Here is a 72,089-nt window from a genome sequence, read left to right on the forward strand (position 1 = left end):
CCAAACATCTCTTCATTAACAGAGCACAATCATTATAACAAAGAAATTAAGCCTAATTTTTTCAAGACAGTGAGATCATAACAAATCAGTATTTTATTGCCTCAAACACGACGATCTGTTGTTATTTCAATAAACTGAGTGCTCCCTGGAGTTTCGCGGAAGGATTCATGCAAATAATTCCAAGCCGATGACTTTATTCTAATAAAAAAAGAACTGTTCTTTCTATTGGTATTCTTTTTAGCCGGTATTTTACACATTTCGTGTTAAAAATGATCTTTGAAAACTTAGACGCTTTCTTTCAAGGTTTTCAATCCAAACGCCAAAGGCTTCAAATTATAACCACAGGAAACCACGCTCAAAGCTGTATAGTTCTCCGCCAATGAAAAGACGGTATTTGATCATCAATCTTTCTGCAAAGCATTTGAACGCATGGGTGTCAATTTTGAACCGGCCGACCTCACATTCCGAATGCAAGGGGCTTCCCTTTCCACGGCGATTCTCCAGCTCCAACCACTCGGATATACAAACAACTTACCGTACACTATTGTAACTAAGAGAATCTGAACTTTTTCAAAGTGTTCAGCATTTGGTGTTTATAGTAAAAGAGCAAAGAAACAGAGATATGAAATATCCCCATTTCACCGAAACCAGGAAGGCCGCTAGTCGGCTTACGTGTCATGTTTATGCTACCTAATTCTACGTTTGCAATAGCACCATACACACACGAGAGCACACACGAGAGCACACACACATACACACACTCACACACACACACACACACACAAACACACACACACACACACATACACACACACATGACAAACACACCAACACATATATATACACACACATGCACACTGATAGCCTCCATGGCTTCTTGGTGAGGATTCCCCTTTGAGAGATCTAAAGTAAAGTTAACTAATCTTTTAAAAGCACTAAAACACAATAAAAACGAATTGTTAAAGTCAATCCAAGCGTAAAACTGAAAGATCAACAGACGATAACAGCTAGCAGGGCACGTCCACACAGTCAGCTGTTTATGTAAACAAGCTTGAAGTGAGCTAGAAGTTACCGTTTTAACCTTTCAGAGCCCTCAGTCGTGCATAAGGACAACAAGTTGTTTACATTTCATACCATTCATACTCGAAAAGGGGTCAACATCTAAAATAGTTGCGAATGAAGAACGTTGAATAGTTGAAGCACAGGTGGCCATGAGGTAATGGTTCTATAAATAATCTCACAGCTACACACAAGCAAAGTCCAAATTCCTTTATCACGTCACCCAAGTTTACAACAAACCACACACACCCCCAAAATAAATCAAAATAAAATATTTATAGAGTCGATTATAGTTGTTTATTTTTACCTTAAATGAAGCAGGAGACATCAAATTTTCAATAGATCCAATAAAACAAAAATGTCATGGAAAGTCACTTTTTTGCCTTTCGAGTTTTGTAGCTGATAATAGCACACTGCGTCTTACGACTGATATTGACCGGGGAAGACAGAGATGGTAACAGATTGTGACAGAAGGTAGCAGAATGGACAATATGTGAAAAAAGAAAAGATAAAGGTTAATATCTTAAAAGAATGGAAATAATGTCCACTTTCACAAAGTACAAATTCACAAATAGGTGTACATATGTTACTAAACAATAAGGTAAGTTTTTAACAAACTTTGCCTTTTTTCCTTACCTGAAGTAGTTCAAAGTTTGACTTGTGAACCATGAAATGAAAATTTTGTTTCTTTGTGCAAACACTGCAACTGAAATAAAAACGAAATTGATTTATTGACCAAAAGATTCAGAGATAACTCACTACGTAAGAATTACAAAGCTGCTCAATAACGACTGAATAATCTTACGATTTTGATACCAGCAAATACAGCATTTGCTTTCTGACCTCATGGTCTTTGTTACTCAAAACGGCCAAAAATGTCAGATAGAACTTTGTAATTCTGAGGTAGCGAACTGGGTTCAGAAATATAGTACTGTTGCAAAAAAGTTAAAGAGTCCAATACACTGTCATAATCTAAGGCTAAGGCGTAGACTGAAGAACTGCTTACTTACCATCAAGCACACACGTAACGAAACATGCACATGTATACATAGCGAACAGATTTTTAAGTCCCAAATTTTTTCTTATACTTGCACATGTATAGTCTTCTTTGTACATGTATCTAAAACATGGACATGGACAAGGCAAAGTTTGCTCATAAAGAACAGATTTCTGAGTCCCATCGGTAATAAAATTCGTGTGAGCTAGAGAGTATTGGCAGACATCAAAGTTTTATAATATTATGGTCTATTTATAAAACTGAAAAGCTCAATTATTTATGACATTCTAAAAAAAAGTACCTCCATAAAGAAATATTACATCCCTAGAACAGGAAAAGAAAATCTATACTATTCTGTTTCTTTCAATAAGTTTGTCTAGCATCTAGTGTTTCCCCCACGATAAATGAACCTGTCATTAGCTTCTCCTCTGTCCTATGCTTCTCTTCAATATTTAATAATGAATATTGAATTGGAATAAAGAGTAGTATTATAAGTGCATGGGTTTAACCTCCAATCAAAACTATCAACTTTTCTAAGAGACATGTGCAGGACCTCTAAATTCAACATCCATCTCAGCGGGTGGTTGGAAGATGCTCTGGTGTGGTTTGCTCTTTTTTTCCTATCAAATAACTATTGTCTTTACCTCTCCTCCTTCTTTTTTATGTGTCTTACTCTCTTATAACACCTCTAATCTTTGGCACTTAAACTTAAAGTCTCTTTTAAGCAATAGAGGGCTATCCCGAAAAATGCTATTTTTTAGAAAACCGAAGGTAAATTTTTTGCCCCTTGTTCAGTGTCTTTAAAACACAAGAAGCGTTTTCTCTTTAACCAAAGAAATATACACACCAAAGAAACCAAACTTCTCCTAAAGAAAGGGCAATGCCCACTTTTGATGTTGGTAAAGATTTCTGGAAACCCCCGAAATCTGGGTTAGCCCGCGTGTCCTTAAAAACGACCTTATATGACCTCATTGAGTTGCAAGTGCCGTAAAACGCTTACTAAAAAAAAGAACGACCATCTCCAATAGGATTGTAACCAAATGGGTTGAGAGCTTTGTGAACTCTACAAAACGACATAGAAATCAAGAACACCTAGTCTGGAATTCGAACCAGGGCGATTCGTTACATGGTCCAGCACGATTCCAACTGAGCTAACAAAATACATTTTTACTGCAAGAAAAATAACATCAGCAAGTTGTTCAGATGTTTTAAGGCCCAGCAGAAAGCAATTTTTTTCAGGAGAGAAGACTTGTTGTCTGATTCTTTTAAGGGTGACCTTATTTGGGCCACAGTGTGGCCTAAATAAGCTAAACCCCCCTCCCTTACCTTATTTAGGCCACACTGTGGCCCAAATAAGCTAAACCCCCCTCCCTTACCTTATTTAGGCCACATCATATGGTAGATTTCTTGAACTAACCATGGATTCGGAAGGTCGAGATTCTACTGATCTTTTTATTTAGTGCGGGGGATTATTTCAAAATAGAGGATGATTCTAAATAAGTGGACCAAGTGTAAGAGTTGTGTGTGTGTGTGTGTATGTGTTTGTTTTGTGTGTGGTTGTGGTGAGAGAGAGAGAGAGAGAGAGAGAGAGAGAGTAAATGTAGTAGTGTGTTTGTATGTGTATGTGTAATGTGTGAATGTTATTGTGTGCATGAGTGTCTATCTCAGTTGTACGGTCCAAATGTACATTATTTTGTTGAGAATTTTACATAGAACTCAACTACAAAACACCTTTATACAAAGTCACAGAAATATTCTTTTTGTGCTTATTGAGGTGCAGTACAGGGTGATTAAAACCTGCAAGGATAATTGGACAAAATGGGCAATATCTTACTAATGGTCATATTTAGACAAATCCTATATCATTCTCTTTTTTTCTTAACAGCTCATGGTTATTAAAGAGTCAGCAAACTAGATCAAGGTAGTAATATCGGATTCCTAATATTATGGGCATTCTTTAAAAAATTTTAACTTGTTTTTAGCGCTTTTTTCAACGTAAAACGGATTCCGTTAAAAAAACAACAACAACAATGACCTTATCTTTCTTTTTTAAGGTATTGTGCATACATTTGTGTGAAACTATTTTATTCTATGCTTTCAAGTACATGAAAAAAGCTAATAAAATCAAGCAAAATGTTCTTCAGAGACATAGATCTAGTAGTAAGCCCACTGGAACATTTTATAAACCGTGAAAAGATCACCAGAAAATAACAAAATTATCTTATGATTTTCACTTGCACTTGCAATTTTTTTGACAAATTATCGTCTACCTCGTTATCTTTTTTTTCTCACATTTTTCTTCACTATTCATGACAACTGGCATGTTTTCCAGTTATTATCAAGGAAGTGGATAGGCGGACCACGGGGTCTATCTAGCCCCAAAAGGATAGGTGGACCGCGGGGTCTACCTAACAAAATGCTGTTTTAGGATGTGAACCCTGGAATCAGCGTAGTGAAATAAGTAGATCTAGGTTTGACTAAGGATCGGTGGACCCCGGGGTCAACATAGTGAAATAAGTAGATCTCAGTTTATTTTATAGTAAGACTGGCGGAGCCCGTGGTCAACGTAGTGAAATTATAAGTAGATCTAGGTTTAAATTAATAAGGATTGGTGGACCCCTGGGTCAACGTAGTGAAATTATAAGTAGATCTAGGTTTAATTAAGGTTTGGTGGACCCTGGGGTCAACGTAGTGAAATAAGTACATGTAGATCTAGGTTTAATTTTAAGGATTGGTGGACCCAGGAGTCAACGTAGTGAAATAGGAAGGTTTAGGTTTAAGGTGGACCCCAGGGTCTACCTAACGAAATTTAATACTAGTTAGGTTTTAGAATAGGTGGACCATGCGGTCACCGTAGTAAAATAAGTAGGTTTAATCACGGTGTCCCTGGGGTCCACCAATTCTTAATTAAACCTTCTTATTCCTCTACGGCTATGGTGACTCCGGGGTCCACCAATCCTTTTAAAATTAAACCTACTTATTTCACTACGGTGACCCCGGGGTCTACTAATCTTTAAATAAATCTACTTACATGTATTTCACTACGGTGACCCCGGGGTCCACCTGTCCTAAAACCTAGTATTTTGCTAGGTAGACCCCGTTTTTAACAATATCCAGAAAATAACATAAAATGAGTATATAGATCTATATCTATACGTATTTTATTAAGTATATACTTAAAAATAAAAGACTGAGCAGAGGCTTACAATGTAAATTCTGTGCTCTACACGTAGAGAAAGTCTTAAGTTTGCGCAAAACAGATTTTAGAAAAAAAAGTTGATCTAATTATTCTAATAAAAGTAAAAGTGATTGTTATGGTGAGATTTGTTATTATTAATTCTGGAAATACAGATAGTTGCTGAATCTAAAATTAACTAGAACTGTGCAATTCGTTTTATTTCAATTCCAAAGCCCAAAGGCATAGCAATGAGTTAGATCTAGATCTAGCAGTTGTAGGCTCTCTGGCTGCTTCTAACATTTGTCTGCTACTACTGATTCTAGACAGGGAATCTAGATCTAGATCTAGCTATCACCTGCACTATTAAAGTCAAATATATGGTAAAATAAAAACAAAACTGTGAATCGCTTTGTCAGTCAGTACATCCCAATTGCCATAGCAGCACGTATTAATAGTTGAATAATTATACCGAAGCAACATGTTATCACAGTGTGCAGGGGAGAGCGGGGTGCCCGGGTCGCTGACCGGTCGATTCGGTGGTTCGGCTTTTGTAGATCTATGCATTTTTTACGGAAAGCCCTATTACTAGATCTATTAGTGTTGTGAAAACTTCAACCTCTACAGCTAAGGCGGCAAAAGATGTTGGAAAATAATAATACGTCCTGAAGTTTCATAATTTATACAGAATAATACAGCCAGTAGTTTTTATCTCATCGAGTTATAAAAATGGCCTTGTAACTTGTTTTCAGAAGCAAATTTTAATAGTTACAGTTCTACCGAATCGATTTTCACGCAAATTCAACCATTTTGATGACCATTTCTTTTCCTTTTAAAAAGATAAAGGCCTGTCGGATGTGGCAGTGCGATTAACACTAAGTTGTTTAGACCCATCAAAACACAAGGCTTCGTGGCCGATCACAAAGGTCTACGGGCTTATCGAGGCCGATTCGCCCTGCCGCGTGCACGTTCACTAAACTGCCTACTAGATAGAATCTACTACCAAAGATTCTTCTCGATCTTTGCTACTACTACTACTACTACTACTACATCTACATGTAGGCTACTACTACTAGACAGTACGAGAGATGTACTACTACGAGACAGTACGAGAGAGTGCCACCCAGGCAAAGATAGTGTAACTTTGACTCAGCCACGTTGTGTACACACTTTTTATACCCCAAATTTGACCCGGAAGTCCATTCGGAGGATTTGACCTTTTTACTTGACCAAAGTGTGCCAAAATGGTAGCCTAGATTTTGCCCCTCCATGAAGGAAAAATCTGGCCCTCATTCAAACCATTGAGATTGAGCAAAACTTTGCGTATCGTGCTTTGTTCTTACAATATTCATTATGATATATATAAGTTGTACACTGAGACAAAACTGTACTAAATGAGAAAGGTGCACCATTATGAAAGTGGAACGAACTCAGTTGCCTTAAAAAGGTGTCCCCTGGTAGTTTGAGCATGTGTGGCCTAAATAAGCTAAACCCCCCTCCCTTACCTTATTTAGGCCATATGTGGCCCAAATAAGCACTCCCTTCTTTTAAATTTACCTAAATTATGTAGGTCTATTTTTCTCACTTTTTTTCAACATTTGGAAACTGAATTTTGACAAATTATCTCTCGAACACATGCAGCCAATACCATATGCACTGCTATTTTTTTTTTTTTTTATTCAAAACTTTGGACTTGGTATCCGTACAGCTGGCTCACGATGTGCCAATACTGCTCAAGCCTCAAAATCATAAAATCATCCATAAACCAGAGTGAAGTACGTTACCGGCAATGCACACATAGCATAAAGTTTCTTCAAATCTACATTTAACTTTTTTTTTTTTTATACATTTGAGGGGAACTATATTTTCCTTTAGGGAGGGACAAGGGGGGCTCTCGTGGCCTAAAGGTTAAGGTGTTCACCTCTCATTCAATAGGTCTCGGGTTCGAATCCGGACAGCGACGGAAAATTTTCTTCTCTAAAATTGTCTCCTTTTTACATCCTTTCCTGCTCTCTAACAAAGTTCTGTCGTCGGCTTTCGTCTCCACATTCTGACCCCATCCCCCTCACCTCCTTTGCCAACTCCTCTGGGCTCCTGACTCTTTCTCCTGCTACTCCTTGGCTGCTTCTTTCTTACTCCTGTCTTTCAGCCACCCACACCCCAGATCTTATGGTAGGAAAGATCTACACCTAGCCTTTTCAGACAAGGGTGAAAAATCTTGGGGGTCCCGTGTGCAAGTTGTGTACATTAAAGATCCCTTGGTGGTCCAAAATCAATGAGTAGGCTTCGGTCACCACCCAGGCAAAATTAAAAATTTCCTACCAACTGAAAATGTTTAATTACCAGTATGTGTCCCAAGCGCTCATATGACCTTATACAGTTGTGAGAGCTGTGAAACACTAAGGCCTACCAAAAAAAAGTGCTACTACTAATTTCCCATAATAATTGAATAATAAATATGCTCCAAAATCAAACACGTCTCATTTTCTAGGTCATCATTATTTCACACATTTGATATGTTTGTGGGGTAAAATGACGGAGATCTGCTTACTGATTACTGGATTTAAGGAAGATTTTTTTTTTTTTAAAGACAATGTGTGCATGGGGGTTTTTGTGCTCCCCTATGGGGGGCTCTCATGGTCTAGAGGTTAAAGGGTTAGCCTCTCATTCAAAGGTCCCGGGTTCGAATCCGAGTCGAGTAGGGACAGAAAAAATTTTCTTCTCTTAAGTTGTCTCCTTTCACCTCCTTTCCTGCTCTCTAGCAATGTTCTGTCATCTGCTTTTGTCTCCACTTTCTGCCCCCACCCCATTACCTCCTTTGTTCCCTCCTCTGGGTTCCTGACTCTTTCTGCAGCCTTTCTACTGCAACTCCTTTGCTCCATCTTACTGCTGTCTTTTAGCCACACCCCTTATCTTTTAGTAGGAAAGATCAATACCTAAACTTCTCGGACAGGGCGAAAAATCTAGAAGGTCCCGTGTGCAAATTGCGCTAGCACGTTAAAGATCCCATAGGTCTAAAATCAATAAGAGTAGGCTTTGGCCGTCACCCGGGCAAAATTCAGAGTTTCCTAAGTCTCCTGCCAACCAAAAATGTTTGTGTCCAGCGCGCTCATTTGACCATATATATGCATGCTCATTTGACCTTATATGCAGTTGTGAGCGCCGTAAAACACTTACACCAAAACAAACAAAAAATCTCCTATGACTATGAGGACCTTCAACAGCGACAGTTACTAATAACGACAGCTACCTTACATTTTACAAAAACTGCATCCAGCTCTACCTGCAGACCTCAATTGATGTCATGGCTGCATTAAAATTGTTAGCCGGGCAGAAGCTCATGCACACCCTCTCAGGATACAGTGGAACTCGAATATTCAACGAGCTCAGATTCAACGAGAACTCGGATTCAATGAGATTAGATAGATTCCCCATTTAATTTTCTTCTTTAAAATCAATAAAAATATCCCGGATTCAACGAGCACTTAAATCAGCGAGCTCGGATTCAACGAGGTCGCTTCCAGGGTGAACAGCCCCCGCAGACGTGGCTTCACTCATTTTTCTCCCTGAACGAAATTCATCTATTCTCGAAAACCATCCATTGCACCTGCAATGTGAACCATTATTCACTTACCCGATTGCATGCGACCAATCAGTGGCCTTTTTCCACACCAACACATGCATTGTTGGCACGCGCAGAAGTCTACTCTGGCGTGTGTTGGGGTCGGATGGGCGGCCTGCACACGTGTGGCTGTGTGTGTGTGTTAGAGAGGGGGGGGGCTAGCGGTTCGGGCGTTGAACGTCGCAGATACAAACGCGTCAGTCTTTTTTTTCCCCTCAGCAACTGATCACAATAACAATGATAAGCTAGTCTTGACGTAGATCTACGTAATGAATTGTGCGCTGGTCTATGGAATCAAAAGTTGCCGTATGCTAGGCTCTACACAGCAATACAACTTTTTGGTAAACAATCGAGATGACTCAGGTGTGTGCATTTGAACGAATCTGTCTTTTTTTTACACAGCTCATAATAAACTTGTGACTTCTCTTTATGCATTACTTGCTTAGTGCCTGTAATTATCTACACAAAACCTCATGTCTGCTATAACGAACACTCAGATTCAACGAAATTTTAGGTCAGGCCTGGCGACCTCGTTGAATCCGAGTTCTACTGTAGACATGATATTGGCTGAATTTGCCATTTTAACTAGAGAGACTAATACTCCATCAACAACCAAAAGAATAACAAGAAAAGAAAAAAGATAGATCGGGATCTCTAAAAGCCTAAACCAAAAGTTTGACAAAAGTTTAAGAATTTAATCTTCACGACAGACAACCATGTAAACAAACAAATATTTACTTGCAGTCGTATACAGTCACCTCAGCTGGCGCTTTGATTCGGAACCGAACTGCACCACAATGACACCCGCCTGTATGTTCGATCAACTCTGTCTCTGCTGACATGTTATTCACTACTAGATATCTAGTTCTAGATAGATCTAGAGAGCTAGCCAACTGCTGAAATTATGATACTCGACACCTCTCCAAACGTTTTCCTGACCAGACTAAACTTCAACAACACTGTTAAAGTTAAAGATGTCCAAGTTCTAAGAATGAAGACTGTAGATCGTTCGAGTTCCCGATAATTGTATTCGTGAGTGAACGTTGAGGTGTAGAAACCCGATGGAAACTGGTCACTGGACCTGGTTACAAATGAAATTAATAAACTAACGATCTCATTGTGAATCAGTGATACTGTTATCCGTCATCGTTTTGTGGCGTACAATTGTGCAGTATTCCATTAATTATTGTTGTCAAGTTGTGCCGAGTGCAGAGTGGGCGTGACGACCATTCATTTTGTTTCGTCTTCATACAATTCGGCATTCAGCCCAGAGTTGCCAACCGTAATTTATCATTTCATTTTCTGAGACCCGAATCACTTTGCCAACTATACACATGCAGATCTACTTTTATTTAGCAAGTAGTTTTTCTTCTGCTCCATATATATAATGTGCTTTTCATTTGCTTGTCATTTTTTGTGGAAAAGATCGGAAAGAGGTGTCAAAACAAAAACATCCATAAAATAAATGATTTTATAATAATAATAATAATAATGAAAAGCTGCGCAACACTCTAGGCTACAGACTTCAACAAAAGTTAAGGACCATCTTGAAAGACATTAGATAGCCCTGATTTTTTTTTTTTTACGAAAGAAAGACAGCAAGGAATGTTTCAAAGTGTTTTGCTTTGAAAGTGGGCTAACAATGCGTACTGCACTGCAATGCTTCCTGCAAAACCATCACGTGCCGCATGGAAATCCTTGGGGAATTTTAGCCAAATTTGCTGCTTTTTATCGACGTGTATAATTAAATACTCTCTGGTGCGACACCACGGACATTCCTCAGTTAACATTTCTGTTGCACGTCATAATCGGACATACGGTCTCGAACTGTGGCTCACTTTGGTGGCAATATAAGCCGCCATTTGCACAAAATCCAGTATCTCATCAACGTGTAATCAAGAAGAAAGCTGAGAGACTTTGATCGTGCCAGAGCTATGGCATGGCTGCAGGGTGGAGTTGGAGCCCGAGAAGTTGCCAGAAGGCTTGCAGTGTCATACTCTCTCATTCACATTGTCCGCCTCAGGCAGCGCCATATTACATGTATCAAGCTACTGGATCATCAGTCCAAGAACGCCCACGTGTTATATAGGTCGACCCAAGAACACCACTCAGAGTGTTTGCAAGTGGTCCTTAACTTAATATGTTGAAGTCTGTATGATAATAACTTTGGTGAGCCTCCCAAGGAACAAGGACGTACCGCGTCTCTTCGTTTTAGAAAGCGTTTTACGCACTTGCAACACAATCGGTAGGCTAGTATAAGTGCCGAAGATCAGAGGAGAGAGTAACAATTACAACAACAAAAAAGGAGAAGAATCAAATAATCGCGGTAGCTGCATGTTTGATAAGAAAGACGAAGGGGCAAACTACACCAGAACACTCACCAACCACCCTTTCCCTAATGTTCTAATTATAATATATTCCGACTCTCTAAATTCTAATTGGCTACCTAGTAGGCCTAGCCTAACGCTTAACATCATCTTATGCAAAGTTGCAAAACACAGTCTACTCTAGCTACTATCACATTCACGCAGAACAGACTCTGATCAATGCTCAGCGGCAATCATTGCTTATTACGAGGCAGCCCTATGTTCCTTAGCTCTATGTTCCCTTAGCTCTGTAATGTCCATAGTCATTTCGGGAAAACTTACGCTTGGCCACTGGTCAGTTTAACCATTGCTTGACCACAGGTCATTCTGACAATTGCTTGACCACTGGTCACTCCTAACATTGCTTGACCACCGGTCACTCCGATCATTGCTTGACCAATGATCATTTTGACAATTGCTTGAACACTGTCACACTGACCATTGCTTGACCACTGGTCCCTCTGACCATTAGTTGACCTTTGGTCATCGTGTAACTTGAATAGAGCTGAAGGAACATAGACCTAGGGAACATAGGGCAAGGGAACATAGACATGGACCCGCTTATTAGACCAGCACGTAATTCTTTTTTTTTTTAAGATACAGCACTGCGATATGGTCGGTTTTAAGCACTTGAGAAAATCGAAGGTAAAGTTTTTGCCCCTTGTTCAGTTTCTTGAAAAGACCAGGAGAGTTTTCTCTAGGCCTAGATCTAGGGCAATGCCCACTTTTGGTGTAGGTCAAGATTTCTGGGAACCCCCGAAATCTGGGTGAGCCCCCTTGTCCATTGTCCTTAAAAGCGACCAATATCCGACACACCTCGTAAAAACCCAAACCCAACCAATCTTAGCCTAAAGGCCTCGGATCTTTTGCCGTGTAGCCATATAGCAGAATAATTTGCATGACTAAGAGCCCGTTCTAAAAATAACTATTCGCCTTAAAGCCCGGTTTTTACCACCACACTCGCATAAAAAAGAGGTCGGACCAACACAGCATAATATTAATCTGTAATGTTGCGAAAATCGATGAAACACTGTGTAGTTGGGTGAGAATGAGAGGGCATAATTGGCAATTTTAAAAAACAACTAAAAGAAGCAGGCATTCTCCTCGTACCCATTTTCCACTTTTTTAACAGCAACCCTAGTGCATCACTCCTCGACAGACCATGAAGGAAAGATTGAGAGAGGGTGGGTTTTAGTTTTGTGAAATTAGGGAGAGAGAGAGGAGTGGGCTAGGCTAGCAGACGACGAAATCTTGGCCTTGCCTATTTCCTGGCTCTACACGTACACAAACTTTAAGTACAGTAGGCTACACAGTTAAGGCAAAGCGGTCTACGTGCATCATGCACTGAAAACTGAAAAGAGAGCTCCTCTGGGCGGGTCTATTGCTTTGCGGTTTTCGATTGGTTCATTCTGTCACGTGGTCAACGCGTCGTTTGGACCAATAGAACATGATATCCCCCTTCCTCCCTCAGCCTCACTCCACAATTCTACATTCCTTGCCCTTGCTTGACGACACTGCAGATCGAGTCGAGCTAAAGAATAGTACAAGAACGGTAGTAGATCTAGTAGTAGAAGGAAATAATAACACCACAAAACACTTGACGATGCCTCGACGTGGAAATTCCCTCGACACTCGCAAGAAATTCGAAATTCTTGAGGAAATTGCGAACCAAGAGAAGAAAGGGCAGAAAATCAATTTCTCAGCAGTTGCCAAGAAGTTCGATATTGACCGGACTACTGTTTCGAGAATTTCGAAAGCAAGAGAAGTCGTGCTTGACCGTTATGAAAGAGGAAGCCTGTCGCAAAAACGCAAGAGACCTTTCAAACAACAAAACGTTGACGAGGCGCTGTATAGGTGGATCAAGCCGAAACTAGAGCCAGGGTCCCCTCTCAACTTACGCTGTCTGAGAATGATGGCCACTGCATTTGCTCGAGAGATGGGCCAGGAGTTCGAACCGTCGGCCGGTTGGCTCAACCGCTTCAAAGAGCGACACGGACTGGTGGTAAAGACCAAGAAGGGCCGCGAAGAGAGTCAGTCGGCGGACATCAAGAAACAGCAGTCCCAGGAATTAAATCCAGTTTCCCGAATTGATGATCAGATGTCTGAGAGTGAGAGTGAACACAGAGAAATTCAGTCGACATACATCAAACAGGAGTGCGAAGAATTGGATCCAGTCTCCCAAAGTGATGTTCTGATGTCCGAAACAGAAAGGGAACACAGAGAAAATCAGTCAAAAGTGATCATCAAACAAGAGTGCGAAGAGTTCGATCTAGTCTCCCAATATCACCATCATCATCATCAAGATCTGGAAGTATGTTCTCGTGCCGAGAATGAGAAGACAGTTGCTACCACCACTGCTCCTAAGACAGAAAGGACAGACAGCAGTGACAGCAACAATGCAAAGGACGAAGGAGTGTTAACAAAGTCAACAACGCCAGCGCCCACACTTGAGGAAGTGCTGAACTCGGTGGATACCCTGAGGACTTTCATGCAACTAAACGGACTCACTGCTCGTCTGAGCACTCACTTTGCCGCGATTGAAAAGGAAATACACAAAACAATACACCAGAACTGACAACAGATACAACAGCAAACCAATTTTGACTTGGAGCAGTTGTTTCATGCACAGTAATTTTGGAGTTGGAGAAAATATGATGGAAATTGGGTTCCCCCAATACTTTAACCTGACAACATGCAAAACCACTCATACAAATCTGATCAGACTCTGTCTTATTCCTTCATTTATAAAATGATTTTAATAAGCCCTCTTTAAGTATAAGAAGATGGGTCAAGGAGGGATAGTAGGCCTACCATTCGACGAGGGACATAAGTCTTGAGGCCACTGGTTCTCACTTGTACCTCAAACATCACGTAATAATACTCGCAGTATGCGCACACTTACACTACGTTGTATGCATTAAATGTTAATAAAATTACAACCAAAAAAAAAAAAAAAACGTCATTCATCTTCCTCACCTCACACTCATTCAGTCTCAGTGGTGCACATTTCGACAATTAAATCAAGGGAGATAACCAAGGACCTAACTGTTATTCTTTAGTGGGAATGGAGTTGTGCCCCTTCGAATCCGCTTAAGAACCCGGGTATTTTTTTTAGGCGGAAACTTCGATGTACATGTGTGTTGTCGATATTATCATTCAGAGTTAATAGGGCTGAGAAACATGGATGCGAATTTAAAGGTTGTCTCCCCCCCCCCCCTCCACATACACACCTTTCTTTTTGTGCTATAACCATAAAATAAAACCTATTTAATGTTTCTGTTCTTTCTATGAATAAACCGCATAACGTGCAGAGATTAAAATTTTAATAAGTAAATAAGACATTAAATTTCTAAGGTCAGTCAAATTGCAATTTGTGCATAGGGAGATTGTATCATAGTATCATGTCAAAATCAGATTACAATTTTTTTTTTAAAGCTGTTCTTCAAAGTCAAAGAATGCAAGGAACTGCGCGGTCAAAAAAAAAGTGAACAGACCCTTGAACAGTGTCGTTTTAACTTAGTGGAGGGATAGTATGTGTTATCGTGTATGATGTAGTATATTGTGGGTGGTTAGTGGGTGCTCCGGTGAGGTTTGCTCCTTGTTTCCTAAAAAAAAATCTTATCGTCTCTGTCTCCACTCCACCTTTTTTGTGTTTATTACTCTCCTGTAACACCTTTAATCTTCGGCACTTATATGACCTTATTATGTTGCAAGTTCAGTAAAACACTTATTAAAACTAAACAATGTAGTTTAATACAATGGGTGAAGCATTCAACGAGGTCACATTCAACGAGAAGTCGGCTCCAACGAGGCAATCCTTAATCCCCCATTTTTCCTCTATACCTTTTTGTTAATGTACGTCAGCTCCAACAAGGTTGCAAACAGACCAAAGTCGCTTTCAACGAGGTCACGATAACCAAATAAAAGCAATTAGCAGCCTCAAAACCGAAGAATTTTTCTCCTTTCTCTCCATCTCATGCGAAGTACAAGGCACATCCTTCATTCCCAATGCATTGTATCGCTATCTAGTGTGCCTCCTAATACACATGTACTAATACTAATATAATGTCCCCAAAGCCAAGAAGATGAGCGAGGGATAGCAGCGATACTGAAAAGGCCTAGGGTGGGTGGGAACGCGATGCGGACTGAGAAACTGGATGAACTCTGGATGGGTAGGTCTAGATCAAGGCCATTTTTTTTTCCAAATTTCTTTTCTTACCCTGATCAGAAAGTCCAAGCTCCTATCTTTACTTTATTTAGACTTAGGCCTAGATGTGAGAGGGTATGTTTCCACACGAGAAGTGTAACGGGGGTAAAAAATTTAATGCAGTAAAGACAGTCAGAACACAGCCCAAGCACGCGCACACTGATGCTGTTTGAGATTTTCGTCGTCAGGGGGAACAAATGTTTTAATTAATGGTATTGGTACATCATGTAATATAATAACGTGCCTCCTATATTGTCTTTAGACTTAGTCACGTTCAAGGATAGGTCGGATCCAACGAGGACAACAAGCCGGACGATCCCGGCAACCTCGTTGAAAGCGACACCCACTGTACGTGTACTAAAATTATACAATGTGAACCTTGAAAACTTTTTCGAAAACACTACACACACACACATATATATATATATATATATATATATGTATATATATAATCGTTAAAACGTGCAGCGCAATCTTAAGATCGGTAAATTGCGAGGAACACATACACAGATATCATACGTATGCACATAACAATATGCAGTTCTACATTTAATTTTTTTTAAATAACAGAGTGGATCATTCAAGCACAATATTGCATACACTCTTAATTCTTACTAGATCTAATTAGGAAGAAATTGAGACCCATGTCAATAACAAAAGCGCCTTATACTACTAATAAAACAAATTACAATGGAATTCAGGACCGAAAAAAAGGGTTGACTTTGAGCAAGGTTGACTTTATCCATTGTACTACTCGCCATTGAAAATTGAAGATGACAGCTGAAAATTACAAACTGTCTGGTAACAAGATGTATAGCTCATTCAGTGAGTATAATTCTGAAGTTGTCACCAAAACAAGAATGAGTGAACAATTTTAATGTTATTAGAGGTGTGTACACCACTAGCTCAAGACGTCTCTTCTTAAATGAATTAATCTTGGGATTTAGCCCCAAATTGTTGACTTTACGCAAGGTTAACACTCAAGCAGTTGACTGTACATGTATCAGGAACACAATTACTTAATTAAACAAAGAAGGTAAGAAATGGGACCACAGTGAGGTGTTGACTGTAAGCAAGAGTTGGACTTTATCAGGATTCCACTGCATCTGTTATTACTGATCATTATGCTTAAAACAAAAAGTGAAATTAGTTATCACCAACAAAGGCAGTTTTCATCATTATGTCAAAAATATTTTTTTAAAAACAGAGGCATCTAATGAGCTGTCTTCCAAAGGGTCCTGTTCCAAACTTCCTGCTCTGTCTCCTTCCTCCTCTTCTTCCTCCACCTCCATTTCTTCCAGTGTAAATCCCTGTGCCTAGATCTATATGCTGTAATACTCGGAAAATATTTTCCACATTCCTTATTGTGGCCTCTGCACACCCAGCCTTTTTTGACCTAGGGCACCCTTTTTGGGGGGGTTTATTTGTGTCCCCTCACAAAAGTGTAATAGTAATATATTACACTAGTTCTAGACCCCCCCCCCCCTTTCTTACACTTTTCTTACAGGAGCCAAAGACACCCCCCCCCCTCCCTTCCAGGTGTAAGATTATATTTTTAGAGAAGAAAATTTTCCGTCGCTATCGCCGGATTCGAACCTGGGACCTATTGAATGAGAGAAGAACACCTTAACCTCTTGACCACGAGAGCCCCCCCCCCCCCCCCCTTTAAAGGAAAGTTTGGTGACCCCTGGCTTAGAAATGGATTACACATACCAAACATAATATTATTTTCGTTCGTGTGTGCTATTCCAAACTGGGAGGATCAGTTAGTTGCAAAGAAACATGTCATGTTAGTACTGTGCGGTGTACATGTATTATTCGATCCTCATCCCCCTCATACTGTTATAATAGGCGCCTACCATGGCGCCTACTCAAATAAATTTGCATACTTCGGTCCCCGGCACACAGGGCCGCGTTACCCGTAAGGCTGTTTAGGCTGTAGCCTAGTGCCCCGCACCTCAGGGGGCCCCGCGCTTGCAAACACGACGTTTAAAAAATGTTTTTCAACCAAATATAATTGTCCTCTTGTTAAATTGTTGTTGTTATTTGTTGTTTGTATCGCTGTACTTTTTACAGTTGTTGTTGTTGTTGATGTTGATGAGAAGGATGTTGATGCTACCGCTGTTGCTGTAATTGTGGCTGCTGCTGATGTGTTTTCCGAAGTTGTCTTTTAACTACGCCTAGGCGCTAGGCCGAAAACTATAACATTCTGTGCTTGTCGTCGTCTTAATCCACATTATTGGTGGATACCGGTAGGCCTACATCTAATCACGTTGTACAGTATAGCTTTCCATCAGTACGGGGTCACAATGTGGTAGTAGTAGCATCAACGTCATCGAGGGGCCCCGGCCCCGCGGCTCATGGACAGCCTAGGGCCCCGCACTAAGTTAACGCGGCCCTGCCGGCACAAACCAAAGTAACGTTTTATGTGTGTGTGTGTGTGTGTGTGTGTGTGTGTGTGTGTGTGTGTGTGTGTGTGTGTGTGTGTGTATATGTGTGTGTGTGTGTGTGTTGTAATTTTTTTTTTCGTTTTATCTTTTTTTTCTGGGACATTTTTTGTCGGAACTCATTATAATAATAGGGCGTCATACTCATACGGACTACTTATTCATGTACACGCACACATCCACACGCAGATACGCACGTAACCCCCCCCCCCCCCCACACACACACATGGGAGGAGGAGGGGATCAAGGTGGCGGAGAATATAGCATTTATAAGCGCATGATAATCTTATAACATGTTACCTTAGGTCCATAACATACGTGTGTATATTATTATATGTCCAAAATGTCAAAATAGTTAAAATGGAAAAGGAAAATAAAATAACATGAAATCCTAAGTATGCATGTCGTTGGATTAATAGAACGTGAACTATAGGGGGATTTTTCATGATGTTTTTAATCAATATTTTAAAAAAATATTAATTTGAAGGCTTGGGGGTCTCTGTTTTTCACCACTCCCAGCTGGTGAATCTGACAGACTAAAAATATGGGAACCACTTAAAAAAAATAATAATTAAAATCTGTTTTCTAATAAGTTGTTGAAAAGTTATAGATCTCAGAGTCAGCAGAGTCAAAGAAGAACGCGCACAATAAGAAACTACATGAGCCGCCGTGCCGTTTTGACTAAAATTAAAATAATAATTGGCTGTACCATACTAGCTAGGATCACCATTGATTGATTTATAGATCTGTTGCGTGAGGGCGCAAAGGGTACCTGAGCTGTACCCTTGGCTACCCTATCCTGGTTCCGAGCTCTTCCGAATAACTTCACACTCAAATTTAATGTAGAAGTAGTCCCCTCATTTGTCGGTTCGATCAAAGAGGTCGATCTCAGGTACCAAAGTCTTGCGGTGGCTGCCGAGCAGAGTTGAATGAACAAGATCAAAGTGGCGCAGTAATACAAACGTTATCATCATAATAAAAACTTTTTTCTTCATAAAATGAATTACTAGGGTAAAATGAACGTTAATCTGCTACAAATAATCATTTATCATCTGAAGAAAACATATGCAAACCTTATTTCTTAAAATTTTAAAAACAGCAGTATACGTTTGCGAACTATTATACTTTAGCGTTGACTTTCTTATTGCAATGCTGTGCGCAGGCCACACAAGATGGCGGCCGATTATGATGAATAGAGATGTTCATTTGTTTCTCATGATACGGATACCACTCATGTTTTCAGTTGACTTTTTACGCAATGAACGTTCATTCAGATAGGCGTTGCATTGATTGCATTTGATCTGGGCTACCGAAAACTGTCCTGAACAATGGCTGGTTGGCCTGAATGTTCGATGTTTGTTTATATTTTTGTTTTTGGTGAGTATATCAGTATCATTGATGATGACAGATGAGTCTATAGAATCTCTAGAGATGATGATGAGTAGCCAGTAGGCTACGGTGTAAGTGTTTGATAGGAATTCTGAGGAATGGGAGCAATGAAAATAACATGCGTGCTCCTTAATTGGACTGAATGAGTCCTTGTAATGCCTGAGTCAGTATTTGTCAATGGAAGGCATTTGTTGGCAATAGACAGAGTTGGCTTTTATGGCTTATGTAAAAAAAGGAAGTGAGAGTGAGAATAGATTACGATTGACCTCTCACCCCGGGTGAGACTTGCCACCGTAGGCTATTCTCACCCGGCACCCGGTGTGAAACAAGACCTGTTTTTCCTAATTTCGGAATACTTTCTATCGATGTGGATGATCAAATGGATAAAGGCAAAGAAAAGATTACGTGACATAGCACGAAAGTAAAAGTAAGCTAATTAAAATTTTATCGAATACAAAGATGCTATGGCTATTTCACTTTTCGAATCGAGCCGAACTACGGGGGGTCGCCATTTTGTTTTGCCCGGAAGTTCTCGCAAGATCTACTCCTCCCCTCTTCTCTCTCTCTATCTCTTTCTGAATACTGTCTATATCGGTGTGGACGATCAAATTGACCAAAACAAAGTAAAAAAAATGATGTGAAAACACAAAAGTAAATTAATTAGGTCGTCTACAAAGATGCTACGGCTATTTAACTTTTCGAATAGAGCCGAACTACGCGGGTCGCCATTTTGTTTTGCCCGGAAGTTCTCGCGCTAGGCCTACTCCTCTCTCTCTCTCTTTCTCTCTCTCTCTCTCTCTCTCTCTCCCCACTGCCCACAGAAAAAATTGTACGCTTTTAGTAGGCTAACAGTAGTAATGGAACGTTTGTTCAGGGCACAGAATTCTACAATTTTTCTGTTATCACAGTGTAGAATTCTGTGGTTTAGGGTGAACGCAAAATTGGTTGGCCTAGATCTAGGCTATTTAATAACGGTGAATGCACACCGGGTGAGAATAGCCGAAAGACTCGCCTACACTATTCTCTCCCGGGGTGAGAATAGAGCTGGCCTTACGTTATAGCACAAAAGTAAGCTAATTTTATCGACTACAAAGGGTATTTTTTTTACTTTCCCTCCCGTCTCACACCACTCAGCTACCAGTTGTCTATTTTCTACTAAATATTGATGCGCTGAACACGAATATCAACTTCATTTCCGTCGCAAATTTATAGTTTTTGAAATATTTGATTGTTTTTAACCGAGATAGACATGCTTTGGACCAATCGGGGGGTTCCAGAGCAATTGCCAAAACCTGAGACTCTTTTGAGACTCAGTGGTGCAAAAACATTTTTCTTACCAATTTGACTCCCTTTTCTGTCAGTCACAGATTGACATTTAGTGCTCATATTCCGAGAGTATCAGAGCAAGGAGATGTAGGGTTTTGGGGTGGATGGGTCTATTGGTTTGGCAACCACTGTATTTCTTGTATTAACTCACTTCAGACGGGTCACACAACAGTTGCGTGACCCCCGCCATGACGCTCGCGTCGGGTCTCACAAGCCCTGCGTGACCAACTTTGGAATTTTTTTTTCGCTCTACAAATCACGCACGGATCGCGAGACCCGCCTCGTACCCTTGTTTGGCCAAGCCTGAGCTACTTAGACTTCGTTTCGTATCTCTGGGGCCGGTAGTTTTTAAGTTATTGAAGGTGAAGGACAGTGACCCCAACTGGGGTTGAACAGACCGGAACTCGCGCTTTGTTTTTTTCTATACAGCTCATAGTAATCCGACAGTCGCGTCGTAGTAACGGTCGAAGAAGTCGCATGAACAAGAATCACATAATTTCGCTGTTTTCTATACTTCTGTGCGTTTTATTAGTTCTAGTGTCTCAGAATATGATGTGTCTAATAGTTAGGATCCTGGATATGTACCCGAACACGGCCCGAGTCGTAGTTCTAGGGCTAGATCTAGCACTAGTACCGGTGTTGTTTTTCGCGCAACGAAATCACAACGTCGTGCCGTACATCTGTCTCATGTAATTCAGTGTATGGGTCTGAATCAATGCACAGACCAGCTTTTATATATTTTCACCAAACACTTGCACATGTATACAAATCAAACCAGAACACTTTGAACTTTTATTTTTGTTGTTGCAGTGAATTTCATTCTACTTGCCACGTCTCTGGAAATTTTTCGAAAATCAAATTCATGCCAATTTTTAAAAAATCATACAAATTAAAGTATTAGACTTAGACAACTTTAGTTTTTTGTATTAGATTAAGCTTGAATGTTACTTTACTGTGTCAAAAAATGATTACAATAGGGTAATTCTGAGAGTTGTGGTGATTTATTGAAATACCCCCCAAAACGCCAGTCTTCAACGCTTGTGGCTGGTGAAAGGGCCCAGTCGCAAGTGAGTTAACAGTGATGACAAAAACAGATAAGCAGCAATGCAAATTATGGACTTTAAATTCCATTTGTTTAGTAAACAAAGACTTTGTATAGCAATGCCCACCGAGCGCATTTTGTTCTGCCGATTTTTGGCCCCCGCAGCGGGGGTGTTTCATGGGACGCACTAACACAAAGGTTGTTGTCTTCAACTCGCTCTCACGCCGCTTCTCGTGAATGGATATGAATGAAACTTGGCAGCCAATCAGAAAAGAGGTCAATCTCGTAGTATGCAGTTTGACAACATTGTACCCATCCTAGAAGCAGTCGAAAACGTTTGCGAAAGTGGTTGATGTGGTGCGCTTTGAAGGTTTTTCAGAGCTGTGATTTGTCAAACTGACTGATTTTTTCTTTATTCCCTTAAAATGTCATGCTTCTGTGTTTAGCGGTTTTGGCGTAATCTTTAAAAATGTGGGAGTAACTAAGGAAAAAAGCGACATTGCCATTTGCGCGTGCTGGGTGAACGGCCGGCGGCGTGGAAATTTCCACTGAGTGACGTCATCAGCCATCGGTCGCCTCGGGCGCTACAAACGAGGCCCCGCTTATGTGAAATGGAAAGGGGGGGAAGGATACTTGAAAACTAAACGGGGGCCTTGATAACTTGCGTTTTTGTTGCATTTTAGTCACAATACAATAGATGTAGTCATTTTTATTTGCTTGATTGCATGACAGAAGAATAGAAACAGAAAAGCAAACATCTTGAGAAGTGGTATGGCATTGTGTTTGCGTTATGAAAGCCTATTCCCCCCCTCTTGGGAAAGCACACACTTGGACTCGTCCTGTGTGCTCTGTTTGGGAAAAGTGAGGCGTTAAGATTGTTATTAAAGAGTATGGTACTTATTAAATTTTAGTCCAGTCTGGGAAGATAGTCCCGTTTATACATTGTTATCGTTCATGCGTGCGTGCGTGAGTGCGCGCGCGTGAGAGAGAGAGAGAGAAAGAAAGAGAGAGAGAGAGAGAAGGGGGGGGGGGGGTGTAAATATGTTACATTTATTGTATGAGTTGTAGCCTACACATGCGAAATATTCCCATGACTTGTAAACTATATTATCTGAACGCATCTTAATCTACCACACAATAGGACACTGTCCAACAATGGATATACACAGAGACGATCTTATTTTCTATAACAAAGTATGCATGCTTTTACTAGTACAAAACTGGATTTATTAGTTAAGTAGCTCTCTACTTACATTTTTGTGACAAATTGATCCAGAATATTGCTTTGCAAGGAAGAACCTTTTATGTTGCCAAGTTTCATTCAAATATCATGACTTTGGGAGAACATATGACTGATAATCTTTGTAAATCTGTAAAGAACGCCACTTTTTTACCTGTTAATGTCTTTACAACTCAAAAAGTATGACAGATATTAAAAATCTGACTGCATGACTAAATTCTGCATTAAAAAATGTACTAGACTGCCAAGTTTCATTTACATATTCCAAGAAAATAGGCGAGCTATGACAAATATTGTCTCAAAACGTACCGAAAAAGGCCAACATTTTTACCTATAAACGTCTTCATAACTCAAAAAATAGGATAGCTATGAAAAATCTGAAAGCAGGACTAGATTCTGCACTAGAAAATGTACTGGGTTGCCAAGTTTCTTTTAAATACTCAGAGAAATGAGCGAGTTATGACGAATATTGTCTCAAAACTCACCAAAGAACGTCCCATATTTTGGGGTTTTTTCATTATATAAAAGTGTACCAGAAATTAATTGATTAAAAAATCCGTAACTTTTTTGTTTATTGATGGATTTTAAAAATTCAAAAAGTCCTATGCTCAGTGAAGATAAAGCTACAAAATGCACCTATGTGCAAACATTTTCTGGCAAAAAAAGGATTTTCGTGGTCATTGCTACTTTGTACACTATGAACTATGAACTCCATTCATAATGGTAATATAAATGACAAGCTTTGTAACAATGATGCAGTGCTCAGAACATGTCATCATTGTTATGTACAAGAAAGGACACACATTGGACATTATCATTGACAGCACATCACAATAGTGAAAGGCTGTACAAGTACAGTTATCAAAGCCTCAGTACCAGAAAAACATATGTGTAAAACAATTTTTAAACTTATATGAGGCAAAAGCACAAAATCAATGGAGTTGACTTGTAAATGTATAACAGTGATGACTGACTTGTAAATGTATAACAGTGTTGACAAACATGACTTGTACATAACAATGATGACACAATGTACAGGAAAAGACAAAGTCATGCCTCCAGAGAGAAATGCGCACTCTAAGAATAAAAAAAACCCAGGAGAGGTTTCTTTTGCTTTGAAACAGATATCAGGTCATATCAAAGACAGTGGACGATCACAATTATGTTGCTAATTATGACAAACAGTACTCGTACATAACAGTGATGACAAAACATACTGGGAAAAGGTAAAAATCATGCCTACAAAGAACTAATTTGCACTATGAGATACACAGATCAAGAAAGGCGTATTTTGCTGCTAAATGAATCTTGCATGTATGAAATATATGTTGAAAATTTATTGATATTAGCAATGATGACAAATATTACTTGTACATAACAATGATGACACAATGTATTGGAAAAAGGCATATCATACCAACAAAGAACAAATGTGTATATTTTTGAGTTAGACAGATAAACAAGGACATGTTTGTTTTTATTTGTTTGAGTAAAAAGAGCACACATGATTTAAAACATGTTTGCTCTTAGTCTTAGGACAATGTAATTTCCAGTACGCCAGTCAGTCTTGTACGGCTGCATGACGACACCCCAAACGTCATCACTAAGCACAAAAGCTAAATCTATCCACAGAAATGACCCATCTCTCGAAGTTTGTTCACACATCACACTCTTGTTCCAGGAATCCAATGCAAACACCACAATATTCAATAGGGTAGCCTAAAAACACTCAAAACAGTCCAGTACGTCACATTCAACGTCAGATTCTTGTGCGTCACCGGACCTTGACAGCAATGACTACTTTAGTTTTTCTCTTTCCCCCGTTGCCTCCGCTGTTCTGGGGAAGCGGGTAAGGGGAAGTCACTCAAGAAAATAATTATATCTGGGCACTGTTGTTGACCCGTTCAAAACAAAAGTAGGCTAAAATTCGGACTTCTGGTACGTCGCAAAGTGACGCCAATCACGGCGAATGTTAAACAGCTGACCGAAATTGTAGATCTAGGAACCCGTTGTTCCTTTCGCGCATCGCGGCTTTTGAAGTATTGAATAAACGACGAAAATCAAAAAGATTTAACCAGCTACGGTGATTCTACTGAAAAATAATGGTGTTTTCTGAAACACCTAGTCCATGACGACACAACTGATTCACAAGTGATCCGAATTGTTTGTTTATTTGCAAACAAATAAACCGATTTCTTGAGCAAGTGAACCTTTCTCGATGACAAATAACATAGGATCAAAGCACACGTTAAAAAAAAAACCCACCCCAAAATACTAAATTTTGGACATTCTTGGAAATTTGCATTGGTGTGCTCAAAACAGTCCAGGAATCACTAAAAAATGAACGTTTTTGGCACAAAATTTACAAACTCAAGATTGTTAAGCTGACATGGGGTATGAAACTGCTAATGCAGGTTCTACATCCTATATTTGACATGTGTATAAGTTTTGGAGGAATAAATACTAATGCATCACATTTTATGCACACTAATGTGAGATGTGTGTGTTTTTCCCCACGTTTTGGCAATGGCTCATATAGCTGACTCAGACACCAGTGTAGTAGAGTCAGACACTATCATTGTGTCAAAGTGTTGATAACAAGCATTAAAAATCATGTTATTAAGCTTGCAAAGAAACAAATTTGATAATAATTGAAAATGACCGAATGTCAAGAAACTGCCCGAATCCATGAGAAAAAAAATGTGATCGAACACGTAAATAAATCTGACATCTTTTTCGCACCCACTCAGGGCCTCAATGCCAACAAGCTGAAACAGTACATTCCTGGGGTCATCCAATCACAGGGCTTCCTGTAGCAAGTTTCAGTTTACCTCTCAGGCAAGGCAGATCTAGGAGATATATAAAGCTCTCCACCCCCACCCCCACCCCCACCCCCCCACACAATTGGTTGAAAGCACGGAAATTACCACACAGTCAGGTTTAGTACAATTATATAGTTCAATCAAAATCATCAAATATATTTTAAAAACTATTAATTTACTTCAAACGTAATGTCATTATCGGTGTAAAACGGGGATAAAAATGATCAAGAAAAAGACATGCATGAGAATGAGACGGTAGTGAAAGTAGAGGAATACCGAATAATAATGTTGTCTCATAATCATATTATATCTGTCATTGTGCGTTTCTTTATAATGTAATTCATTTTTTTTCCTTCAAACGCCAAATGCCGTGAATATCTATGGGCTACAATATATTAGGTAAAAAATTTTACTCTGCGCGTCTCAGACCTGCACGCAGATGCACTGATTTGGGTTTTTTTTAAGAGCGGAATGCAGATATAATCAGTTGGCCCTTTCCTTTAACTGTCCAAAATTTGTGGTTTTCCATCTCTTCCGTTGTCGTCACCTTTGCGTTGTGACCACAGCAATTAAAATTCAGTCTGTTTCGCAAATTTTGGAGTAGAAACAACTGCTGCAATGGTCAGGGAAGAGTTCACTGTTCGATGTGATTCCACCTGGAGCGAACTTGTAGGCCTTACCCACCCAGCTTGTGGTGTAAGTTTAAGTGGAGAGTTCAGCATGTAAGTACAATGTTTGGGGAAAACAACAGCTTCAGTCAGTTCACACCCTCTGTGTGGTCCTGTCTGGAGCAAATATTACAGTTTCACAGAGTTTTACTTTTACAATGCAAGTGATCACATTCACGAGAGTGGCCGATCTGATCTTTTATATGACGGGTAGTGCAAAGGTCTCAACTTTCCACTCTTGGTTGATCGGCTGTGCCTGCCTGAGTTTTTGGTCTGTAAATTATGATCTGAAATGCAGGATCTTAGCTGAATGTAGACCTTCAGAGTGAATCAAAGCGGGATATTAGGGATGACTGTTAGTAAATTGTAAAAATTCTGTTTTCTTAAAACAACGGTATTGTAAATGAACCGGGATCGTATGGTAAGTGGTGGGATTTTAGGTGGAGACTACTGTATTATTTCCCAGTAGACCCTGAGAAACATTCTCGGCTTCTCTGGAAACATACAATGCAAGATGCGGATTGCACGCACTCAAAACACTAACAAACGAAACTGATATTGTGGTCCTTATTGCATCAATAGAGAGTGGGTGGTTGGAGGGCGCCACTGGTAGATCCTACTTCTTTTCTTTCCTTTTGTTTCTTTTTTTTGTGTGTGTGTGTGTGTGTTTTTTTACGACGCTCGCAACTGCTTCAGGTCATTATGAGCTGTCAGGACACACCAAACATTTTTCTGTTAGTGGGAAATTTTGAATTTTGCCTGGGTGACGGCTGAAACCTACTCTTATCAATTTTGGACCTCCAAGGGATCTTTAATGTGCACAACTTGCACTTGGGACGAGAACTCAGAGATTTTTCACCCTTGTCCGAGAAGGCTTGTGTAGATCTTATCTACCATAAGATCAGGGGTGCGGCTGAAAGGCAGCATGGCAGTAAGAAGGAGCCAAGGAGAAGCAGTAGAAAGGCTGCAGAAAGAGTCAGGAGCCAGGGGGGGGGGCAAAGGAGGTGTGGGGATGGGGGCAGAAAGTGGAGATGAAAGCAGACGACAGAACATTGTTAGAAAGCTGGAAAGGATGGGAAAGGAGAACATTTGAGAGAAGAAAATTTTCCGTCGCTTCCTGGATTCGAAGTTAATTCGAACCCTGGATCTTTTGAATGAAAGGCGAACACCTTAACCTCTAGGCCACGAGAGCCCCCCTTTGTTTGTTTGTTCTATCTTGCTGTCTTACTTTTTCAAAAAGTTCCAAGTTTTCCCCAGCACTAAATGACCATTATCGTGTCGATGTGCTTCTTTTTACTCAAACAAACAAGCAAGCACTGGACCAATAGAATAATTAACAGCTTTGCCTGCACCTTACTCATGTTAGTGTTGGCGTTTAGTCTTCCTCATGAGCAGAGCTGTTAATTTTAAAGTACTTTTAAAAAGGTACTTTAATACAAATTTAAGTACAGTCTAAAAAAATTTACTTTAACTCTTTCAGGACGCAGTTTTTTGGGGGCCTAGACGTATTTAACTTGTGGCTCGATTTGGCTACACTGGTAGTGTACAAAATAACTTCATATAAACATAACCATCACTCAAAACGTAACATATTATATGTCAAATTGAAGGAAACTGAATGAGGAATACATCCCAACCTGAAACAAGGATTAATTTTGAACAAAAGTATGCATTACAAGGGTTAGAAATGGCGATGGTGATGAGAAAAATACATTTTGACGGAAAAAATTACTTTCACCAAACATGTGAAAGCAAATCAACATAGCTATCTTATCATATATTACAGGCCAAGAGCATAATCCATAAATTTCTGAATGCGCAGTTTTTTTATTTGAAAGCAATATTCCAATTTTTGTTAGAGTCATGATATTTATACAGAGTCCGGTTTCATCGTTTTGTTGATGCAAGAAGTAATTCACGCGTTTTTCCCCAAACCCATGCTTTGACTAAGTGAAACTAGATGTTTACATTTCCTAAGCCCTTTCCAAGTTTTCAATACAATAAAAAGTAATTATAAATGACGGATCGTGTTAAAACAAAACGATACTGAGGCACCCTATTATTACAGCCGATATATTGGCGATACGTCCGCAAGGGGTGTGAATTCGCGCTGAATGGGTGATACGTCCAGAAAGAGTTAAGTACATTTTAAGTACTTTCCTGTGAAATGTACTTGAGTACAAGTACTTTAAAAAAAATATTTTATGAGTGCATTTTGAGTCCTTTTCTTCTAATATTGTGCTAAAACCCTTTAGTGCTAATGCAAAACATCGTATTGAATAACAGATCCAGTATTTATTTGACAAATTGGCCATTTATTACAAAAAATGTAAACAGTCTACAAAGCATTTGAATATATCCACTAAACGTATGGAAATGGTCCATGAAATTGAAAAAAAACCCCAACGAACAAACAGACGCAGCAAGTGAGTAAGTGATATTATGAATAGAATTTGCTTGAGCAAGACAATGTGATCAAATTATGTAAGTCCGTCCAGGAGGTCAGAAAGTTCTACCGGAAAAGTATCCAAATTGGAAAATGTAGAAACAAAGTTACTCTTAAGAAAACATTAAATTGATGAAAATGGCCAGCAAAGAAATGGAAAAGTACATTGAATTCTTCATTTTTTGTTCCGTAAATTATTATCTGAAATGCAGGATCTTTACCGATGGTTGACCTTCAGAGTGAATCATCAGAGCAGGATCTTAGGGGTGACTTTTGTATAGTAAAAATTATGTTTTCTTAAAACAGCAGGATCTCAAGCGAACCGGGCGGTGTGATCTTAGACGGAGACTACAGTACCAGCAGTAGAGAATCTTTGGTGTTAGAAGCCAACGGCAACGTATTCCTAAAGACCAAAGTGGCATCCGATTCGCCTCAGCACCACAAAAACAAGGGCTGTTACTCTAAATAAGCTGAAATCGGCCCAAAATAAAAAAATCGAAAATGGATGCGAAACAAAACTCTTTCCGTTTGCCGGCACTTACCCTTTCATTAAGCCTCAAAAGTACTCAAATTGTTCTCAAAAATACTCACAAGTACATTTATAAAAAAGTATTGGAGTAAAGTACTGATTCTCAACAATGTACCAGAGTACAGTAAAAGTACCGAAAATTGTAACGTAAGTACAAGTACCGGAGTATTTGTACTCCGTTACTACCAGCTCTGCCCATGAGTTCCTTGCTGAGGGATTCTTATGTTTTCAACATATATGAGATAGGATTTTTGGCAGTTATATTCTCAAATTAAAAAAAAAAAGCAATCACCAGGTACTGATGGAAATGTAATATAATGTGCTTTTGATATTTATCTGTGGAGGCTACATCTACTGATAAGGTTGTTTTAGGGCAGGAGAATTTTAATGAAATTGATTAAAATCCCCCGTCCTCAGAGAGTAACTCTTCATGCATTGGTCTTTCCACAGTGTGCGTCCAGGGTATAGATATCGATTTTGACGACAGTCAAGATGGATTTTTCTTGAAGTCCCCATACCACAAGTTCAAACCTGCTGAACCGAGTGTCGTGAAAGAATCACTCATCCTCACTCATCCTGCTGAGGTTTACAAGTTGAGGGCCAGCTATGGCCCATTTGAAATGTATCAGGTAGGAAAAAGAATGTGTGTGTGTTAAATGTTTCATCTTCAGGAGTACTCACATGAAGTGTGTAATCCTTTAACCATATGGTATCTCTCTACCCTCAGCGTGCGCATCACGACCTGTGTTGGTGATGACACACACTTCCCTTCTGTGCGCATCGCGACCACCGGTTTTGTCGTGATATGAGTGTAGAAACTATACCGCTGACATGAGAATAGCCATTTTCTAAACTGCTGGTGACTACAGTCCACCTTTGCAACTTTTAGGCAGTCAATGATTGGTTTGGAGTTTTTTATCGGCAATTTTCTGGGATATTGTTTTCAAAATGAAGGATTCGTCAGCTGATTTAGACATAGATTTGCCCAACATTTTTTTGGACTCGGACGACAGTGATGAGGAGTTTGAAGGATTCTATTTGGTCCTCAAAAAAAAAAATTACGTGTGAATGATGGGGATATATCGTAGATCTAGCGAGGTTAAGCCCAGAAGCGTCGATATTCCTGCTAATCTCCAAGCAGGCTGGACTAAAAATTATGAGGATTTTGATACCAACAACAACATCATAAAAAACCACATCTGACCAGACATAAGGGTAGTTCATTATTTAAGACACATTTTTCCTTCTTACTGTAATTAGAAATTATGATAAATAAGAAAGATATGAGCTTATTTTAATAACCATGTTGAAAATTAGCATTTAACTAAAATAAACCCAGCACTGAAGGGAAGTAATAGTAAAAATAGCTTAGGGTTAAGAGGGTTAATGACTGGAACTTAGGACTGCATGTGTTGCTCCTTCTGATGATATTGAATTTGTCTTTGTTGTTACATATGAGAGAATTGGTATTATTCATCAATCCTTTTGTTTTTTGTTCAGTATGCTCTCATGCAGTGCCTTCTATGAATAATTAATTAGCCTTAAATTTAAAACATTAAAAAAACAAAAACAATTCTGAAATTAATATAGTCCATGTCTTTTTTAATGTTGATATATAGTGGTCAATACTATTTTACTACAGTGGAACTCGGATTTAACGAGCTCGGATTCAACGAGATGATATAGATTCCCCGTTTATTTTTCTTCTTTAAAATCAATAAAAGTAAGACGGATTCAACGAGCACTTAAATCAGCGAGCTCGGATTCAACGAGGTCGCTTCCAGGGTGAACAGCCCCAGCAGACGTGGCTTCGCTAAATTTTCTCCTAGAACGAACTTTATCTATTCCTGGAAACCATCCATTGCACCTGCATCGTGAACCATTATTCACTTAACCGATCGCATGCGACCAATCAGCGCCTTTTCAATCAGCGCCTTTTTTCATACCAACATGTGTTGTTGGCACGCGCACGTGTCTACTCTGGCGTGTGTCGGGGTCGGATGGGCGGCCTGCACACGTGTGGCTGTGTGTGCGTGTCGGGCAGAGAGGGGGGGAGGGACGAGCGGACCAGGCGTTGAACGTCGCAGATACAAAGGCGTCAGTCTTTTTTCCCCTCGGCAACTGATCATTATTACAATAATAAGCTAGTCTTGACGTAGATATGCGTAATGAATTATGAATTGTGCGCTGGTCTATGGAATCGATAGTTGCCATAGGCTAGGCTCTACACAGCAACACAACTTTTTGGTAAAGAATCGAGATGACACAGGCGTGTGTATTTGAACGAATCAGTTGGTTTTTTTTACACAGCTCATAATACGCAGGCATTTCAGGCACTACTTGTGAGTTCTCTTTATACATTACTTGCTCAGTGCCTGTAATTATCTACACAAAACCTCGTGTTTCCTATAACGAACACTCGGATTCAACGAGATTTTAGGGCAAGCCTGCCGACCTTGTTGAATCCGAGTTCCACTGTAGTGACTGACATCCAGAGACTCGCTCTTTAGTTACTACTTTGACCCTCTCCCTTGTGGGTGCTCTGGTATGGTTTGCTCCTTTCTTGTGAAACATCTTTCATCATTAAATCTCTCCTCCTCCTCTTCTTTGTACGTTACCCTCTAGTAATAGCCATAATCTCCACCACTTACAACATGACCTATTTGTGTAGCAAGTGCTGTATAAAACTAAGGACTAAAGAGTAAAAGTAAAACTATAAAAATCCTCTATTACTCTTCTACATGGTAGCGAGGATGCTTAGCAGTTTCATTTTGCTATACGGTTTTTGTTTCTTCACTGAGGTCAGGGGGCCAGGAGGATGCAGAATTTAGCAGCGATAGAATATAACGGTGATCTTTAGTGGATTTATGTGGAATGTCGACAGCGGGGATGATGATGGAAGACTGCTGACTTTTTTCTTTTTTTAAAAATAAATTATTTTTTTTGTAGGTTGTTCCAAACGGGATCCTGAGTAATCTTTTAAAGTATGAAGAAACGTTTGACAAGTCGAGCAACCACATGCAGCGGCACATACTCCACAACATGGATGTGAGCGCCCACCTGGTGTCCCATGTCATCTCCCGGTCCAACCCGGTGGTCCAGGTGCTGGTGCACGCGCAGCCTCTGACCCGCCGGAAGAAGCAGGACCTAATCTACAGCTACTACGGCTACAGCCAGCAGTGGTGCGCGCAGATCTTCGCCTCGAAGGGCGACGAGCAGTTCTCGGCGGTGTGCGTGCTCAGCGGGGATGCCCACGCCTGCGTGGCCGGGATCAGCCTCCCAGACCACTGGTGGGATGCCACCAACAGCTCGCTCCTGGGTCTGGACACGCTGGTCTATTACGACATTTCACGCGTGGAGCAAAACCAGGAGTGCGCCAGCGTCTCCAACACCATCGTGCCCGCGCGGGCCGAGGGGCCGACTGCCGGTGCGGAGAAGAAGCTGATCTCAGCGGTGCAGCTGGCGCAAGAGCAGCTTTCTTACGAGGACCACAAGGATAAGGATCTCGTGTTCCGCATCCCGCAGAGCGAGCTCAAGTCGAACTCGAGGTTTGAGGTGCCCGTGCTGTTGGAAAAGAACTCGGCTCTTAAGGAGTTTGTTATTCAGTAAGTGTTAGCATCTTTTTTTGTAAATACAGTGGAATCCCCTTTACTGACCAAAGTTAAATACATAAACAGCGGTAAGCCAACAACCCTTTTTTTTTTTTTTTAAGCAACCAACTGCAACCACTTTGAACTGAAAATATGGCTAAACAGAAGAAAATTGGGTGGTCCTGTAGTTTACAGTTGAAAGCGGACTTGACTGTACTTAAGTTCCATCCTTCAGTAAATCTTTTAAATAGGTCCAGCAGTAGGAGGTTACCATTTTGGTTTTTATTTTACTTTGATGTGACAATTACTAGTTGGATTTTCTTTTTGAGAGAAGCTTATTGTGTTGTACTGGTATTTATTGTATTGTAGTGGTTGAAAAGCAGATGTTAATGATACTATTTTGCTGTGGTTTGCAGGGTGAAAGTTCGTGGGGGCATTGAGATAGAAGGGGCATCGACTGACGTAGCAAGTCCCTGGAGTGTGATTTTTGAGGCGGGAGACACAGACGGCACCGCCTCGGTGACAGCCTTCATCAAGGAGGATGTCAAGTACACCAAGAGTTTCAAGTAAGTTGATGAACATATTTGTGTACAGAAAGTTTGTTTTGCAGTTGCGAGCCCTATAAAACTCTTACCTAACTAAAAGTTTGCATCATGTGTGAAAAAGATATTTATAAGTGTGTAATTTTTCCTGACTAATATTATAAATGCTTGTTATTTTCTTCCTAATTGTTGACATAGTTTTATAGTCTGTTTGGTTTTTTTAATGGAGGCTTTAGTAGTATAAGAGGTACAGTATTTGTCTCACAAGCAACAGTTCCCTGGATTGAAAACCTGTCTACAATGAAAACTTTTCTGCTGCAAAAATTTCTTTTTTGTCCTCCTTCCTTGTTCAATCGTCCTGTTCTGTCATCTGCTTTCCTTTCTACTTTCTCTGTGTGTGTGTGTGTGTGTATTTGTGTGTGTGTGTGTATCTGTGTGTACGTGGCTGCATGAGCGTGTGTATATGTATGTGGCGAAACGCCAAATCAGTGTGCCAAGATCTGAACTATAAAATTTTATCTTTTCTTTACAAAACCGTGTGTATTTTTTCTGTGGCAGGCAAGAGGAGATAATGCGGTGGCAGTTCAGAGTGGCGTCGGGCCCTGACCTCCCCACCACGGCGAGGATCACCTGGATCGTGGACTATGAGAGGAACGGGCTGTTGCGCAACTCTTACTTCTCCCCGGAAGGCTCAAAAGTGGCCGCCAAGTTCAACATCATAAGCAGTCAGCCGGAGAATATTGTGGCAGTCCTGAAGGTAATCCTTGTCTGACTATTTTGTTCTCATGTTGCTATAGACTCATTCAGTGCTAAGCGCTCCAGCAGTGAACTCCCCTCATAAACTGGGCAGTTTTGTTATAGCAACATGAAATTAGGTCTACCCAGGAATATCAATCAAAACTAGCTGGCTCAATGGCTGTTCAAGCGGGAAAAAAGTCTCCTTGACCTTTCCCATAATGCATCACGATTAATTCAAATAACTTGGTATGGATTAGATAGAGTAATTTTTTCTATAAATATAGCGAGGTAGAATGCGAGAATACTCATATATTTTTATGTGAAAGCTCAAATCATAATGATATGGATGGTGAGTGGGGTGGACTGGCGGCACAGTGATTTTTGCATACATGGGCTTTTCAAGGAATTGAAAGGGATCTTTTATAAAAACGAATACTAGAAAAGTTATTTTTGTGAATGGCAGCCTTGCCTCTTACCCTTTCATAGGGGTCCAGTTCCTTTAATTATTAGAGCTTAAACATTTTTGAAAATCAAATCAAATGTTGAGATAAAGGAAATAGATAACCCAATTGCTGTCTGTTTTCAGAATGCAAACTATATTTAGCAATAGTTCTTGTTGCTTTTAATGTTTGAGGAGTTTACAGAATGAATGAAAATATAAAAATTACAGGTAGTTGGAATAATGATAATTAAGTAATAGTGAAGATTATAATGATAGTGGTAATGATAATAATGAATTGCATTTGTATAAAGAATTGTTCACAAAATAAAACTCTGTCGGCACAGGAGCGGAGTATTCTCAACACCGCCATTCTGACTGGAAAGCCAGTGACCCATGACCTGATGATATTCAGTGTCTCGAGTGACAGTTCTTTTCGGGATGTAACTAAAGACTCCAGTTGCAGATCCACTGATCCAGAGGCTCTGAAGGTTGGTCACTTTTTGTTGTTGTTGTATTGATAGCCTGTACGTCCTTTCATGTTTTATTATGGAGGTGGAATATCAGATATGACGGGATGCTTTGAACAAATTGTTCCCCTGTGCTTCAACTGTAGAATAAAACCTAGCTGTGCTCTGATCTCTTACTAAAACAAAAGAATAAACTGAACAAACCACCAAAAAAATTCATGAAGTTCAATCCTCCGTCTTGTACTGGGTACCGCACTTGCAGTTGGTTTTGTCATACCAGGTTGCAGGCCCATGGATTTTGCAATTGCAGCTGGCATTTCTTTCCCATTGTCGTGTTGAAATGTGTTCACTGGGCGAAGAGAGTTAAAATGAAGTGATTCTGTGGCTCGTGAAGATGGAAAATTCAACTAAAACCCTTCTTTTTTCTTTATCCGTTTGAGCTTATCGCCACTGGTAAAGGAAGTGGGAATACATACTGTAATGAAATGCAAAGCGAGTTTTTATTATTTTTTGTACCTAATTGGTTTCTTTTCCTGGAACTGCACACATTTATATCTGGATGTTAATCACTAAGGTGTAGGAGAGGCACACTCTTTACCTTATGTCTTGTCTTGTGTGTAGTTTTCGACATGAACGGCCGACGAGTTGGGCGGCTGGTTAGCTCCCCGGTCAGTCCTGAGGTCATTGTTTACATGTAGGCCCGTGGCCGCTACACAGTCCTACACCAGCACCGACAAGACGGTTCCTTAGTTGAAACGCCGAGGCGGCCTCAAAAGTCTTCTGAACCGTGAGACCTTGGCTCTGGACGGCTGAGGCTCTGATGCCTTTGATGGAGGCAGACCACGCCTGGAGGGATTGGCAACCTGAACAGGTTCAGAATCGTCGACATGAGCTGGTTTCTGTTGATCAATGGAGACATGCTCCTGATGTTCGCCAATATCCAACAAAAAAGCCTTGTCAGACGTCCAAAACCTTGTATGGTCCAGTGTATGGACGTTGTAATGGTTTTTGATGATCGTCACGACGAACAAACACAAAGTCTGATGTTTTTAGCGAAGACGGGACATTTGAAACCGGTCGGCTATGTCGAGCCGTTGGTTTGGAGCAAATTTCTTAACACGTTACCGGAGTTTGTGGAGAGCGTGTGTCGATGCCTTTGCTGCCTCTGAAAAAGGGAGAAATTCACCTGGCACAGTGAGGAGCTCTCCATAGATGAGCTCTGCCACCGAAGCTTGAATGTCTTCCTTGGGAACTGTGCGGAGCCCCAAAAGTGCCCATGGCAGTTCGTCCGTCCAATTTGGTCCACCGAGTCGTGTCTTCAATGCAGCTTTGAGGGTACGATGGAAATGTTCTACCTGCCCATTTGACTGGATGATACGTCTTTGTATGATGCATTTGTGGGCCCAATTGTTTCGCAATTTCAGTCTACAAGGCTGACGTGAACTGCGGGCCTCCATTAGACGTGACATCTTGAGGGACACCAAAATGCATTATCCCTCCGTTGATGAGGACGTGGGTCTAGTCTGCTGTTGTGGTGGTATGGAGTAGGATGGCTTCTGGCCGACATGTTGCCCTGTCAATGATCGTGCAGAGGTGCGTGTAACCATTTGATGGGGCAATGGTCCGACCAGATCTGCGCGGATGTTAGAAAATATTTTTTTTTGGAACAGGAAATGTTTCAAGAGGCGCTTTGGGGTGGTTTTGTACTTTGGAGGATTAACAGACGAGGCAATCTTGGGCCCATTTACCAACCTGTTTGCGTAGACCTTGCCAAACGAACTTTTGAAAGATGAGTTTGACTGTTGCTTTTCTTCCTGGGTGCGAGATGTTGTGCATGATATCAAACACTTGCCTCTAAAACTGTGGAGGCACTATGGGTCTTGGATACCCAGTGGAGATATCGCAAAGTAGTTCTGGGCCTCCTAGTTCTGTAGGTACAGACGCCACACATATATGCTCGTTGAGACCATATGAAGTGCCTGTATGCTTTCATTGTCCTGGGCAGTAGCCATGGCCTAATAGTCCAAATTGACCTTAAGAATGGACCGAGACAAGAAGTCTGCAATAACGTTGGATTTACCTGAGATGTGCTGCACATTGGTGGTAAATTCAGAAATGTATGCGAGCTGACGTTGGCGTGCGGACCAGGGCTCAGAAATCTTGGACATAGCAGTCAAGGGCTTGTGGTCGGTGAAGGCCGTAAAGCTTCTGCCTTCTAACATGAAACGAAAATGTCTGACGGCCAAGTAGAGGCCGAGTAGTTCGTGGTCGAAAGCAGTGTACTTCTTTTCGTTTTGGACGAAGGCATCGGCGGAAGAATGCCAAAGGTTGCCTGGACCCATTGTGTACTGCTCTAACACAGCTCTTACTGCTTGGTCAGAGGCGTCGGTAGTCAATGCAATTTCGGCATCGGCCTGGAGGTGAGAAAGCGTGGTAGCTGTTGCGAGTTCTCGCTTGCTTTGCTGGAAGGCTTTGGACATTTCTTGAGACCAAGAGAGTGATGATTGCTTTCTTCCTGCTTTCAAAGCATCATACAGTGGGGTCATAATCTTTGCCGCGCTAGGGATGAAGCAATGGTAAAAGTGGATTATGCCCAAGTATTGTTAGAGGCTTGTGACCGTGTTGGGTTGCTGGAAGTCTTTTATGGTCCTGACCTTGTCAGGAAGAGGAGTTGATCCTGAGGCTGTGACACGGTGACCAAGGTAATCCATCTCATGTACCCCAAAAAGACATTTCTCTAACTTCACCACCAGACCTGCCTCTCTCAGTCTCTGACAGACTGTTGGGAGATCGTCCAGGTGTTGTCTTTCAGACGAACTCGGGACCAGTATATCGTCCAAGTACACAAACGTGCAAGTGAGATCTTGTAGGACCGAATCCATAAGCCGTTGAAATGCTTGTCATTTTTAATTCCAAATGGCATCCGAAGAAACTCGTAGAGACCAAAAGGGGTAATGACAGCCGTTTTTGGGATGTCCTCAGGAGCGATCTTTGAGAAAATAGTTTTGCCTACCTGGTGAGCTGAAAAATCCTGTATGTAGGGGATCGGGTAACGATCAGGCGTTGTGTGGTCGTTGAGCCTTCGGTAATCTCCACAAGGACGCCAATCTCCATTGCTCTTTTGGAACCATATGAAAGGGTGAGGCCCAAGGGTTGCTGGACCTGCGGATGATACCCATCTCTTCCATATTTGCAAATTCTATTTTCGCAATGTGTAACTTGTCAGGCGGCGTGCTCTAGCGTAGTGGATTTGTTGTTGTTGTTATCAATCCAGCAAGTGCTGAGCACTCGCCTTTCTGTCCAATGCCATGTAGTGATAAGTGCAGGTTTGCTGCAGTTGCTGTAATGTTCCATAGAGTGTGTTGTCAATGTTAGGTCTCGGAGGGAGAAAGGTAGCTCTGATGTCATTTAGGGCTGTGCAGTGGAACAGGTGATGATCCACAGTCTCATATGTATAGTCACACAAGGGACACATTGGGGGAAGGGGGTTTATTCTGTGCTGGTGGAAGTTGAGCTGTATATGTTCTGTTCGTAGGCGGAAGATCGTGGACTATTTCTTTCTCTGTATGTGGTTGATATTGTCATTCCTTTTTGTTGTGGTCATATGTTTGAAAACTGCTCTGACTGTCTTTCCCAGGGCCCATCTGTTCATCCAATCTTGTTTGTTGTTGCTTTTAATGATTTGTTTCGGAGTGTAGTATGAAGTTGGAATGTTGGGTTTTTCCTGTCTTGATCCCCGTTTGGCATGTGTGTTTGCTCTGTCATTTCCATGTATGTTTGAGTGTCCGGGGACCCACTGCATTAGTAAGTTGATGCCACAGGATGTTACCAGATGATGGGAGCCAAACAGTATATGAGTCAGTAGTGGGTATATGGTGCAATACTTCGTATTTCACCTCTGATGCAGAGAAGGTTGGTGGTAAGATTTCTTGAAATTCTGAAAGGACTTTTCGGAAGTTTATGTACTGAGGATCAACAAAGGCTAGCTGTGCTAAAGAAATTTTGCTAATTGTACAGGGTCTCTGCTTCAATCAACTGTTGGCCTCTGATATCCTCCAAAAGGTTGTGTTGGCGAAGGAAATCCGCGCCTAAAAGGGCACTTTTGACCTCTGCGACAACGAGTTTTACGGGTAAACACCTGCTGTTAAGTTTGATGGATATATTGTGCCCACCATCGGTTGGCATGTTGGTGCCGTTGGCTGCGGCCCTGAGGTACCTTGTATTTTCTCTTGCCATTTTGCTTGAGTGACTGAAACCTGTGCCCCAGTGGCGATAAGAAAGCGTTGCCCTGAATTCCCGTCTGTAATAACAAGCTGAGAGTTTTGTGGGCAAACAGAAGCGCCACCGGCTTCTGTTGACCCAGCTTGGCGTTTCCCTGGTTCTGTGAGTACATCTGTATGAAAGCGCAAGGCGGGTTACGTTTCTTTGCCTTCTTGCCGAATTCGGTGTGATACCGGCACAAGGGAGGGGTGTGGTCCCATATTGGTTTTTCTTTGAGTTGCAACACTTGTGACGGGGAGTGTTAAGAGACACAAAGAGTTTGTCGGCTTCTTGTGCCAGAGCGCGGCAGTCACGACCATCGTGTGCTGCAAGGGGCGTCCTGATCTGTTCTGGAAGTTGTTTCGAAAACAGATGTTTAAAAAGAAAACAAGGTTCGTGTGCCCCGAGTAGGGCCAGCATGGAGTCCATTAGCTCGCTAGGTTTTCTGTTTCTGAAACCAGTGGTGTTGAACAGCGCAGTTGCTCTTTCCATATTTGAAAGGCCGTAAGCAGACAGGAGAAAATCTTTTATAGACTCCTATTTGTTGTTGGGGGGGTTCGTAATGATTGACAGCACCCTAGTGGCTGTGTCGTTGTCCAAGGCGGCAACGACATAGAAATACTTGGTGTCATCTCGGTTGATTCCCCGGATAGCGAACTGTGGTTCCGTTTGAGCAATCCAGGCCTGATGTCCAAAAGTTGGGATTTTAATCACAACAGTTCTTCCTTGGGAGCTGGTCATTGTCGTTGTAGCTGCACTGTACCAAAGAATTTCACAAAATTTCACTGAGTCGCTGGTTCGAGCGGCTCGTCGGGGTCACCAATGTAGGAGAGGCACACTCTTTACCTTGGGTCTTGTCTTGTGTGTAGTTTTCGTCTTGAATGGCCAACGAGTTGGGCGGCTGGTTAGCTTCTTGTGAGTCCCCGCTCAGCTTCCCGGTCAGTCATGAGTTGTCTTGTCGGTGCGAGGTCATTGTTTACATGTCGGACCGTGGCCGCTACAAAGGGTTTGTTCTTTTGTAATTTGAACAGTTCGTTTTTATTTAACTTTTCGGGAGTCTATATGATTTTATCTGTTAAGGTCCCCTATTGTAGGAGAGCTTTGAGAAGTTCTCCTTTTTATGGTTGTCCTGAAGGAAAATGCAGTTTTGACATTCAACTTTCTCTCCTCAGGTCTCGGAGACTTGCGATTTCGTTCTCCTGGATGGCACTGAGACAAGAGGGGCACAGAATGTGACAGTTTTAGTGCGGACGGCCGAGCACATGGCCCAGTTGGGTGTGCGGGTGTGGGTGCCGGAGCCCCGGCTGGACATTCACCTGTCTGACCCCAAGCTGAGCCAGGTCCGCGGCTGGAAAGTGGAGAGGAAAACTTCTGTTGTGTGAGTATCTCTATTTTTTAATGGAAAAGATGGTCGCTGGATTATTGACTGATATTGAAAATACTCTTATTTCTAATTTTGTTGTATACATTGCAAAGCTGTAGTTCTTATTAACTCTTTCCTTACATAGTTTTTTTGGGGTCTAGACGTAATTACCTTGTAGCACGATTTGGCTACACTGATGGTGTACAAAATAACTTTATAAAAGCAAAACCATCACCCAAAATGTTACATATGGTATATCAAATTGAAGGAAATTGAATGTGAAATACATTCCAACATGAAACAAGGATTAATTTTGAACAAAAGTATGCTTTACAAGGGTTAGAAATGGCGATGGTGATGAGAAAAATAAATTTTGGCGGAAAAAATTACATTCACCAAACATGTGAAAGCAAATCAGCATAGCTATCTTATCATATACAGGCCAAGAGCATAATCCATAGATTTCTGAATGCACAGCTGTTTATTTAAAAGCAATATTCCAATTTTTGTTAGAGTTATGATATTTATACTTAGTCCGGCTACATCGTTTTGTTGATGCAAGACCGCAATAACTAATTCTCTCGTTTTTCCCCCAACCCACGCTTTGACAAAGTGAAACTAGATGTTTTCGTTTCCTAAACCCTTTCCAAGTTTTCAGTAGCAATAAAAAGTAATTAATAATGACAGATCATGTTAAAACGAAACAATACCAAGGCACCCTATCTCATCACAGCCGATATATCGGCGATACATCCGCAAGGGGTGTGGACTCACGTAGATATATCGACGATACGTCCAGAAACAGTTTAAAATGTTTCTTTGTATGTCTTTGAGTATTAGTGAAATATGTGTCGATTTCTTGTCAGGTATAATTTTCTGGAGAAATATTTCATGCTTTAAAGAGAAAGGTGTATGCAACATGTAATACGTAAGAGCTTATGTAATGTGTAATGATAAAGGAGAAATGTTGCATAGCAGTTGCTGCCAGTTTGAGTTTACTTTTGAGACTGTTCGTCTTGATTTTTATCTCAATCTCAAACTTGTTTATTGTTGCGTGAAACATCGCTTAATAGTTGCCAATAAATACTTTTTTAATTCGTGCTTTTGGGTTGTTGGCGGGTACTCTGGTGAGGTTTGCTCCTTCTTTTCTATCAAACATCTATTGTCCTTATTTGTAGAGTTCATTACTCTCTTCTTGTAACATCTGTAATCTTCAGCACTTATGTGATCTTATTGTGTAAAGCTCTTACTAAAACTAAGACTTTTGGTTTATGGTTTTATTGCACACGTTTAAATGTGAAGGTGGGGATTTTTTTTTTTCATAGGTCAAAGCGTAGCATTGACTTGGGCTTGTTGACCCACTCCAATGTGATCATGGGCAGCCAGGAGCTGTCCCCCCGGCAGAACTGTCGGCACAAGTATCAGCAGTCGATGATTGACGTCTACGCCCGGTTTGTGATCAAGGCTCCGAGCGAGGCCCCCAAATACTTTCGCAACAAGAAGACGTTTGTGCGGGTCACTTCCCTTGTGGAGAACCAGCTGCAGGTGGCCAACCCGAACATTGCCAAGATGGTGGGCACCACGGTGCAGGGTGTGTCGCCTGGTCGCACGGAGGTTCAGGTATAGAAGGCTCTGTTGTAGAGCTTATTGGATTATTATGACTTTTTCTGCTTCTTTGTTTCTTCGATGGATGCCTGGGCAGTAATGTAATGGCCTTAAGGTCTCCATCATTATTTCTTTTTCTTCTTCCTTATTTGCCTTTTGAAAGTTTATTTGTCAAAGCTTTTTCATTGTAATGGCTTTGCAATGTCAAATGCACATTATAGAATTATTGGTTTCCTTTGTTTGGTATGTATGGACTTTAAATACTCCTTTGAAGTTATTTTGTTTATGATAAGGAGGTGGTGTTGTGCTCTTAGCCTTATTAAGAGTTTTACGGCACTTGCAACATAATAGGGTCATATAAGTGCCGAAGATAAGAAGTGTTACAAGAGAGTAACAAACATAAAAAAGAAGGAGGGGAGATAGAGAAGATAGATTTTTTATAGGAAAGAAGGAGCAAACCACACTAGAGCACCCACCAACCACCCACTGTTATGCTCTGACGTGCTATTGACAACAATAAGAATTACAGAGTACAGTTAAAACTGTAGACAGCCTCCCATTGTTAAGGAGAAAAGTAAACGTTCTTGACTGGTGACTGGCTTACAGGTTGTCATTATAATATAAAAAAATACATAAGGCAAGAAATTAGAAGTGGTCGTTTGTACAGATGATTGTCTCATACAGTTGGCCTTTGGAGTAGTTTCCACTGTATTTTTATTTCATGGAAGAAAATGCTTTTCGTTAATTTTTTTGACATTGGGCTTTTTCTTATCAGGTTATCTCTCCCACTGGAAAATTGATGGGGGCTAAGGAAGTCCGTGTCGGGAAAGATAAGGTGGAGATTGAAAGGCTGATGGTTCGAGTCATCAGTGGGATGGCTCTCCACATCACGGAGGACAGAAACCTCCCAGGGGCTTTGATGGCCACAGTGCTGCTGAGAGATCAGCTTGTGGCCAAGCAGCAGGTTTGTTTGGAGTTTTGTGGTTCTTAATAGGTTACTTTTCTTTGGTTCTGTTGATAGCCAGATTGTTATGAACAACTCTGTGTCTTTCTTGCAGTGCTGTTTATGTAACTGCTGATTTAAGGCCAGCTGCTCAGGAGGCCTGTTTCAACGGTTGAGCATTAAAAGAATTTACTTTATAATTTGCCATAAGGCTGTACAAGTTTATTGCTCTTTTGCAATGCAAAGTACATAGTTGAAGGAATGCCTGTTCTTAGTCCTATTACATAATTGTTCTCCTTCCGAGATAGCAATGCCTCCCAGTGTTTTGTTTTGACATTTCTAGCTCATCATAAATTTTTTTTAGGACTATAGTGTTGCATTGTTTGATGTTTACTCGTGAAAAAGTAAAGGCAGAGTCTCTCTAGAAGCATGTTAAGAAGTGAAGGATTTTTATAGTGTGGAAAAGTCGTAAGATACTTACTCATATTTGTACATTTTCTTTTTTACAGGAAGCAGTACTGGACATAGCTGTGGAGTTCAAGGATGGCTCCATGTTGCCTCTGTCGCACATCAACCCATCCGAGTACGACCTGAAGGTGGTGTCCATGAACTCCGACGTGGTAGAGGTCACCGAGTTTATCTCCACGGCTCCTGCTCTGCCGCCGAGCATCAAAGCCGTCGGCAACGGGAAGGGAGAGATCGTCAAGGTCATCCTGCGGGAGAGTGGAATGTGCCAGAGGAAAAAGATCCGAACCCTAGACACGGAATATGTTCATGTTCAGGTGTGTGTTGCTGTCGGTTTCTGTTAGGCTGGTAGTGTGCTTTCTGGTGCGCTGTGAACTGATAGGTCGCACAGCACTCTAGCTTCTGTGGTGTGGCAATCAGGAGTTGCTTTGCTGTCGCATGCAGGAGACCTGATTTCATTTCCCGAGCGGGTAGAACATTTATAGAGTATCTGAGTCTTTCTGCTGGGATGTTGCTTCCCTCTCAACCTGGGTTGGTCCTGGCAAGCAGGGTCAGAAGCCGGCCTCTCAATTGATCGACAATTGTGTTGGGGGGTGGGGTGGGCGGGCCGATGAAAGCCACCTACATATAAAGAAAATAAAAAATGGAACAACACACCATCATCAGCTGAAAACATTCATTATTTATGAAGGCAGCACTCCCATTGTAGTTGGTAATGATGGAACACGGCCTGTCATAGCTACTCTTTTGATGAATGTTTTGCCGATTATATCTTTACTCCGAGGTCTATCAATGTCCTCTCCTCTACCCTCCCCCTCCTCATCCCACCTCCTCCCACTACCCTCCTTCCCTTTTCCTCTCTCTCCCTTCCCCTCTATTAAGTGTGCAGGGTATTGTAGAAGTGTCATACTGCATTGGTTGTAAATCTTCACATGATGCTGAAATTATTTTTTTACGGTGCCTGTTGAAAAGGGTCATAGAAAGCCCCCATTCTCCCAACCCCTCTCCCTTTCCAGAAATTAAACATGCTCACTCTTTAGTTTATTAAAACCTGTTGCTCTAATACTGTAATGTGAATTGGCTGGGGGGGAAAGTCGTCAAGATGTAATAGCGTTTAGTTACCCTCTCTCTCTCTCTGAGAGTGGTTGGCAGGTTCTCTAGTGTGGTTTGCTCCTTCTTTCCTATCAAACATCTGTCGTCCTTATTTCTCCTTTTTTTTTTTATGCTTGTTACTTTTTTGTAACACCTCTAATCTTGGGCACTCATATTGTGACCTATTTTTTTTTTTGCAAGTGCCTAAAAAAATATTTATTAAAAGAAAACTTTCTCTATCTTGGGCACTCTCGTTTGACCTAATTGTGTTGCAAATGCCTAAAAAAACACTTACTAAAACTAAACTCTCTCTCTCTCTCTCTCTCTCTCTCTCTCTCTCTCTCTCTCTCTCTCACACTCTCTCTCACTCCCTCCCCCCCTCTCTCTCTCTCTCTCTCCCTCCCTCCCTCCCTCCCTCCCTCCCTAGCCCTCCCCCCCCCTTTCTCTCTCTCTCTTTCTCTCTCTCTCTCTCTCTCTCTCTCTCTCTCTCTCTCTCTCTCTCTCTCTCTCTCTCTCTCTCTCTCTCTCTCTCTCTCTCTCCAGGTCGATTTTGCCAAAGACTTTGACTCGTACCCGCTGTGGCAAAGCGACGGCAACTACTTCAGCAACCGCGCCGGTGACCGCAGGCATGGCAGCTACGACAAGGACATCTACCAGAACAAGGAGGAGTACTTCAAGCACCAGCAGCAGCAGCACTACAACAAGCCGCGCCAGCACCACCGCCCAGACGCCTCCAGCTACGCAAAGTCTGGGAAATCGGGACCTAAGGTGGAGTAGTTTTTTCTTTCTTTTAGTTTTAGGTTTTTGGTTTCCGTTAGTTTTTGTGGTTTATCTTAATTTAGTTTTGGGTGTTTGTAGTTTTGTTTTGGGTTTTCTCTTTGTTTTGTTTTGGGTTCTGGTTTTTTTTCTTAATTTTGCTCTGGGTTTCTCTTAATTATGTTTTGGGTTGCTCTTAGGTTTAGTTTTTGGTTTCTCTTAGTTTACGGCCTGATGCGGGGGAAGGCCATGGTCAAATGACGCCATTTTTTAGTCTTAGATCGAAATTGGGCTGTAACGGATTCGAGTACTTTGAATGAAATGTCTACGTTCCCAACATGAAGGTCTTATGTCTCTGTCAATAGCTGAACATGTTCAAAAACACTCACAAAGATGACACCCCCGCTTCCTCTAAGTGGAAAAACCCCGTAATTTTTTCCCCCTAAAATGTCCTTTTTTGTGATGTACATAAAGCTCTCCTCATGCCCAGAAATCAGTCGTGTTACACATCATTTTGAAGATTGTGATGTAATTTCGCAAAATGGCGATTCAAAAGCAGTTTGGGGTTGATCATTGATGTAAATAAGTTACAAGTAATATGGCTCTGTTTCCATTATTATTTAGCTGAGAATGATGTGTCGTCATGATATGCAGCTAGATTACTGGGCACGTGCATGTGCAATTTAAAACATGTTTAACTAAGTTCAAATTCGAGTTAATCAGCATTTTGTGAATGAACTCCCCTGACAGTGCTGGTCAAATACCGAAGATTTCGGCCAAAGCCCACATTCATGATTTCGAAATGGGGATCGTCCCCCTACGTCATACGGCCCGCTTCGAGAGCTCGGTAATAGCTGCCGAAGTTCCGGGTACATCTGGAAATTCAATTCCTGAAAAAGTCAAAATTTTGCCCGACTGGCCAATCGTTGAGGAGCTGTTGCACATTTTAAAAAAAAGTCTTGACAAGAGATATATGAGAATACTGTTTCGTGAATTTATAGCCCCCGCGTACTTGTTTTCACGGAGTCGCAAAAGTTCTGGACTTTTTTTTTGGAAGCCAGTTGGCACAACTGCTCAATACAGCCGATCTACATTATCTTCTGGCCTTGACCGGGGCGACGGCGCAAAAAACAGACAGAAGACACCATCAACTCCTCAGCTTCCGCCCTTGGCAGTGCTGCGTCGAGTCGAAGAAACCAAGTGGTTTTTCGAAAGAATATCCATCACCGAAGGAAGGCTTTTTCAATATTAGCAGTATACGAAAGTCTGCCCCAGCGGTCGTAACCCAACTGTAAACCCATCCCCACAAGCCATTATCTCCACTCACTGACCAGCCAAAAAACCCTTTTTGTATTCGTTTGTGAATACAAAAAGCATAACAGCGGTTTGAACAGAGTTCTTGAATATCACGCTCGAAAAATCTTGAACTGTGTGGAGATAAACATTGTACGAAACAAGTTTCTTTATCGTGGTTGTAAACTTAGAGGGATCAATGTTGACATTGTTGAGCAACAGAATGCTGCGAGTGAGACACCAGCGTGGGCGAAAAGTAAGTGGGAGAATAATACCACATCGGTTTCCCCCCTCCCTCCCTCCCTCCCTCTCTCTGTCTCTCTGTCTCTCTGTCTCTCTCTCTCTCTCTCTGTCTCTCTCTCTCTCTGTCTCTCTCTCTCTCTCTCTCTCTCCCTCCCTCCCTCTCTCTTAGGCCCCGCGTCCACTGTGTGCCTTTGCCTGACTACGTGATTTTCCTGCATGCGCGCTTTTTCGGCAGTCGTACAGGGGACTAAGAAAGCCTCGATTCGACTCATTTTGGAAGGAAATTTGCCATTTTAAGTACATTTTTGCTTCTTCATCGCACTTTACGTGATCAATGAAGTTGTATCTCATTATAATATGTTGTACAATAGCAGATTTGTGCTGAAAAACAGCACCAAAAAAAAAGAAATTAAAGCCCTTGACCTAGATCTAGATTATTTAGTTCTCGGGAGAGCTAAAAATAGGCTCTTGATCTAAGTTATCTGTTTAGTGCTTCCAATTTTCTGCAAATTTTTAGTTTTCTCCAGACGTTATCTGCCGATCCAATACCTGCCGCCTCATTAATACCCCCCCCCCCCCCCTAGATCTACATCTCGATATATGTCGTTTTGCCTTTCCTAACACTGTGCTGTAAATATGAAGCTTAATCTACCCTTCGCTGTTGAAAGTTCTGATGGCCGAGTTAACAGCGTGTCTGGGTTTGAAGGCAAACATTATTTTGTGAGTGTGGGTTCGAATCCCAGTTCCAGCTTTTTTTTTTTTTTTTCTCATCCTCCCAACTTACCAACAATTTATCCCTAATTATAATTTATTGCTTTTTAGTTTTTTAAAGAGGTAAATAAATAAATCGCCTGTGCTGTCTGTTGTTCTCGTAATCATAACACAGTGGGCTAAAAATAGGTTTAGCTGGTCTGACGTCGGTGGACGCTGATCTTTTTCAGTCGATTCTACACCATGGAAAAACTTGGTACATTAGCCTGGCCTGGAGGTGATCTGATTTTGGTGGACGCGTAGCCTAAAGAGATCGGGAAAGTTGATAGCACGGTTATCTTTTTTTTATTTCTTGCAACTACGCGACGAGAACTGAAAACAAAAGCTCTCAATATTATCGCCAGGTCTCCTTATCTGAGAAACTCATTACATGTATTGGTCAATGATCACTTTACTGTCTTATTTTGTTCTACACCAAAACTGTGCTTGTGTTTATATTTATAGACAGACAGACAGAGATTTTAGAGCAGTCCCTACAGTCAAGTCATTCTTTTGTTTCCGCCTCATAACCGCCTCCTTCAATGACATTTGCTGATGCTGATGCTAGCGTCTAATCAACGAGATGAGAGTGCTGTTTCGGCACAACCCCAGTTTCAACAGTTCTCGAGCTCAGAAAATGCTTTTTGAACACCTTTCCAAAATACTTTGATGCCCTAGCCTCAATTTCTCAAGATTACCACAGCCTACTGTAATGGCATCGACATTTGTGAGCTCATCACAGGACAGTTCGAACATTGATAGGCACTAGTGGTGTAGGTATAGTGAAAAACATCGTGAGAGTGATGATAGTGAAGACGAAACTTTAGATGCGGATGAACTTGCTCCTAACCCCATTTCCAAAAATCAAATTTCTCCAATGAAGAAATATGCAGAAGTAGATGACAATGACTGATATGCGCTTTTTTATTTTGCCTTTGAGAATCCACCATCAAATAAAGTGCCAGCAAAATTTACACAGATGTGTAAAAGCTATGGAGGCTGAAATAATATTCAAAAATCAGCGCAACACTGAAGTTTAGTATACAGCAGGATGCTGTTTGACGGAGATGCCAAATCTCATCAGATGCTCAATTTTTATGGCATTTATGGCTTTGAAATTGCAAAAGATGACTATATAAATCGCATTAGCTAAAGAATGCTCAACGCCCTTCGGAGCTTCCAAAACACCAACAACGAAGACCTGAACAGAAGACTCACGAAGATTGAAAAACAGAGCAGTTACAAATACCTCACAAAACCTGGACGTAACAGTTACTTGTGTTCTTTAGTTTTAGTTTTGTTTTTGTTCATGAGCTGTTTGTTTCTTATTGAGTACAAAACTTCTTTTGCTCATGGACTGTGTAAGATTTTTAACACAATCATCTGTCAGTGAGGAACAGAGACCACGAAACTGCCATGGTTTTGGGTGGCCTGGGGTGGAATGAACAAAGCCGCCCTCTTGAGAATCACCGGATGCCTTGGTTTAGTGAACTACATCGTGCAAGTGCTGGAACGTCATGTCTTACCCTTATTTTCGTCATGGGGTCATTCAAGTAGTCATCCCCATGCTGTACAAGGTATTTTCTCATAGGGCTAATGCCATTAGAGATTTCTTAAAAAACAAAATCAAGTCTACGTTTGAGTGGTTACCAGTAAACAGCCGGATATGAATCCTACAGGTATGTGAAGTCCCATGAAACAGCAGCTGAAAAAACCCGACTTGGCCCCCGATTCAGACCCTTTGTTTGCAACTCTCTGTGACATTTGAAATGAAATGACAGATAAATGTGTCCAAAATTTAATACAATCGATACCCAAAGGTTTCGTGCACAACACAAAGCCAATGTTCCTGAGCAAAATAACAATGAACACAATAAGTGTTGAGTCCAAGTTTTGTGCGGTATTTGTGATTGCTCTTTTTTATTTATTTAGTAGAGATTTTACTGCACTCGCAACTGCATACGGTCATAAGAGCGCCAAGGAGTGGATGTCAACAGAGAAGTCTTCACAGGGAAGCAGGCTTACTCTGCTCACCTCTCTAGCTTCAACAGCACAAAGTCTGTTTCGACTTTCAGTGCACCCCGGAAATAGCGGGTCCCAAGAGTATGACAAACATGCAAAAGAAGTAGAGGGAAAATGACAATAGTAAGGATTAGGAAAGAAAACACAGCAGTTCCCTGTTGTAGATCAGGCACAGATATGAGCATGACATTGATGAATCAGCCCATTTACAATTTTACTTTGCATGAGCGAGAAATGTCCCCCCTTTGGTAATGGTCTAAAGACACTTCGGTCAGTGGCACCGCCCCAGGGGATATGATTGCTCTGTTTTCCGTTATGTCTGAAACTATTGTGACAAAATATCGCAATAAAATATTGTTTATTGCAAAGACAAAAAATAAATGATTTTGTTATAAATTTAATCCGTTGTTATGATCTGAGATTTTTGTGGTCAAAATATTCCTCTAGTTTGGTCGATTCTGAAAAAGTTTTTCCTCCTACTTCAAAAATACCAAGTCCATCCACTAAAACAGCCACAGAAGGCTGCAAAACCACTTATTATATTATTTTAAAATCATTTATAACCTTATAGATTTTTTTAGAAATGTGTATAATTTCTGTAAATGACATTCCAATATGGCAGCCGTTACCATAGCAACGCAAAAGAATTTTCAAAATTTTACTTCATTACCTAATTCTCCTCTCTATTTATATTGATGCTACTACATTTGTAAGCTTAGTTTCTTCTTCGTAACGAATTTCAAAATTTCCCCGGCATCATGCCATAAGTGTTTTGTTTCTCCTAGTTTTTTTTGGGGGGGGGGGGTTTTCTCTTAGTTTTGTTTTGGGTTTTTTTTTTCTTAGTTTTAGTTATAAGGTTTATCTTAGTTTTGTTTTGGGTTTCTTTTTATTTTATTTTGGATTTCTATAGGGTTATAAACAATGATGTCACTGGCAGTCAGTTCCGTGGTGTGGTTTACCTCAATTTTGTCGTTCGTGGGTATGACAGTCTTGAAAATAATTTGAATTGTGGAGAATAAACACCTGAGTTTATAATGATGCCTTTGTCTTGTGTGAAAAATTTCAGTCCATTATGAATAATTAATGCTATTGTTTATTGTTTCAGAAGGGTTGTTTTCCTCCCCATATGTGTCGTGTCATTTGTAACCTGGTTTGTTATGAAAAAAGTTTATTAAGGCACTAGGTATATTATGCTGTCAACAGCATTTTTTCTATCTTTCCTCTGTGTCTCTTCAGGTTTACCCCTTGGAAGAAGTCTACGACAAGCTGGAAACATTCACGCCGTCGGACACAGACTCTGAGACCAAAGAGCCGAAGACCGAAGCCTTGGAGCAGCCAGTGAGCACACAGGCCAAGCATCCCTCTCCTCTGGAGATCGGCATGTATGTCTTGGTGGCCGTGTTTGTGTTTGCCATCCTGGTGTTCACTGCCAACTGCGCCGTCTTCATGGTGCGCTACCAGCGCAAGCGCTCCCCAAAGGGTTCGCGCGTCGTAACAGGCTCCATCTCTCAGGCCCCCGACTGGGTGTGGATCGGGCGGGCCACGCTCGAGCGCCACGGTGCGGGCAACGCCGGCTGCAACCACGCCCTCATGGCCGAGGAGGACTTCAACGGGAACCAGATGGTTCTGCCCAACTCCCTCCCATCATCTGCGTCGTCAAGGTCGTCGATCCGCCGCCACATACAACCTCCTGGCGTGAGGGGAGGAGGAGGAGGAGGAGGCGGCGGCAAGGATAATTCGAACCCTCGAGCCAGTAGCACCAGCGGGGTCACGGGTTCGTCGGGCTCCTCCTCGGCCAGTAATCGAGACAGTGTGGTGTCCACATACCAGGGTTCGGAGTGCAGCATTCGCATCACGGCCAATCCGCTGCCGGACGAAGACAGCGGTATGGGCTACAACGAGGCCGAGTGGGACTACGAGGCCATGGGCATGACGTACGAGCAGCTGATGGAGTACTTCGACAACTTGAAGGAGTCCTCCGCATAATTTTCATGGCTTGGCTAGGACTTGTTTTTTATCCCCTTTTTGTTTGTTTTCAACCCTCTCCAGCCTATTTCATCCAAAACTATAGGCTTCTTAACCCTTCAAGCCTGCCCCCTCCTTCCCCCTTAGCGGACAAGACCTGTGCACCTGAACCCTCGTAGGTTGACATATAGATTTGTGCAACTACACAATGAGGTGTGCTTTCGTCGGTCGCGCAGAGGGTAAAAGAGAGGGTAAGCTCAAGCATGCGCTTGGGGTCAATTGCGTCAAGATTTTTTTAGAGCTGTGGCACATGGCAGGATCTTTAGTCTAGAGAGGGTTGATGTCATATGAGCTTTCGTGCTGGGCTTTTCTCAGTCTTGGACGTAGTTCTGATATTTTCGGGACGTTTTGATAGCCTTTTGCAAATTTGATGTGACCAGGATCTGAAAAGTATTAGCTGTTTTTGAATTATTTTTTGTTGTTGTTGTTGTGTGCTGATAAGGATGAAAGAGTTTAAAATAAGGATTATCCAGTTTCATACTCATATTATACTACAGTTTGCATTTAGACTTTCTTTACATATTTATTATTATTTACATCATTGTCAAACATCTATCAATATATATTTAACAATTGTAACTTATTTCATTCATAACTAATCAGGTATATTCAAAATTGAAAGCTGAATAGATTGCATGATTTGTCTCTTCCCCCCGTCCCCCCGTCTTGTTGCTGCTACAAACTGCTTTCTTCTAGAGCACCACAACTTACCTCAAGGATTTTTTTTCCTTTAAGTAGTGTATTTCTTTCATGGTTAACCATCACTGTTGAGTAGCTCCTCTTGCTACTTTTTTCTCACAGGAGGGTGAATTTGCATGGGAGGTTGTTCGTCAGTAATGGCATTTAAAGCCTTTATTATTAGTCATGGGTAATAAATTCAGATCAGAATGTCTAGAAATGAGTCTGATTTAAGTGCCTGCTCTTTTCTGTGGACAGCGTCCAGTTTGATATGATCAGAAATACCAAGGTGAAATCTCTTTGCCTGGACTAGTCATAAGAAATAGCCTGCATGTAGTCAGGTCTGGCATTAGTTGGTGCATATTATATCTGTGAGGTGCATTTTGGCTTTTTTTTTTTTTTTTTGAGGGTCGGGAGGTGTACTTTTATGTACTGAGCGCAAGGAGTGATCCCCCCCTCTTTTTTACAGCATTTAAAAACAAATTTATTTTGTTTATTGAGAGAATTGTGATGTCCTTTGTGTTAACAAACGGTTCTGATGACCAGTGATAAAAGTTTCACTCCGTTCAAGCATTCACTTCTTCCTTCTTCTTTTTTATTTTAAATTTTTTAAAAAATTAATAAGAATGTTCGTCTCTCCGGACCAGTGTTTGGTCGTGTTAGGAAACAAAAAAAGTAATCAGCCCCCAGCTTCGTTTTCATGAAGACTTTTCATGTAAATCGGATCCGCAACAACCTTTTGAATCTTTCTTTTTATAATAATATATATGTGGTTGTTGAGGTACACATCACGGCTGTCATGTGTAAGGGTCTGCCTACAGACAGACACAGTTGTACACATTCACATACCAAGGTTGTTTACTTATTTAGCATATTTAGTCTTGTATGGCCACACTCGACGTGCGAGCTCCCATTGTAATGTTGTACATACAGCTGAATGAGTTATTATTTTTATCTTATAATGGCAGTTGTTCAGTGATATCTAAGTCATTATGGTTTACATTTTTACTCAGCGTGTGCTTCTGTTGAACTGCATTGTGCGTGTCAAGTTGTGATTGGGTCATCGTATATGTTTTCTCCGACTTGCTTTTCATATATTTGTGATACTTGATTTGAGCCTTTTGTTGTTGTTTTTTTCCTCCCCCCTCCCGTGCGTGTATGATTTTAGGGGAGACATCATGTTCTTCTGCCAGATCAATTTGTCAGTCTACAATTCAATTCAAAGTCTGCTGTCAACGGTGCACTATTTTACTGTATATTCGATGTTTGTCTTTACCGCTACTTCATAAAACTGTGTTGTTGAGAGGAATTACTGGGAGGAAAAGAAAGAGTTTTTCTTGAAATTGTTTTTCCTTCCATAGTAGTTTAGGGATTTCTTTCTTATTCTTTATCGGATATCTCAGGCAGACTGTTGTGCACCTTGGTGTCTGTCATGTACACCGACAAGACTACAGTTTGAAATAGGCAGGTTTGGGGAAGAATAGTTCTTTGACGAAGAGTTATACCTGAACAGTTAAAACATTTCCGCTTTCAATGGGTGTGTTTTGATTTTTAGGTGTTTTAAAAAAATTAAATGTAATCCCAACTTAAATGTTACAAAAATCTTTCAAAGTATAAAAGAGGGAAAAATACCTGCAGCAGTGTCTTCATATTTAAAAAAAAAAATTTTTGTTGTAACTTTTGACAGTGAATGTGCAGTATATGAATTTGACTTTTGTTGCAATCCTGAACAATCTGTAGTGTTGCTCCAAGTGGATTCTATGGCAGAAGTCACAATTGATAAAGCTGTAATGTATACCTTTGCTTTTTTTAAAAGTCTGTCCTGACAAGATCCACTATCCTGTATCCTTAAACTTAAAGAACAACCACATTATAATTGTCAATGCTTGCAGGAATTTTGGTGAATAATTTGCAGAGACTAGCACTAGCATAGTTATTCATTGTCTCTTTCTCCCTCTCCCCCTCCCTCTCCTTCCTCCCTCCCTCCCAACTTAAAGAGAGGGACAGCATAGTGCTGTGCTTTGAGGTTGTTGGGTTTTTTTCTATTCCTTTGGGCACCTTTTTCTTTGCTGTTGTTCCCCTTTGTCAGCTGGCAGATGTAACTGAAGTTACAAGTCTCAGAGGCGCATTGATTGTATGGTCATATCGTGACTTTGTGCTGCGTACATATACCACGACATTGTATTACCTGTCACTTATCCTTCTATCCTATCTTGTGTATCAATATGCTTTCAAACAACGAGTCTACGTAATATGGTTGCGCTCTGTTTATTATCATCATTATGATTATTTTTAGTCTAATAATTACCTTGTCCCTATCATTTTTCCATATCTTGCTTTCTAGGTGGAAAGATGTAGTTACGGTGCTGATTTATGTTGTAAATTTGTTGTTCTTTGTCAGCCCTGTGTGTGTGTGTATTTTTTCAGCAGACCCGAGGTTATTTGCTGTGTGGCGTAACCCTCTCAATTTTTTTTTTGAACAGTAACTCCAGGAAGGACAAATTTGTGTTCATTGTCGCCCCGTCTGCTTTGACGGTGTTTGCCTGTATAAGTATAAGTAGATAATTCTCAGCTGTCCAAAACAGTGCTTATTTCCGATATCAACAGGGGGCTAGTTGGATTCAAGACAAATGGGACATAACAACATATTTTCCAGTCTTATTAGTCATTTTGATGTCCACTTGTCATTTTGACCTGATTTGGGCATTTAAAAAAATGAAGTCAATACTAGATATTGAATATATTTCAATCTCACATGGTTTTAGAGTGTACAGAAATAGATGTATTTACCATACTACCGACTTCATTGTTTCTGAGGCTTATGTCAGGTGCGAGCATTGCCTCAGTATACTGCCTAAGCTGACAAAACACTTTTTTTTTTTTCAGTTTGGCACCAAAATGTTTTGATTGTCTAAATCGAAAGCCTGATCAGATACCTTACTTGTGATAAAAATTTGAAGTGAAACTGTGACTGGTTTTTGAATAAATTAGAATTCAAATTTCGGAAGAACACTATTTTTCAATGGTTATGCTGACAAAAAAAACAACTCTTTCTCGAACATGCTGTAAATGAGAAAAAAAAGACTAGACGTTTTCTCAACTTACGGCAGTATAAACAGGGACATTGTACGGTGTCCTCAGCACAGGCTGTGCTATAGACAAGTATTGACCCATTTTGGGGAGACGGGATCTGTATTGGTTTGTCGCGAGGCAGTGATTTTTGGCGAAACGCGATGATGGTTACTTACCCGTCAACTCTGCCTGTTTTCAGCCACAATGGAGACCCGCAACTACAGCTGTTTTTAAAACTACAGTCCAGTATTTGAGGCCACAGAAGGGCCAAATATGTTAGTATTTTTGTGTGATTTTACTACCTGGAAGTGTTGGGCCTTTTGAGGTATAAGTGCAAGGTACTTACGACGGTTTATTTGCAGCTTTCGGTAGTCTGCTGTAAATATGGTGGAGAAATATTTTAAAAGATTGTCCATTGTGCTCGGGGACTCCTTTGTGGTCTGAGCCAAGCGACATGAATGATATTATAACTTTGTGTGTACATTACTATGTGTATAGGCATATGTATGTATGTGCAAACATTTGTATACGTATGTATATGAAGGAAAAGAGATCTGTATATTTTCTGCACACTAGATTATCATTGTTCCTCCTCAGCTTTTAGTACTTTGTAAGGGGTTCCTCTCATATTTTTTTAAAAACCGAAGCAAACAATGTTGAAATAGTCCTCAAGAAAATTTTGTTAAAGGAAAGACAAACCTGTAAACCAAAAAATCTGTCTGAAGTCTTTTCATGCGCTTTTGGGAACAGAATTGAGCAAGATTCTAAAAGTACTTGGCTCTGTAGTCCTTGACATTCTAAGTGCTGATTTGAAGACGATCGATCAATAATTGCCATATCTTTCTTTGTGTTTCTGATGAACATTTACGTAGGTCGATAGATGAGTCTTGTCATGATTGAAAAACTAAAATCTGTTTCTTTGATTGATGATCTTCAAAACCCATGTAGAATTTCAGGGTGGAGTGAGAGGTTATAGTGCAACACAAAGCCAGGCGTGAAGAACATGTCATAATATAAAAAAATGTTTAATTTGGTCTCACTTTTGGCCTTGAGAAGCTGACCAAACTAAACTAGGAATGGATTAGAGAGGATCCCTTACTTTATCACATATATAATATGTGCTTACTTGACACAGTTACATGTTAATTAATCTATGTACCTGTGTACCATTCAGTTCTATTCTTTTCACCTTGCCATATTTTTTATTATTCTATGTGAACAAACCTTGATCACTTTTTTATCATTTTTTTTTTCCTGTCTGCCAGAAGTAGGCAGTTGTTGGTGGAACTGTGCGAAATTCCTCACCACATACGAATATAACAAAACGTACAAACTTACACTACTATATAAGACAGAGGGAAGGTTTTTCCATTCTGGAACTGGTTGTGTCACAGTGCAGGTGTGTAGAGCAGGGTTCTTCACGGGTCAGGGTAAATAAAGGATAGGGTTTTATGGGCCGTGTTGAATGTTGACAGTAGTCAAATGGACGTTAGTTAATGTGGTTGCGGTAAAAAGAAGTACATTGACGGGATACTGGTGACTGCATATTAGAAAAAGCAAGTGCAAGACAGACAGACAGACTGACAGAAGAAAGGTGAAAAAAATAGGACCTACCGGTTGTGCCTTCTGACCGTCCCGCAAGTTGACAAATAAATAAATCGATAACCAAATAAAGAATAGATTTTAGAAAGTATAACAGTTTTTTTTTATCATCACGTCCAGCCAAGTGTGTGTGTGTGGGAGGTTAGGAAAGGAACAAGGTTGAAGAACCCTGGTGTAGAGCACCTTTTCTTGGTTTTTGTCCGTGTGTAGCTCATTCTCAATGTATGTTGGTGTATGTGTAGGTGTGTGTATGTGTCAGTGAGTGTGTGTGTGTATGTGTACTACTACTACTTCTATTCACATGCATGCCCCCTGGCTCCCCCGGCTTCTGCTTTGCTTCTTCTCTCACTATGAACAAGTGCGTTTCAGTTTTTGATGGTCTTTCATGAGTTCTGTATCTCTCTGTGTAATGTTGTTTGTGTATCTTCTCATTTGAAAAACCCGTGTTTGTATCCTTCCTGTATTTTCTATGGAGTTCGGAGCCACGTTGGTCTGTTCCTGTTGATTGAATTATCACGTAGATTTCTTCTTAGGAAAATGTTTTGTAAGTTGTCAGTCAAGAAAACACCTTTGAAACTTTTGTTTTTTCCACGTTAATCATAAATTGCTGCTCTTGCACCTTAGTACAATAAGTTCTGCATTTGTGGGTAAATAGAACGTATTGGAATGAGTCATGGTATACAGAGGGAAGAAGCATTTGAATTCTTTTTTTTTTTTTCTTTATCTCTTATTATATAATTGGACGTTAAACTGTTGAAAGGTGTTGCTAAATTTCCCGTTGCTGCCTGATTTTGGGGCTGTTTCCTACGTCAGCGGACTGTTCAAATCATTGTGAATATTTTTAGTGATAAGCCAAAGGGTGCATGGCATCTTATGATGCTGTGGCCGTAACATTTTTCAGGTCACCGTTGTCTGGTTTTTGTATAAACTGAAGCAGGTGGAGATAGTGTAGAAGTGGGTTTTTGATGTTTTTTATCTTCTACGGAGAAAAAGTCAGATTGGGCTATTTGCTACCATCCAGTCTGCTTAGTCTTTCATCAGATTCAGTTGTTTTGTTTTTTTTGCATTGTTGTTTTTTGTATTTTGTATTTTTATGATTTTGTATTGTGTATTTTGTAATATGATTTTCTTTTCTTTAAAAAAAAAAAAAAATTTTCTACCAACAAAGCTCACTAAAAGCTTGCCAAAAAGGAATAGTTTTACAGTTGTTGTGTAGCACTGTTCAGGGAAACTGGCTCCATGGCCTCACAAGAGGTGGTCTTTCAAAAACTTTATAAACTCGTTTGTACCTAGATCCTCAGCTGGTTGTTTTTTGTTTTTTAAGGGTTTTTTTGTGTGTATGTGTTTTTTTAACAAGTTTTTTTTAAGGAACAGATCAGTTCAGGGTGTGATTTTACACACCGCCAACTTGTAGCATTTAAAAACCATTTTGTACAGGTCCTGCATAGTGTGATTAGATAACATTTGTTTGGTGTTCCATAGTGCACTGATTTGCCTTATTTGTGCTTTTAGAATCAAAAGGGCTTTAATTAAGCATGTCATATATAATATCGCTGCTTGACATCAAAATATATGACTAATCAAAAGTTTGGGAAAAGTCCCTTTTTTTTTTCTCTTTCTTTTTTTCTTTATCTTGTATTTATTGACTTCCCTCAACAACTATCATATGGCACGTGATCACAGGAACATTATTACTACACAGGGCAAGGTGAATGTTTGATTTGTTGAAGCTGTTCTTTCTGTCTCGTTCAATAAATGTTTTCTTTCCGAGACTTTCTCTGCTTGTCTTTATGTCCTCTGTCAAGACTTGCTTTTTCTAGTGGAGAGTTTCTTCAGGTTTGTGAAAATTGTCCACTGAGCAATTACCATGCTAAAGAGTACATGAATGTATTGGTATTTTCATTGTTTAGTTTCTAGATATTATTTTGTCTTTTTAGAAAGAAAAGTATTTTTTTTTTTTTAGAAATTTTTCAGAAGGAGCACAAAAACTACCAGGGGTTCTCGGTTGTGAAAACGTCCTTTTGGTCATTTTATCGGAGAGGACTGTTCTATTTAAAATTAATAGTGATGGGTTTTTTTATGAAGTTTAATATTTGCAAACATAATTAGTGCAGTATATAATTTTATAAATGCCTGTGTACCTTTTTGAAGAATTTGGATTAATCTTTACAACCAAAAAGTGTGTCATTTATTATAATATAATATAAGAAATGCGTTTTGACATTTGAACCATTTTTCGACATGATGGAGATTTTTCTTAACATTTGGATTTGGACGTTTCGTCTTTTTTGGAAACTCTCTGCACCACCGACTGACATATTATGATTATTATTATTATTGTTTATGTTGAATCTTGTGATCTTATTTCCTATTCCTATGTTTTGTCCCTCTATTTCATGTTGGTTTTGTTTCTTTTTTGTGTACATGTGGAGGAGGTCATGAACCTTCACAAATATATTACGAATAAACCATTTGTCAAAATACCCTTCTGTGTCTGAGTGTTGTAATTGAATAAAAGTAGTTAAAGTGGGTGGTTGACAGATGCTCTAGTGTGGTTTGCTCCTCCTTTCCTTTCCTTTCAAACATCTATTGTGTGGGTGGTTGGCAGTTGCTCTGGTGTGGTTTTCTCATTCTTTTCTATCAAGCATCTATGGTCCTTATCTCTCCTTCTTTTATGTGTTTTTTACTCTCTTCAGTTTTGTACCACTTCAAATTTTTGGCATTTATATATGTATGATCTAACTGTTGCATGCACCATAAAACTCTTACTAAGACAAAAACATAAAACTGAAACCAATAGGCATGGCCCAATGTGATATCCATTGGCAGGGAGGAAAGTAGTGTGTGACTTTGATGCATTTTTATCTGCCTAATCAGTTTTTAATGGTTATGGTGTACACACACAAACGTACACACACACACACACACACACACACACACACACACACACACACACACACACACACACACACAAGCACACACATACACACACACACGTCCTTTGCCCCCTCCTCTGGGCTCCTGGTTCTTTCTGCAGCCTTTCTTCCACAGTTTCTCCTTGGCTCGCTTTTACTGCTGTCTTTCAACCACACCCCTGATCTTATGGTAGGTAAGATCTAACACCTACCTAGCCTTCTCCGATAACGGCCTAAAATCTTGGATTCCCTTGTGCAAGTTGCGCACGTTTAAGATCCCTTGATGGTCCTGAAATCGATAAGAGTAGGCTTCGGCCGCCACCCGGGCAAAATTCAAAATTTCCTACCCACTGAAAATTGTCCCTCGCGCTCATATGACCTTCAGCAGTTGTGAGCCCCGTAAAACACTTACAATTTTTTAAATAAAATTAATAAATATAATAAATACCCACGCCTGGTGCTGTAGCCTACAGTGTGGCGACTTGGTCGAACGATATACCTACTGTTCAACAAGTTCAAGTCTGGAGAGTGGATGGTTGGCGGGTGCTCCTGTGCAGTTTGCTTCTTCTTTCCTTTCAAACATCTATCGTCTATATCTCTCCCCCTTCTTTTTGTGTGTGTTACTCTCTTGTAATATATCTAATCTTCGGCACTTGTATGACCTTATTTGGTTGCAAGTGCCGTAAAATACTTATTTAAACTAAACTTGTCGAGAGAGAGAGAGAGAGAGAGATACACAGAGAGAGAGAGAGAGAGAGAGAGAGTAGGCGAATATCTTTGACAGTGCATTATACTATGGGGGGTAAAAAAATTGCAGCAAAAATGATTTTGGTGTCATTAGAACCAGAAAACCTTCCTCTATAATATAGCCTACTGAAAATCGGCATGAATCGGAAAGGAGGAAATTTGTTTGAAATGCCGTTTAATGGTATAGTATCGAAAGAGTCAAATATCGATACCCCCAAAAAATCAGAATCTCACGCCATATCTCACAACACACCAATCTTCCAAATTGCACGGGAGTCTGTTCCTTAAAACTTATTTTTCTTATATCCAAAATGGAGGACTTTGAGTCTTAAACCCTCAGAGTTTTACTGGTGAGCTAAAAAAGTTCGAGATTTAATGTACATTGAGTAGTCGATACTAGTAACTACAAAAACTACACCTAGCTATTTACAAAGAGATACAATTGACATGAGAGAAAGCGAAAGGGGGGGGGGGGGGGGGGGAGGAAAAAAAAAAAAAAAGAGAAAGAGAGAAGGAGGAGGGGGGGGGGGGGGGGGGGGAGAAAGAAAGAAAGAAAGAAGAAGAAAAAGAAGAAGACGAAGAAGAAGAAGAAGAAATTTGCAGGCTGGAGAGCAATCTAGTTCATTTTTCTTGCAGGTGCATTTCATTGAACTGCAGTCTAATTTACATAAATATCTCACAATTTTGGAGAAGTACGTGTGGCATTGATTTCTTGTCCATATGAATTGAAAAGAGTTTACCAGAGTCAAGTTTTCAGCCCACGCACTGTGGCTGAAAATGGTATCTGAAAGAGCACTGATAGATTTCAAGAAACTCTCTTAAAGAAAGAATGATACTCTGTTGTATCCCAGCCTTCGCGCTCCAAGAGGCTTCCCTATATCGAACCACCTGGAATGTGATGGATTTTTACACTGATGACCAGAGTATGAGCGTTTTCTTCAGTAGAGTAGGTGTAAGCGCTGCTGTAATCTCTATGCCATGAAATGTCCTTTCTCCATCTGGAGTCCTTATATTGTGGTCAAAGTTAAATGCCTCAAACTGAGTACAGCTGTGTGCTTAGTCGTGAATATTTCCAGTGAGTAGCCCAACAGCAGCATTCAAGTTAATTTTTTTTAAATACAGAAAAACAGTTGTGGCACCAAACGAATAGGTGGAAAGAAAGACAGAACAACTAGCTGGGGGAATGATGAAACCAGAGAAGCAATTAGAATGAAAAAGAAGAAATTCAAGAAATGGCAGAAGTCAAAGACCGAAGAAGACTATATAGAATACAGGAAAGTGAGAAGAGAGACCAACAGAATTATCAAAACTGCTAAAGAAAAATAATGGACAATATTATATGGCGAGAAACTGACCAAAATCTGCAAGGAAAGCCCAAGAGAATTTTATAAAAGTGTGAAGAGCATGCGGGTAGGGAAAGACCCATCCAACCTGACATGCATTATAAACGACAAAGAGGGAAATGCCATTCTCGGCAAACGTGCAATTAAGAAAAGATGGGGAAATTACTTCCAAGAACTTCTCAACCCAGACGCTTGCCACGCACAACAAGAAGAGTTCCAACCATCATATGGAGATCAAACAGAACCACCAATACCGGTACTACCCAGTGAAATTGAAAAAGCACTCAAGACCAGCCCCAAGAACAAAGCCCCAGGACCAGATGACATCACAACGGAAGCCATACAACAAACGCGACTGCACAACATGCACAGGCATCTCCTTGTTAAGCCACTCAGGGAAAATATACGCAAAGATACTAGAGCAGCGCATACGACCTATAGTAGAGAGAAATCTGAGCAAAGCTCAGTTAGGATTCCGAAAGGGAAGAGGATGCACGTATACTGTATTTGCATTACGACAGATATGCGAGAAAACAATCGAACACAACAAAGAATCTAACATCGTCTTTGTAGACCAGGAGAAGGCTTTTGACAGAGTAAACCATGCAAAACTTTGGAAGACACTCGAAAAGTATAGCGTCAGAATACAAATGTTAGATAATGTCAGAGCTCTATATACCAACAGCAGAAGCTCATTAAGAACGAAGGAAGGCAATACAGACTGGTTCAAAGTAAGATCTGGAGTACGACAGGGATGCGTTCTATCTCCCCTCCTGTTTATAATACATTGTATATATGGACACAATAACGCAAGGCGCAAACCAAAGCCCAGAAAGCCTAAATGAATTTCTGTTCGCAGACGACCAATGTCTTATTCATCATGACCAACAAAGCACCCAAAATCACACTACCGAACTCAGCAACAGCGGTGAGAAATTCAACATGGAAATAAGCACATCGAAAACAGAAGTTATGAAAGTGAGCCGAAACCATAGTCTCCTGAAAATCCATGTCAATAGTAAACAACTGAAACAGGTGAAGGAGTTATCTTGGCAGCACTTTTTCTGAAAACGGGTCCTTAGACAGGGAAATAGAAATGCGAATTCAAAAAGCCAACGCTGTCACCTACCAGCTCGCACACCTCCTATATCATCCAAACATCTCCATGGACACAAAGAGACAGCTTATCACCTCAATATTCATACCAAAATTATGTTATCAGTGCCTGACCTGGACTTTAAGCAAAACCCATGAAAGCAAAATCACCGCATGCGAAATGAAATGTCTCCACAAAACCATTAACATCACAAGACGAGACAGGAAGAGAAATGAAGAAGTAAGAGCAGCTATCGGCACTGAGTCCTGCCAGCGTTACATAGAAAGACAGAGAATAAAATGGTTCGGCCACCTGTAACGCACGTCACCTGACCAGCCAGCCTCGAGAGCCTACAACACCAAGCACTTAGGCTATAAAGGAAGAGGAAGGCTGCGCAAAAGGTGGATTGGGGGTGTCAAGGAAACCATAACATCACAACTGAAAGAGCTGCGGAGCTGGCCTACCATAGAAAACTGCATCTCCCCTCGACGCTTAACGGCAACAGAGGATGAAAAAGTAAAAGTAAATTAAAGTATAGGCCTACCCAACAGCAGCATTCAAGGTAAATCTTTAATTGAGCCTCTCGATATGGGGAGCAGAGACCCAGTGCGTTCAGTGAGTTCACAAGAGGCCTCGGGGAGAAGTGGCGATAAAAAAATACACAATTTTGTTCTAGGAAGGTAGCAATCATAGATCTCGGTCTGCTGGCAACTATTTTCATACGTGGATTGTACATGTAGTATATTGACAGTTTCAAGAAACAGCACAAAAAGGCCACCAAGTTAGCGCGTGTTCTTCTCCATAAATATATCCAACTAGATTTACTGCTGGATAGACTTCTTTTTCAAAAGTAGATATCTGATAAATTGACGAGCTGCCTTGACAATTTGCTTCTGCCTCGCATCCTTAATGACCTTTGGTGTTTCATAAAATTCTCGTATTCCTCATTGAAGAAGCCAATTACTGAAATGTAACAACATCTACTCCCCATCAACCTCCGCTATTCATTATGTTATGCTTTCCCTTGCACGCCAGCAGTTTTTCTTTTTCGGGTACTGTGGTCCATAATGTAATGTACTTTGCCCTTCACCTCGTGCAGATGGTCTTCCAAAATGATCATCAGATTCCGAATATTGATCTGCTCAAATTAATTTGCCTCCAGACAGGATACAACATAATGAACGGCATCTTTCTTTAAAATCTCGAGGTCTCAATGACGTCCTTATTATTTTTTTTAAAAGATCCATCTTCTAATGTAACAGAACATGGTGGCTGCTTGAAAATTTTGAAGTCGCAACCGAATGTAGGTTAAAAACAACCCAGAATAGTCGTTGTCCGTTCGTACTTTCTTTATTGTGTCCTGACTTTGGGTCTCGGTTCACATGCGAATGAGATTATAGATTTCTATGACTTAGCTTGACTGCAAAGTTTTCTTTTCAGACCACAAAACAATCAGCGGGTGTTAAATAGGAACTCTTGGAGACTTAACCGAAGTTTGCATTTCTTCCGCCTGTTAAGCTTCCTGGACTGTGACGTGTCTTTCTATGTTTTGCAAAAAGATTCTGCACTTATTTAATATCGGTGACACGAAATGTGCACTCGGTGCCCTTCACTCCCATCTATATTGTTCTTTTGGGACACCATTCACACCTTGTTATTCAATCAATTGCACAACAAGGGGACGGGAAATTCTTTAGAGGGAAATTACTCAGTAAACAAACATCCACTCATCCACTGAAAAAGCTCCGACTGAGGATGTGAGAAAACGCAAAAAGCTCTGATACTGATGACGATTACATCATTTTCGGGGGAAATCCGTACAAATTACGTAAACATTCTCACGTCAAAGCAAGTACATATGATAAACCGATTTGGTCGGAATATAAAGTTTGCTTTATTGACAACTTTTAGATCTACCGCTTTTTAAAACAACTTCCTCCACGATTTCGTTAATATGTTATTACGCGCAATTTTATCTGTCGAACCATAAGTTTCATTTCTGATGCAATTTCTTTATCTTTCTTCCAACTATAATATACATTGTATTTGTATAAGTATAAGCCCAGCGGAGACTACTGCAACAAATTATTGAAAGAGAGAGAGAGAGAGAGAGAGAGAGAGAGAGAGAGAGAGAGAGAGAGAGACAGTTTGTATAAGTATAATTTCGCTACGACACCTTAAAACCTTAAAATTAGAATGACAAAGGTCTATCTGCTCAGTGGGCCTACCTAGTTTTGAGAAATTTGATGTAAATATGTTCGAGTTTCACAACATCTCAAATTTTTTCGAATGCAATATTTTGATACCGGTATCCTAATTACGACTCTGACTCCTGAATGATTTTACGATTCTGCCGGGTTCTCCATTGTTTTAGTAACTCAAAATGGCAAAAATGTCAGATAGAACTTTGTAATTCTCGAGATCAATTTTGCAAATGGGTTATCAAGAAGCAACTATGTTGACACCGATAACTAGGACACTACAGTTATCTTAAAAATCAATACATGTATTAATTTATATTGAAATCTCAATCATGTATTTAAAAACAACAACAACAAAAACAACAACGTGGTTTCTTTAACTTGGAAAGGCTAAATCAACTACATGTAATCGTCTCCTTTTATCGCAGAGAAATTGCAACACATCTTCTGTCACAGTCATCGGTCAATATAACCGAACAATAACATTTTTATAATCCCATAGTACGTATAAAGGCCAGCAAAGAAATTTTGTTTTTGTTTTTGTTTTTAACCGTTCATGGATGTCAAGAACGTGAACTAAACGAACAAGACCTAATTACTATGCCGTGATCTGTCATGTGCAATGTCATCCTGATGGAGAGCTGCTTTGACTGAAAAAAAAGCAACATAGGTGACAGAATGATAATGTAGTAATACAATAGCGTCAAGCAAAATCGGAGCTTTCGGGTTTTGTTTTGTTTCTTTGTTGTAATTTAAGTAGATCTAATAACAATCGTAGCTCACACTACGTAGGCCATACTTTGCGGGCATCTTTCTAATCAATTCAGGTATTGTAGGTGACATGGTGACAATATATTACATGTATATATATATATAAAAATATATATTTATCTATTTAATTGATTTTCTTTCCACACGCAAGCAGTTGCGCAGTTCTTTCACCCCCCCCCCCCCCCCCCCCCCCCCCCACACAAACAAAAGCTCGTCCCTTTTTTTTCCTGGATGGCAATAATTCGAATAAAATTGGTCTTGTTTAGTTTTAGTAGAAGTTTTACGGCGCTCGCAACTGCATAAGGTCATATATGAGCGCCAGAAGATTAGAGGTGTTACAAGAGAGTAACAAATATAAAAAAAGAAGAAGGGGAGATAAGGACGATAGATGTTTGATAGGAAAGAATATATGCTACAGGATGGTTCACTCCGGAAAAAAAAAGCGGACGTCCTTGCAAATTATCAGTTGGTGCCATCGGCGACTTGAGGACGCTTAAAAAAAAAAAACACTCGCCCAAATAGAGGAGACTGCTACATGTATCTTGTAGGTCTTACATAGTCTGTACATGTATTGTACAATATACTTTACTTTACTTTACTTTACTTTTCCGATCCAGCGGCCATTTGGGTTCTAGCCCTTTGGTCTGTCGATATGGCAAAGAATTGGCAGGTTTTAATCAGCTGTGCAAGTATACAAGTTTGCTCTCAACAAAGCGACCAGAGTTTTCTTCGTGGAGGGGACAAAAGCTACCATTTTGCCAGAAGTTGAGCAAATCCTGCAAACTGAAACATGTATGATTATTTAGGGCATCGGGTTGTTTGATTTTTTAAAAATGTACATGTGTATTTAGGTGTCCCCCCAAAAAACAAAAAACAAAATAAACCAACCAACCAACCAACAAAAAACAAAAAAACTAAACCTGACACAATTTAGCTCATTTAGGAGATGTGCTTCTGACCCTCCCTGTCAGGGCAAACCCGCGCTGAGAGGGATGCAACAATATCCCAGCAGAAAGACCAGCCAAGACGCTCGATACAAATTTTCTCCCCTCTTGGGATCTGAACTCGGGTCTCCTGCGTGCCAGCGAGGTGCCTAAGCCCTGCACCACACATGCTGGTGCTGCAACATGTGTTCTAGTCTGATGTCTCACTAATGAAGCTCAACTTCCATGTCGGAGTGGAGTGCCATCTATAGATGCCGCACACTGCAAGACGTGGGTGGTTGGTGAGTGCTCTGGTGTGGTTCACTCCTTCTTTCTTCGTTTTGTTGTTGTTTGTTTAGTATAGGGTTTTACGGCGCTCGCAACTGCATTAAGTCATATGAGCGTGCGGGACACACTTAATACTTTTTCGTTGGTAGGAAATTTTGAATTTTGCCCGGGTGGCGGCCGAAGCCTACTCTTATCGATTTTAGACCACCAAGGGATCTTTAACGTGCGCAATTTGCACACGGGCCCTCCGAGATTTTTCGCCCTTGTCCGAGAAGGCTAGGTGTAGATCTTTCCTACCAGAAGATCAGGGGTGTGGCAGAAAGACAGCAGTTAGGAGGAGCCAAGGAGTAGCAGTAGAAAGGCTGCAGAAAGAGTCAGGAGCCCAGAGGAGGGGGCAAAGGAGGTGAGGGGGTGGGGGCAGAAAGTGGAAATGAAAGCAGACAACAGAACATTGTTAGAGATCAGGAAAGGATGTGAAAGGAGACAATTTTAGAGAAGAAAATTTTTTGGTCGCTACCCGGAATCGAACCCAGGACCTTTGAATCTTCTTTCTTCTATCAACAAACATCTGCTATGATCTACCATCCTTGTCTCTCCTCCTTTTACTTGTTACATATATAATAGATATATAAATATGTATTACATTCTCTAGTGACACCTCTCGGAATCTTCGGCACTGATGTGACCAGACAGTGTTGCAAGTGCTGTAAAAACTTTTACTAAAACTAAACTTCAAGATATAGGACTATCATCTGTTCTTTGGACTGTCTAAACCATGCCTTCTGGCTAACTCTCTTCTGTCTGTTAACATAAGACAAAAAAACACGACAAAACCCCCCCCCCCCCCCCCAGACCCAGAGCACCTCACAAAGAGGGGCCTGCTTTCGAAATACAGTCACAATTGTCTGCAAAGAAATGAAGTTTTAGTAGTAGAGGTTTCACAGCGCTTGCAACCGCACAAGGTCATATGAGCACCAAGGGGAGGATGTCAACGGAAAACTCCTTAGGGAATCAGACTTACTCAGCTCACCTCTATAGCTTCAACTTCAAAAGCACAAAGTCTGCTTCGACTACATGTATATTATCAAGGCAAGGCACCCCAGAAATAGCGGGTCACAAGAGTGTGACAAACATACAAAAGAAGTAGAGGAAAAAAAATGAATAGTAAAGATTAAGAAAGAAAAAGCAGCAGTTCACTGTCGCAGTTCAGGCTTAGTTTTATGAGAATTGCATATTGATGAATCAGCCCATTTATAATTCTATTGTGCACAAGAACGTGTTAATATCTCCCCTTTGGGAATCTGTAAAGACGGCCATCTGTTGTTGAGGAGAATGAAAAGTGATTGTCTTAGAATAGGTGGATGTCTTTCACGATGTCATTATAAATTATAATATGTAAAAAATACACAAACAAGTACATGCAAATGGGAAGTGGTTGTTTGTACAGGTGATTGTCTTATTATACAGGTGGCTGTCCGTGTTTGTGTCTACTGGGGTAATTTTTAAATTGGTGTGGGCTAAAGCCCTTATCAACACTGTAACGGAATTTAAGAGGAGGGGACATCTGAATTAAACATCCATGATCTGTGTGTGGTTGATGTGTGCTCTGCTGTGGTCTGCTCCTTCTTTCCTATCAAACATCTATCATCCTTTTCTCTCCTCCCTCCTTTTTTTTTTTGCTTGTTACTCTCAAGTAACACCTCTAATCTTCTGCACTTATATATATAACTTGTGTTGCAAGTGCCGCATAATGCTTACTAAAAACAAATTATATCAATCTGATCTTCGATGACCAAACCACGGGGGCTGAAGAAAGCTTTGAAAACTCCCGAAACAACCCCAGTTTCAGAATGCCAAAACCAGCGTCATCCGCACCATACCTGAGCACTATACCAACTGAGCTAACGGTACACTCGTCTTGTTAACAGCAATACAGTTGAAACAGTTTACGATGCGCCACCCCTTGTTGAGGAGAAAAGTGCCCGTTTTACACAGTGCATTCATTATGTAAAAGAAATTATGCAAAATTATGCAAAGGGGGAGATGGCAAGTGGTTGCTTTTACAAGATGATTGTGTCATACAGGAGGCCGTTACAGTAGTTTCGAAGGTACATTTAATAAATACTTTTATCAATATTTTACGTCTTCAATGCATAAATTATGAGGCAGGCATGTCAGGACCAGCCTGCGTTGAGAGGGACATGACATCCCTGTAGACACCCCCTGCCCACATGGGTATTGAACTCATATTTGGTCGCTTTTAACGAAAAATGCTGTTTTGAGAAAATTGAACATGATATCCACAGTATAATCCCCTTATATCAACATGCTTTGGGAAGTGGATTTGATGTCAATATATACACAAATTTCTAAAAATGAAAATACAAAGCCAAAGAGGAAAAATACACAGTGAAGCTAACAAGAGGCTGAGGGGGGGGGTTTTGGACATGGAGTATGGTACATGTATCAAAGACCGAGCAACACGAGGCGCACACTACACACCAGTGCAAACTTTGCTGTAAGCATTCTTGTAAGGCCTGTTTATGGCCACTTGCGGGGGAAAATGGAAAGGCGAGGCACTGACCCACTGACGGTGGCACACAATGATAGACTGAGAATGGGATGGGGAAGGGGAGTGAGCGATCGGGAGTGGGGGTAGAGAGGTGATGCATAGCGCGCGAGACGTTCACGTCTGTGAGGCACTGAATTGTGTTGGAGACTGCACTGTGTAGGCCCTACATGACCTACTAAAGCCTGGTGTGTTGAATAGGCTACTTGGCGGGTATGCAGACTTAATGAACAACTAATGCGTTGACCGTTAGCCTGGCTTTTCCCCCCATTTATGTTCGTGGGCTTCACCAGATACCCAGGAAGCATGTCAATAAAACAGAGTGGGCCGAAAAAAAGTTGATAGAAGAGAAATTGTTTAGTGAAGATATTGAAAGAAAAACTTGGTAATTGAAAAATATGTCGAAACGTTAAAATGTCTATACATCAACTGTCGATATAAGTGGATTATACTGTATCTTTAAAAGACAAGGACAGTTTTCTCAAAAACCAAACAAATATACACAGAAATGAAACCAAACTTCTCGTAAAGGTACGGCAATGCCCACTTTTGGAGAAAGTCAAGATTTCTCGAAACCCCCTAAATCTGGGTTAGCCCACTTGTCCTTAAAAGCGACCATTTTATATCTTCTGTCTGCAACTGCAATGTTCCTAACCACTACACCACAGACACCTGTACCTGTATAGTAAGGCATCAACCTGAACACCAAAATTTAAAAACACCAAAACAGCACACTGTAGTGGCAGGTAAGATGCCACACCAGAAAACAGGGAGCTAAATATTATTCAATAGCGTAGCTTAAATTATACTTTTTCACAAACCAAACTCATATAAAATTTAGAAAAACTTTTTCCAATCTTTATTCCTTTCTAAACAAGGAATGACAGGACTATAAAAAAAACTCACAAGTCTGAAAAATCTGTACTTGGCTTATATTATGTTTAGAAACTTGACATGTCATATAAACCAGCCATCATGTAAAAGTTGAAAGGTAACGGTAAGTCAAGTAAGTGGCACTTACACAAAAGACAATATATTCTTCCACAGAACACAAACAAATAAACAAATGTACAAATGGAATCATAACTAGCACTGCACAGGAGAAGTCGACATAGCAAGGTTTCTTCCAGAACATTTAGCCAAAAGTACTGCCGTTCCAGATGCACCAAGAGCGGCCGACATCAGTCACACAGATGAAAAACCTGGTAGAAAAAAGATTATTCTTTATTAAGTGAAAACAATCATAAACAAAAAAAAAGGTGAGCAATAAATTAATATATTTCTGAAAAGTGAAGTTATCAGTACGCAGTGCCTTTTTTTAAAAAACATTGACATTTTTATGTCCTCTTTTTTTAGGTTTATTAAGAGTTTTACGGCACTTGCAACACAATAATTGCGAAGATTAGAGGTGTAACAAAAGAGTAATATTAACAAACACAAAAAAGAAGGAGAGATATGGACGACAGACACTTGATAGGAAAGATGGAGCAAACCTCACCAGAGCACCCGCCAACCACCCGATCAACACAATATAGATCATTTCGGAGGAGGGCTTCCGACTTTGCCTGTCAGGGCAAACCAGGGTTGAGTGGGATACACATACATCCCAAGCAGAAAGACTGAGATACTTGATAAAAATTTTCTCCCCACTTGGAAATCAAACTCAGTTTAAGAAACGGGACCTCCAAGCTTAACGTCCATCTCTTAAAGGTCCCAGCCAAATGGGAAATTCGTGTACAGCGCCTTTCCCGGTGACACAACATCGGACAGAGCTGAGGCTCAAAGCCACAAACCAGCAATACCACTATTATAGGTCCAATAGCCTAAGCACTAGGCTACCGATGTGATTCAAGCAAACATAATCGTAACTGAGTAACTCCATCCGAAATACATGTGTGCATATACAAAACTGTGGCAGAGACAGTTGCAAACCAATCACACATGACCAATTCA

The 72,089-nt window shown here is 40.6% G+C and overlaps 3 protein-coding genes across 3 annotated transcripts in view; 1 reads left to right on the plus strand and 2 right to left on the minus strand.

Annotated features, from left to right (window-relative positions):
• LOC101854935 (centromere protein V) overlaps nt 1-10,120 on the minus strand; it is a 15,915-nt gene extending 5,795 nt beyond the window's left edge. Inside the window, exons 1-2 of the mRNA XM_005093859.3 lie at nt 9,592-10,120; nt 1,696-1,765 (exon numbers count right to left, since the gene is read on the minus strand). Of these exons, the coding sequence (XP_005093916.1) occupies nt 1,696-1,765; nt 9,592-9,695 (174 nt within the window). The 5' untranslated portion in view covers nt 9,696-10,120. The remainder of the gene's footprint in view (nt 1-1,695; nt 1,766-9,591) is intronic.
• An 8,904-nt stretch (nt 10,121-19,024) lies between these two features.
• LOC101855174 (transmembrane protein 132E) lies at nt 19,025-59,768 on the plus strand. Its single transcript, XM_005093860.3, has 12 exons — nt 19,025-19,250; nt 29,786-29,964; nt 32,285-32,940; nt 33,342-33,491; nt 34,026-34,224; nt 34,992-35,135; nt 40,547-40,752; nt 42,063-42,357; nt 43,118-43,306; nt 43,795-44,067; nt 45,386-45,610; nt 51,143-59,768. Exons 1-12 carry the CDS (start codon nt 19,202-19,204, stop codon nt 51,890-51,892), a joined length of 3,315 nt encoding a protein of 1,104 aa, XP_005093917.1. The 5' UTR covers nt 19,025-19,201; the 3' UTR covers nt 51,893-59,768.
• Nucleotides 59,769-70,972: 11,204 nt separating this feature from the next.
• Nucleotides 70,973-72,089, minus strand: part of LOC101855409 (macrophage migration inhibitory factor) — an 8,976-nt gene continuing 7,859 nt past the window's right edge. Inside the window, exon 3 of the mRNA XM_005093862.3 lies at nt 70,973-71,338. Coding sequence (XP_005093919.1) covers nt 71,272-71,338 — 67 coding nt within the window. The 3' untranslated portion in view covers nt 70,973-71,271. The remainder of the gene's footprint in view (nt 71,339-72,089) is intronic.

The sequence above is a fragment of the Aplysia californica genome, unplaced genomic scaffold (genome assembly GCF_000002075.1).
Source record: "Aplysia californica isolate F4 #8 unplaced genomic scaffold, AplCal3.0 scaffold00071, whole genome shotgun sequence".
NCBI lineage: Eukaryota > Metazoa > Mollusca > Gastropoda > Aplysiida > Aplysiidae > Aplysia > Aplysia californica.

Excerpts from the sequence above, each read along its gene's own strand:
- LOC101855174 (XM_005093860.3), top strand. The coding sequence starts at position 19,202 with ATGGCTGGTTGGCCTGAATGTTCGATGTTTGTTTATATTTTTGTTTTT. Across the intron at positions 19,251-29,785 it reads TGTTTATATTTTTGTTTTTG|TGTGCGTCCAGGGTATAGAT; the intron begins GTGAGTATATCA and ends GTCTTTCCACAG. Across the intron at positions 32,941-33,341 it reads CTTAAGGAGTTTGTTATTCA|GGTGAAAGTTCGTGGGGGCA; the intron begins GTAAGTGTTAGC and ends TGTGGTTTGCAG.